This window comes from Electrona antarctica, assembly GCF_951216825.1.
Source record: "Electrona antarctica genome assembly, chromosome: 9".
Lineage (NCBI taxonomy): Eukaryota > Metazoa > Chordata > Actinopteri > Myctophiformes > Myctophidae > Electrona > Electrona antarctica.
Genome location: NC_136790.1, coordinates 30,782,179 through 30,843,126, shown reverse-complemented (window position 1 = coordinate 30,843,126; position 60,948 = coordinate 30,782,179). Strand labels below are relative to the sequence as shown.

Sequence of the window (60,948 nt, the reverse complement as noted above, 5' to 3'; positions counted from 1 at the left end):
GGCTTGTTTTACCCAAAAATACAGAAATAAGAACTAGAAAAAATGTGCTCCTCTGAGCACAGGTCTCCCACCAGGCCGCAAACAAAAGCCACTAAAAAACTTGAACTTATACATCTTGATCACATGAGTCATGACCAATATAATGTGTGCTGAATCTGCTGATTTGTTTGAGTTTTGGACAAAATCTGTAGGAGTATAGTAGCAAAAAGTGTATTTTTAATAAAAACGCATTATGGCAGAAAATATTCTGGCACAAACAGAGCCTAAAAATGTGTCATGATTCAAGTAATCCAGGGGGGGAAATATGTTGATTGAACGACCTATGGTTCAAGAGTTATAGGCCAAAACCTGAAGTGGGCTGTTTTAACACCACCATGAGGAGATTTGAAAAACATGTGATGGATGTTCTTCCTTGGCTTAGTGGGAATGTGTATGCAACGTTTCCCAGGCAGCAATATGGCACTGCATTCATGATGTGTGGCATTTTGTGCAAAACGGCCACCCACACAAATTTTGGAAGCCAAACATAGCCAATCAGAATGGAATATGAGAAATATGACAGATTTGTCTTGATCACATTACTGCAGAGATAATGTATACCGATTTGCGTGAGGTTTGGACAAAATCTGTAGGACAAAAAATGTGTTTCGCAACAATTTGTCTCATGGTGGCAGACATAAATTTATGCCATGAAAAAATGGTCGGAAATAATGTAAAGTATAAGCTACATGATTTTAACATGCACACCATTGCACAGTACAGCATTATCAGACCTAAATTTACCCTTCAACTTCTTGTTGTAAAAATTACTATCACGTGTTTTGTAGCAATTTGTAGCATTTGTAGAAATATTGGGCATTAAAAGTAATTAAGAATATATACTATATGTATTTGGTCCCTGATTTGTGAAATAAATGTAGATATAAAATCTAATATTAAATAAATACATATATTTTTAAAGGGTGCTCAGTGTTCTCAGGGGCCCACAGTTCCTGTTACCCTCTGTGTGCATGCCCTGGTTAGTACTGAGTGCTTACAAGTAGGCCAATGTGTGCGACAGTGCGTGTGATGGCCACAAGGTGGTGCTGTGCAAACCTACAGGATGGCAGACACTCTGGGGAGATAGGAGGGGAGACAGAGAAGCCAAAACGCCCAAACTCTGTCCACTAAAGTAAATCTCTTACAGCCAAGAGGAACAGAGTTGAGTTTCTTTAGTAGATAATTATCATAATCATAATAATACCATCATTATTAACTTTTGTTTAAAATAACAATAATCAAGAGTGGTAAAATGTTCATCATCTGAGGTTTTCAATGGCAGCCTTGACCGAGGTCATTCCTTTGTAGTTTATCAATCCTCAACTGTTATTTTTTTCCCCCAATTGTATTTTATGTATTTTCTTAATCTTGCTTGTGTATTAAACCAACCACCACGGCCAGTCTACCTGTAGGAGTATGTGCAGTTTCCTGTTGTATTCCTACCATCAAACCTCCTGGTCTGACAGCCAGCTATTTCTTCTCTTCTCATCCTCCATCCGTCTATGTTTAAGAGAAGCTCAAGGAATACATTAATTGCATCCATCAGTCACCATGTCTTTTTGCGCTCCTGCATTTTTTGTTTTGTCTTGTTTTTACCACGCTTTCTTCATTCTCCTCTCTTTCATCACCCCCCCCCCCCCCCCCCCCCCCCCCCCCCCCCCCCCCCCCCCACCCCATACCCTCTGTTCTCAGAGGCGAGTCTGGGCCTCGGGCACGTAGATCTCAACGTTTTCGGTGCTCTCTGTGGCTGAGTTCTGGCGAAACGAGGCAGACTTCTTGGCGGCCAGCAGGCGCTTGCGAGCCTCCTGTTTCTGCTTCTCTGCTGAGGCTGACGAGGAGGTAGAGGAGGAATCGGCGCTCCTCTCGCGGCCCAGGGCCGGCCGTCCCTTACCGGGCTTCTTTTGCACTGGAGGCACTGACTTCTCCTCGTCCTGTTGAAGGTAGAGGTGAAGGGTGGGTGTGGGGGGATTGGGGTTGATGGCGGGAAAAGGTATGTCGGCGAACAGTGCAGAAAGACAGGGTAGGTGTGGTGACGGTGTTGGTGGTATGGGGGGTGGGGAGTGAGGGAAAAAGGACAGATATGAGTCTGTGATAGGATATATCAGTCATTAGGATGTTCTTCTGTCTGAACAAGCAATTTAGGCAGAATAGGCACACACGATGGTTGACAATGGTTCACAGTAAAAAGCTTTGAACCCGCCATTTTACGTGTACAATATGACAACACAGAAAGACATAAGCATGACTATTCTGATGCTAAGTAAACATAGACAGCTCTGACATAGAACGGTCATCATTGTGACAAAATACACCTTTGAAAGATGTCACATGCTGATGGTAATGTGCATTATATTGAGCACGTTGGGTACTTTCCTTATTTTGTGTGACACCGAAGTATAAAACATGGCTTAAGTGGTTAATCAGAATTATTGATTTAATCAATTATAAAATTATTTCTTTTGATATATAACAAAATAGCATGATCAAAAACAAAAAAAGAGTCCTATTATATTAAATAATCAATAGAATAAACACTAAGTAAATAATCGATGGTTGCAGCTCTAGTTTATACTAGAATAAGTTGAGTAACACCATCACTGTACCCACGGTCGTTGTTACATTACAGAAGCACCATGATGTCAACAGTCCTCACGCACAAATGCTACATTACAAGGTAAACATACATGTATACAGTAGACAGACATGCAGACCTGTTTCTGGATATTTTATCTGGATATGGGATAATGCATTTAATACATTCATCTGATCACACACACTGGAATCAGAATGTGTTCACAGAATAGGATCACATCTGCAATGTGTAAATGCCGTCTTCTACACTGAGAAAGCTCCAGGATTTCTGTATAACCACAGAAAGATGTACAATAATAGGTACCGATATAGTTATGTGAGAGCAACTTTCCCTTTCAGTTATTGTTTTATTCTTCACAGTAAAGTTTAACAGCATTTTATTTAGTTTTACACATGGTAGTGTATCAAAGTACAATACAAATCATATCAGAGGATAATAATGAATTTAATCTAGTACACCTAATAAACATGATGTTTAGCAGGGGAAGGAATGTCCTCTCCTCCAAGCATTCACACTTCCATTCATAGTCAAATGCAAAGCTCACACCAATCAATGCAAATCAAGGTCTGATCAACAACCTGGAGAAGTGCCTTTCAATCGAAGGTGAAATGCTTCACGATCTCAGCATTGACACAAACACCTGGCCATCAACAACTGACATGCAGTATGGGTGAGTCACAAGTCAAACAACTCTGCAAGCGATTCAATATCTGTGAAGAGCAAGCAGTTAAATGCAGTGTCATGCTCATAGAACACAGTACCACGGCGTGGTACCAATACACATTTGACGTGCACACTCAGGTACGGAACGGGACGGTGCACACGCGGGCATGCTAGAACGGTAGTAGAACGCGTCCCCCTAGATTCAAGAGAAGAAGCACCTAACCTCCGGTCACCAGACTTTCCAAGACGCACTTAAGTACCCCCCCTCCCCGTAGTTTCACGCTGTGTCAAGAACCCAAATCAAATGGTGTACTACTTTGCATAATAACAGGTTTAACTGTTTACCTGAACGCACATTCTCATACACGGTAAGCAACACAGCACAGCAGTATGGCTCCAGTAGGCTTTCTGACTTAACCAAGCATCTCGTTTGGAATATTAACGCTTCTAGAGAGAGATCAGACTTGACAGTGCGAGGTAGTAATGGAACATTATACCTCTTTTGGGGCGAAATGGAAGGCGGGGCTTTTCAGAGTAAAATTTGCCTATCTGCCTGGCACTCTAGCGCCTTATTCTGAAGAAGTCTGGCAGCATCATAAGTGTTAAATGGTGTGAGATATTAACTTAAAGACCAACACAGTTAGCCTGAAAACCTACCATGCAGCACAGCTGAGTGTTAAATGGGTTTCAGTCATATGTCACAATGTACCCACTGCAATAAACTAGACTACACCATATGGATAAAATTGGATCGTTCATAATCCAGATAATATATTCAGAAGCTGTGACTGGGGTGACAAACATAGAAACACAGAAACCAACAAAGGCAGCAACATTTACCCAAGTGTGAACGGACATGCAAACTAGGTCACACAGACTCACACATTTATAGACGGTTTCATCCATGTATAAATATAGATAATTTAGATAGGCACCCTACTTCAGTGTTCACAGCAAGGTATTTTGAAAACATGGTCAAGTCAGTGACATGGAAACGTTTCTTTGACGACAACAACACATCATTCCAGGGATTCTATTTAGACCAAGTGGACACATGCAGACCGCAGAGACAGCGACAGGATGGATCCACTAGCATGGCAATGCTAGTGATCCTTGAAACGCTCAGTATTGTCATTAGTATGAAACCGTCTATACAGAGAAAGAGCATTTCACTGCACGTGCAAATGCATCTTGGACACTGTAAACCACTGAGACATGCATGCTCAAGACAGGACCTTTAGCTAAAACAAAATTCACAAAACAGGCCTGTTTGAGGGCTATATTATTTCATGCATGTGTAAAAGGGATCTCTCGGTCCCCATTACATTGGACCAGGGAGGTCAGTTCTCACTGCCAAGCAAGGAGCGAGTGAGTTGAAGGGGAGGTTAAAAAACAAAGAGAGGGGGGGGAGGGTTTGGCGGGAGGAGAGAGGCCGGTGTCGGCGGCTTTCCTACCCCAGCCAGGGCATTGGACAGCAGGGGTGGGTAGTACCTTCCGCTCAGGGGGTGAGTGGGCAGCTGCGGTGGGCGCCGGCTGCCAGTCGTTGGACTTGAGATGGTAAAGTTCGTCAAACTTGAGGCTGATGTCCTCAATGGAGAGCTGGAGCAGATCCCAGAAGCCGGCCAGGTCCTGGGCCGTGGCACGAGGGTTGGCGTTGACATTCTGACACAGAGAGAGGGAGGCGACCACCACGGAAGGAAGGAAAATGGAAACAAATGAAGGGAAGTGAGGTTACAGTAAAGGGAATGATGACAGGAGAACACATAACAGGTTAAATAAGATGAAGGTCATAGCATAGAACACAGTACATCTGAAATCTAAAAATCTAAAATACAATTTAACCCTGAGACATTTAAAAATTGACCCTGAAGGATGTATTAGAAGAAATGGCAAACTTTGGAGTTGTGACATTGACATAATACAATAATGCCAAAAACGACTGTAAAAAGGTCAAATGCCAATATCAAAAAGGCTATTTTTAATTTGCTTAGTACCGAACAAATATGAAACCAATAAATTAAATGGAGTGTTGGTTAAGGTTGCTAGGTTGATGATGTATTGTATTATTGTATGTCTTTAATGTCTTGATGAATTGAGTACACAGGACCACAATGGAAACAAGCCCCTAGGGCTTTTTGTGTTATCCTTTTAGCGTCATTGTAAAATTCTACCACTGTAGTATTTGCAAACTGTCAATAAAGTACTGTATTCAATGTGTTATTAATAAAGTACCGTATTTCAATGTGTTATTTCATCACTCGACACTAGGGGGAGCTGTGTTACCACATTAAGGCTGTATACTTTGCATCTGTTTGAATATGAGCCTGGATAAGAACAATGCTGGAAACAAGAAAAAATGAACTGAAAATGTACCACTGCACAGCACCACAAGAAAAGTACAATTTAGAGAGGCTGGTATGTCAAGTTAATCATGTGATCATATTTTCAAATAAACAAATTGGGACCCATAATAACTTGAGTCCTTTGACCCATAACCACTTGAGTCCTATTTCAAAAATAGCTTATGAGGTTGTAAATCTGCTATTTGGTAGTGAATGTTGAAATCCGGGACATTTGAGTTATTTACATACAGATATTTGTTGGGACTCTTGACACCCAGCTTGAAACCTGCAGCACCAGTGTGTGTTATATTGCTCACAGTTCTTTATCCATGCAAAGTTCACACAGATGTGACAGATAGATATCAAAGCATATCCTTTTCCTTTGACATGGTCACTGTGTTTAGCAACAGAACACAGTCTTTGTCTGGTTGTGCTGCTTTCTCTAGCAGACTCAGCATTTTACTTTAGCAGCTGCAGACTGAGTTTTGATCTCAGTCCAGCCGCCTTTGGCTCAACATGCCACCAACATGCTTTATCATGCTAATGCACCTGTCAAGATCCAGACACAGCCCAGCTTTGTTTTTGGGATATGCAAAGCTTTGAGTAAAATTACGCTTACCGCTGGTTGCCGTCTACAGCTTTAAGTTCTGTTGAACGGCCTTTAGTAATGACAATTTGTTGTCTTGAAAGATGTTAAATATGGTATTTACGTACTGCACTATATTCTTGTGGGATTAAAAAACAAAATGTAGGAAGCGGAGGATGGCTGAGTACCGAAACGTTCTCCATAAAATAACAAACTGCATCTGAGCCAGTCTTGCATCTTTTATTCTGCAGTACCACTTTTTCCACTTTGGTTGTTTTCCATTTAAGTTGTATTTATAGCTGAGCACCCACTGCCTAAAGCAAGGGTAGCATCTAAGGAAGCGCACCTGCTTTTCTTTCTTACTTAAAAATGTATATTTGAATACACAAATGTACAATTGTTAAGTTTCAGAAGAACATTGTCATACATAGTTTTGGTTGGACTTCTATATAATATCCTTATGAGTCAGAGAGTTCCTGATAAGTCAGTCACTAACAATAGTGTTAAATACTTAAATACAAGTGAAACCAGACTGGTTTCTTTTGATTTCCTTCCAGTTGTCAGAAAGTAACATTTCTAACACAAACCTATCAACATAATGCTCTGTGTTCTAAGATTATGATTGAGGGATAACATTGTAATTTAAAGATGGAGTGCCATGATCCCACCTTAGCACTACCCACCTTAACTTAAGCCTCACCCACAGCTGTTGTTGTATGATAATGTGGGAGGGGTTAGGGTTATGATGTCACTCAAATGGTATTATTTCGATGCAAAACAGAAAACACAAAAATCACGGCACTCCATCTTTAAACTTGAAATGACATTTAAGGAAGTGTTTTTTTATAGGCGTTTTAGTTACAGTAAATTAGGCTGTCTAAATGTCATGATTGTACATGAAAAATCCATAACAAACATACTGACAGCGATGTGTCTAGTAACTAAAGATGAAAGGTATGTTTGGTTGCGGCGGCTCTGTATGTTTCAGTGTGGCGGAATTTCACAGCAGTGACACCAACCAAGTTTTGTTCACACAGTCCTCGGAACTGCTGGAACTTCTGGGACATAAGGAGCTGGGCACTTCCCACCGCACTGCGGACCTTCCCCAGCACTGCAGAGAGGAACACAAACATGAACTAACTGCTCATACATATAAAACACACAGATTGGCTCATATTAAATATTCAAAAACGCTACATAAATGAACATCTCAATCATTCTTAATCTAGCGGAAACGCCTGGGTGTCCAGACAGATTTGTTTGCCTTACAAAGCCTCTTTTTTTTAAACGACTTCATGGACTAGAAGAGGATTAGTGTGTATTGGCGAGCTTTAATCTCTTTAAAGGCATCTAAGCCTATATACAGTAGATCATCCAGTCCTCCAGTCTGTGTTTACAATATGTCATCTGCAGTACAGTACAGTACAGTACAGTACAGTACAGTACTAATGTCATCAGTAAAACTAGGACAAACACCCTGCCCAGTCAGTCTTGACGAAGCCAATTCTGATCACTCACTTATAAAGTTACAGTATGGCTGTATGTGATTACGAAGCAGTCAAACCAAGCGACTATGGTTTTGGTCAGATTTAATGTTGAGCTTCTTTTGCTACAATGAGAACACCCATTAATACAAAAAGCATGCATACATTCTAAATATTCAGACACATGCATGCACAAATATACAGACAGATATACACATCCATATGTATGTATGTATGTATGTATGTATGTATGTATGTATGTATGTATGTATGTATGTATGTATGTATGTATGTATGTATGTATGTATGTATGTATACTGTATTTTAATTACTGTATTACTGTATTTTCATTATTTTCATGTCAAGGAACCCCAAATTGACTGCGGACCCCATTAGAAAATATATGCCAAGGACCCCCATGAGAGAAGATTTTTACAGCTCTAGCAGTGATTTTCAACCATTTTCATTTCAAGGACCCCAGGTTTGACCTGAATTAGGCTACGGTACCGCATTTAATGACATTTCTATCTCTGGGACCCCAATGTATATTGTAAAATCAAAGTTAATTGAACTCTGAGAGTGTACAAATGGAACACTCTCTGAGTTACAGACCCATAAGGGTCCATTTGGTTCATAATTATCATTTAGCTGGGGACCCCCTGGAACTCTCTCAAGGACCCCTAGGGGTCCCCGGACCCCACTTTGGGAACCACTGATATAGGCGATGTTTGACTATGGTTTGACCTCTGGCAGTTAATGTTAATGATCAATCAATTGATTGTGACAATGAAAATACATAATACAATACATAATTGGCAAAACATTTGGAGGCAAACTTGCAGTATCCTCACGCCCTTCAGTGGGCCCCGGCCCAGACAATGAGATGCATCTTACCCTCTTCAGAGAGCTGGTAGTCATTGGTCTCTTGCTCCATCTGTTGGCACCAGCCTTCCATGCGCCCCGTCTCTGCCTGCAGCAGCTTCAGAAACCAATGGCCATCTCTCCGACAAAGAGTACCGCCTCCTCCACCCAGGGGGGCGTTGCTGTTGCTCCCGTTGCCGCTCTCTAGCCAGGGGTCCGGGGGCGGCAGCGATGAGGGGTCCAGTGCCGGGTCCAGACTTTCAGAGAAAGACGAGGAGCTACTCCGCGTGGTGGTGCGGTTCAGGATCTGTCTGGGTGGAGGAGGTGACGAGGCATCACCATTTCCTTCTCCGTTGTCTAAGAAGTCCTGTCCAGGGGCAGAGCGTGTGGACTGGCAGGCACTGCTGACCATGACTTTCTTCTCAGTAGGCTTGGCGTGGCTGGAACTGGAGAGGGAGACGATTGAGGTGTCCGACACAGAGTCTGTTTCTTGCTTTGAGGCCATGCTACTGGAGTGGCTGAGTCTGTTAAAGAAACAATGGTGTCATAGAATCATTCTACTGTACTGCATTGTACTGTATTCAAGTTTCTCCTCTGAAGGTTTAAGGCATTCTACTAGAATGCCTTAAACCTTCAGAGGAGAAACTTGATATCCAAATAACAGTAGGCTATAGTGCAATTTCAAGTCATTCTAGTGACTTGATGTTGTATATCAATATGTTATTGATGTCATAACATAACAAGAAACACGAGTTGTAAGACCACCTAATAAGTTCTAATTCCAAACTAATTCAATAGAAAACACATTAGATTCACACGGAAAATCATGATTGCGTGTATAAAACAAAAGCACAATCTTTCTACTCTATGAGCAAAACACTCACTGAACTACTTTATCGTTAGAGCATTCTAAATACACTATTTTGGGATTTAGCAGTGGGGAAGGGGTATTCCCCCACTAAAGTTGGTATTTTGCCTGTCTAAATCCCTAAAACACCTCCGTTACCCGTTACATTATGCATAGGTGTGGTTTGGGCGTTACAATAATTAAACCAATCACCGTGCCGCACGTGCTACATGCCATTGCCTTTAAGAGATCCCTTATCTGTAATTCGGGCTTTTATTTGGTATATAGATCGTGCGTGTAGGCCGTCTCTATGAAACGGTATCAAGCGAAAAGGAAAGTTCGGCAAATCAGATTAAACCCCATTTGCTGCGCTATGGGGTGATGAAACTGAACGAGCAAATGGAATCGCGCACGCCGCACGATGCCTGGCACAAGCCAAATAACTTCTTTGACTATACAATTATATAAAATGGACACAAGGAAGTGGCAGGCACTCACTTCTGCTGATTATAGGAAAATTACAAAGATATGCGTAGGAGAATAAGGAGAGATGACGCAGCCTGACTCCGCAGACATCTCCATTGCAGGCGTGCAGTGCGCGCCGCTATACCAAACTAATTTGGCATTACGGCTTTACGGGTGCTTTTAAACTCCACTATGCGCCTTCCCAAATGTTTGTGACCAAAATAGAAATTTAGGGGAAAGCGTGCCAACACACCCATGACCACACCTCTAGGCGCAAATAACGGTGTCGGCATAATAGCTAGCGGGTGACGCTGGACCAAAATACCATTAAGGGACAGAGCAAGCTCCTATACTCGTAATTTTCGGGCAGCGGCTGACTTGCAGGCCGCGTCGCAGGTAACGGCGGTGACGAAAATGGCGCCCTACTGTATGTGTATAATAAAACAGAAAATGGTTATTGATCAGACACTGACATTGCTTTTTGTAGGCTACATGATGGTGAACTCAAACCAGAAGCAGCAAATAAGATAAGAAGGCAGACTACAAGAGATAGGATATGTAGTCTGCTGATAAATTACTATGTACTATTAAAGGCAGGGAAGGGCCAGCTAACTCCAGCCTGGCAGAACTGTGACCGCTCTCTGCCCTTTGCAGTCTGGTTGACGTCCCATTGTCTAGGATGGATGAGAACGTTTTTAAGACTTTGTTTATTACAGGTTGGTGCAGTGGAATTTGTAGGTCAAACAGTAATTATAATCATTTTATAAAGAGCTTTTGATTTAATTGGGGGCTTTAGCGGGAAAAAGCACTTGTGAAATTGGTATTACACCCTGCAACGCTCTTTCACACTCTTTTAAGATATGTTTTGTGACTCTATCGGCTGACAGGATATGGGGAGAGAGATGGGGGGGTGACACGACAAGCAGAAAAGGTCGTCGGGATCGGGACTCGGGATTACCAGCCTAGGTGCCCAAACGACCAGTCCGGGCCTCCTTCACACTCTTGTGACCCCACACACACCACCCCGTCTGATTTTCTTTCCAGATCACAATAATGTTGTACACTATTGTTTAAAATAAAGGCCGTTATACTCACTGTTCATCATTTGACTAGTATCAGGTTGCAACTTGCACCTGGACAGAAACACCTATCAACGCTTGGCAGGGGGAATCCTTAATAAGAGTGTTTAACCACTTGAGTTACAACTGAATTGCGACCGCTTTTTCTTTCTACACCAAATCTCTTTGACAAAAAAAGCTAATATACAAGCAAGCTTGTAGATTAGGCAGAAGATAAGAGACGTTTTGTGACTGCAGAGACAAGCCATCACAGACGTAAAGGGAGAGGCCACGGCACAGAGCATAAAAATGTGTAAAATATAAATTTATGACAGAAAAAATCACGTTGAAAAATAAATTGCAATTTCAGATTCAAAGCAGCTGATAAAATCCCTGCAGGCAAATGTAAGAAAATCTGGAAGGGTGGTTGACTGCAGCATGGCAGAACTTCCTGCCATTCAAAACATCATGGAAATTCAATGTAAAATGCAATGACTAAGGAGAAACTAGAAAGGTACTACAAATCTCCACCAGGGGCATGCCCTAATAATATTAACAATGTAGGCTATGCAGCTAACCACTTAAACACTATACTTTGCTAACAGGGGTCTATCCTTGACCCGCTCCTTTTATCAATCTACACTAAATCTCTTCAACAAAAATAGCCAATCTACAAGCACACAACGCATTCGTTTTTGCGCCACGATTGCCTATTTTCGCGGAATGTTTGACATTATGACATATGCCTAGAATAGGGACGCTACATTTCTACCTCGAGCCATGAACGAGTCATAGCAGGCTCTACTCTCTGTCTACTACTTACTGTACCTACTTATCATTTTCTCTGCTTTGCCATTTGTCGGCACGCTAAACTCTGTAAAAGGGGCTAAAGACTGAGTTAAAACAGCTCAGACTGAGCTGAATTTGTGCACATATATTGAGACAGTAATTTGGGGGTTTTGAGGTATGTTGACACGTTTATAATTATAAATGGCCTTGTGAGGCGAGCAAAATTCTCTAAGGCTAAGTAGTGAGTGAGACTAAAACATGGTTTCCTCGCAGGAAGTGGTGACATGTGGTGACGGGAACAGGAAGTGGACTTACTGCCAGCCGTCCTCCACTTGTACTCCAATGGACTGAAATCTGGCCAATGGTGGAGTCTCCTCTCGTGGAACCTCTTGAATACAGTCAACCTAAGATCAAATCACAAAGCCATGGTTTGGCATCAGCAAGCATGGTTATCAGCAGGTCTCAGAAGGACCCCCATCCCCTCCTTTATTTATATTATTGTATTATCACGATAATAATTATACATGTTAAAGGTAGGCTAAGTGATATTTGTTTTGTTTTTTGTTAAAAGATTAAAGCTCTATATTCTGCTATAGAGTGTTTATTCAGTAACAGGGGGTCCCTCCATCTCTTTAATATACAGAATATACTGTTTCATGTGAGTTGTCAATTTCAGCCAATCAGGAGAGTACCCATTTATTCATTTATCAGCTTCAATTTTAATTTGTTCCATATCCAATTTGGTCTGCTCCTAATTTTGTGTCATTACTTCCCATTTCACGTGCTTAGAGTCAGAGTTTTCTCTCCTGATATCACTCTGAACTTACTAAAGAAAGATCTGGAGAGACAAGGAGACTGACTGTTACTGAACAAACACTCTATTCTATTTCAGAATATAGAGCTATTATACACTTATTTTAACAAAAATATAAAAATAAATCACGTAACCTACTTTTAACCTCACAAAATGTTTTTTACATGCATACTGCTGACCAGGCAAGCATAAGGAATATTATTTTTTTAATTTTCCAGATGGTAAATCTGGATGTGGAAAAATCTGAAGTAAGAAGGATCAAAACGTACATTGTTTCTCATTTTTGTGCTTGCCCAGCAAGCACGGTCAGGACCTCGACAAATTAGTGACGTATCAATTGTGGCCAGATCAAGTGAAACCAAGACTAGTCAAATCTGGCTCAGAATATCACCTGATTTCAACCAACATAAATTTTACCCACTAAGACGGACGTCCCTGGATGAATCAGAGAGAGTCCGATCGAGGCCAGATCAACTTAAATCATATCATAACTAGTCAGATCTGGCCCAAAATAAGCTATATTATTTAATCTGGTGAAGACGTCCTGGAAATGACGTAAAGATCATCCCCATATGGGCTGTGATCTGGCCTAGTCCTGAATGTCACCGGAGTCACTGGAGGATGTCATCATAACGTTATCACGACGTCATTTGGCTTGCTGGGTGGCTTGTCCTTAATATCATGATTAATAGTTACCCAGCACAAAATACAAATATCAGGAACATTATGGTTAGGGAAAATGATGAATATGCATTCTATGCCCTCTAGTCTCTACTACAGTGTGTTTCTATTGCATAGCAACTCATCCAAATCTAATGATAGGACTAAGTGTGCCCTAATGGGTCCTTTAGTTTATGAGCACATTTATGGACTTTATGTGAATCAGTGAAACATAAAGAAACACAGATTATTAAAATATCCCACTTTTGGGGATTCTAGGCCACTAAAGAATGAAGGTGATTAAAGCTTATATCACATTAAGCATTGCATTCTTCTGCATTGATGTAATTGTGACTTATGCATTTCACTTATAGTGTGAATGTATCCCAACACCTGTGGCCATCTGGGGCTATGTTACGAACCTGTATGCCAATAGAAGAAAGCTTCCTCCTGGGCACTGGGACCACTAGGGGTTCCTCTGGCACTAGATTCCCTCTACTCCCTCCCGTCTTAACAGGGTCATGCTGGACTACTGAGTCGCCCGTGTCGGTGGAAGCGTTGGAGGTGGTTGTGGTAGCAGCGCTGGTGGAGACGTGGTGGTGCTCTCTGGGCGTGGCGACTGGAGTAGCTTTAATGTGCGGGGGTCGGGCCAGGCTGTTGGCACGGGTGCTGTCAAGGCTGTCGGAGGAGTTGCTGCGGGCGTGACTGGACTGGCTGTTGGCCTCCGAGCGGCGGTCCTGTTGGTCCAGGTAGTTGTCCTGGCTCGACTCGGTGCTGCTCTGCACCGTCACAGAGATGTAGGGCTTGGACGTGGTGCGGGGCGGCACGGGCGGAGGGGCGACCTTCTTACACGTGGTTATGCATGTGGAGACTGAAGATGAAGTGGGGAGGGGGCGGGATGGTGATCAAAGAATAAGAAAAAGAGTATAAGGTAAGGGGTACACAGTAAAATTGCCATTGTTGATTTTGCTCTGAAGAGTGTACAAATGGAACCAAATGGGCCCGTAAGGGTCCATTTGTAAGGGTCCATTAGGTTCCATTTGTGCGCTCTTCAAAATAACGAAGGATTTATATGTGTAGTACTCACAAAGTTTCAACAAACCAATTACCTAGAAACACAAGAGTGAATCAGTGAAAAACATTCACAACATTAATTAAGGGACCACGCCCGAAGGGACTTCTTGGTCGCTTATTGTATTTGTCTGTTTTTTTCATCTCCTTCCGTCAAAAATAGCAGTTCTGGCTTAACCGTGCAGTCGGTTTTCGCGAAACTTGATAATATGGTAGAGGGCTATGTCAAACGGTGAGGATGCGAAGTCCACAACCATTGACCAAAGGGTGGCGTTATAGCACCCAATTGAAAATGCTAACTTTGAACGTCAGCAATACAACTTCAATCCACATATGAGTCTCCTCATGCCAAACAACCTTCGTGTTCTAACATTTGACCCCTGACCTTTAGATCACCCACCATTTAGAAGTATATGAAAACCAGTTATAATCTATCTCCTCCCGGGATCTTTGATCAAAATTACATTTTTGACCTATCCGAACAAAAAAATCAGGAGTACATTTTAAGTGAAAAAAATGAAGGTTTTACGAGCCAATGAATATGGCTTATTGCTTGGTCCCGTCTGATTAATTAATTAAACTTCAAATTTTTGACAAACACAAGAAAAATGTAAAAAAGATATATCTATATGGATTTGTTTTTACTTCCGGATACCCCGTCCCCCCGCAACTGAAATTGTCTCAGTGAAATGTGGTAAAAAGGGGGGCTTCAAGCTTTGCTCACGGCTTAATGGTTATCGTTCACGGTTGCGGTTCACACAATGCACTGGTATGTTGTCTCGCCGATTCCCAAGGAAACCTTCTGAATCATTCACACCCAATACTCTAGTCTAGATATTCCTGCATGAAAGCTTCAACACGAGCAGGAACACATCCTGTCAAGCGGAAAATGTAATTAAGCAGAACAGTGAGAATACTGTTTGTTGCACACATCTCACTCACACACACACACACACACACACACAGAAGAAGAAGCCCTTTTATCAATTTACATTCACACCACTGTAAAGTTTTTTGTTAAAATGTTAAAGCTTGATATAGAAAGAGAACGTGAAAAAAACGTCACAACCTGTCTGTAGAACTCCATTGAACTGAGTTTTAAATCAATAACAGGCAGCCATCGCCCTGTCATGTTAAGTGGTCAGATGAAGAAGCCATTCAGAGATGTTTAAGTAGGCCCTGAGGCCCCTGATCCAGAAAAGGTTGGGAACCGCTCTACACTACTACACAAGCCAGATCCCCAGACTGCAGCACAACTCTCAACAGTGGAGGGGATGGAGTAGAGGAGCAATAATATGCTCCTTCACTGCACAGCGTGGGAAGACAGACGTCTCACTATAGTGGAATAAGAGGTGCACTGTATTGTATTGTATATTACTAGAATTTCGCGGGCCTTCGGCCCGCTCATCCCAGAGTTGCGTTGCGATACAGAAGTCCACAGATACAGAAGTCCACAGTGACACGCGTTTTATGCAGCTGTTTTGTGTTGCAGCGCGTGCGCGCGCGCGCGTGTAGTGTTGTTGTTCTTATCCATATATGCGCCTCGGTTGGTCCCGTTTGTTCCACGCCAGGTGTCGACGCAGTCGTTCGTGCGATTTGCGTGTTTGCATTATTTTAACTGTGTAGGCATACCATATTCTGAATTACCAAAAAGAGGACACATGCGCGCGTGCATGTGGATGTGGATGTGCACATGCGCGTGCACGTCGTGCACGTCGTGCATGTGCCGTGCGTGGGCGGTTGTGTTAAATTGAGATGTCAAAAGAATCTAGAGCCTAACAATAAATGCATCAAATATGCTCTATATTAGTTATGTATTTATTTAAAGCAGTGGCTCTGAAAGGTGTGATCCAGGGACCCTCATGGTTCCTTGAGGGGGTTCCAAATGGACCCATTATAGGTCTGTAACTCTGAGAGTGTAACACATGGACCCAAATGGACCCTTACAGGTCTGTAACTCTGAGAGTGTAAAAATGTAACCAAATGGAGTCTTTTATAACTGTTAACTCTGATACTGTGGAAATGGAATGAAATGGGACTGTTATGGGTCCATTTGGTTTGACTCTCAGAGTTATGGGGGTCCTTGAAATTAAAAAGTTTGAGAACCTGTATGCAATGGCTTATCTGTTGTAAAAAGAGAGACCAGCCTATTCTCCAAACCATCATATCTTGTGCTTTGCTAGGTTGTACAAAATAATATTGGGTCATTATAATTTGCAGGACTCACCGCGCGCACAGCTGCCTTGTCTGTGTTGACATGACATGGGCTTGCAGGACAGAACTTGTATTTGTGACAGACACATTGGGCCTCATGCGCCAATAAGTTCCTAACTTTTCCTCTTACATTTCTTCCTAAGTGAATTCCTAAGAGAAGTCCAGTCAGATTCATGAAACGTTCTTAAGTAGGCAGAATTGTTCGTAAGCATGTTCTTATGATGATGAATCCAAATCCTCGTAACTTGAAGGGGTGTGCCAGTTCATTCAAATTATCATAGGTAGACGCCCCACATATCCTAATTAGCATCCTAATTACCATAGGGAACCGCCCCACCAATCCCATATAAGGCATTGGGAATTCACTTTCCTACCTGTGTTCACCCAGGTGGGTGTAGTTTTGCATGACTCCATGGCGTTGTCTGCAGTCACACCTGTGTGTGATTGCAGCTCACAGGACCTCACACATAGAAATAAAGTTGAGTGAAGTCAAGAATACCTAAACTAAAGTCTAAATATGGTGGAACACCAGACTCCAAACATTAAAAATCAATAATACTGTGGAGGTACTGAAGTGAACAGAAATTTTCACATTTTCAATATTTTCAATATTCATGAATGTATTTTATTATATCTCACAATAGTCAACTGGGGGGGGGGGGTGATGGCGGGGGGGAATGGGGGATGGTTATGTGGTGGGTATGGTGCGTTTGTTTGGGTTGGGTTGTGAACTCTAAACCAGTGGTTCTCAAACATTTTCATGTCAAGGACCCCCAAATTGACATGCATTCTGACCCCCATATGAAAATATTTTCTGCTAGGGTAATGTTTTGAAGATTTATCAAAATGTTTTGAAAATAGCCAATCTACAAGCTCAAAATGGGCAGTAATGGGACGCGTTTGTGAGCTTGTAGATTGGCTATTTTCAAAGTATAAAATGGGATTAAAGTGGTAAAATATTCCATATTTTGCTGTGGACTGCCTGGAACTTCCTCAAGGACCCCTTGAGGTCCTCAGACCAAACTTTGAGCATCATGCAGATGGCGCTGTTTTCCCTTTATGTTTTCAGATTGCACTTAAGAACGAAAAAGGCACCCTAAGAGTGCTCCACAGTGTGCGTAGATTCTGTTCTTACCTACGAACAAATCACAGCTAAGAAAAGATTGAGGGATCCCAAAACCTTATTAAAAACTTCCTAAGTGGGTCTAAGAACAAATTTCCTCTTAAGAACGTCTTAAGAATGGTTGGCGCATGAGGCCCATAGTTCCTTTGCAGACAATACAATGTGCTTCTCATTGGTCAGTCAGAAAGCTGAGAAAACAGCAGGCTACTTTTTCTGCATGTCAATGATGAGATAGTTGTCCGCTGTCTGTCTATCTGCAGACAGCGGAGCAGCCAGCGAGCCTTTCTCTGATCTGCGGTCGGGACCAGTGGTAGTGGTGTGAGCGTGCAGCGCATGCAGAGTTATGAAGAATACACATTCCGGGGTTGGGGCTGAAAGTCCACCTCTCAGTGTTTTTCCACGACGAACCATTGAACGTGCATTGTAATACACATTGGTGTGAATGGTCTGTGAGCGTAGCGATACACTACAGGCGATACGTGTAAAACCCCGGACATTTGAAGGTATTTATAAAACCACCCGGACTGGCCGGACAGGCCCCCAAAAGAGGACGTATGGTAAACTGTGTATGTAATCGCGGCGCTGTCCATGCAAGTTAGAATGAGTGTGTGTGTGTGTGTGTGTGTGTGTGTGTGTGTGTGTGTGTGTGGCTGGCTGCCCTGTGGTTGGCTGCGTGGGGATCGCCATGTGAGGGGGCTAGCCAATAAGGGCCCTGTGTTGCATGTGGAGAATTGTGTAGGTTAGTGTGTGTGGTGCAGCCGAACGGGGTGGTGAGAACATGAGGGGGATGTAGCACAGCAATCGGTGACCCCTACATTAAGCTGTGTTGCTCCCAAGATGCAGTGCAAATGCGTGTGTGTGTGTGTGTGTGTGTGTGTGTGTGTGTGTGTGGCTGGCTGCCCTGTGGTTGGCTGCGTGGGGATCGCCATGTGAGGGGGCTAGCCAATAAGGGCCCTGTGTTGCATGTGGAGAATTGTGTAGGTTAGTGTGTGTGGTGCAGCCGAACGGGGTGGTGAGAACATGAGGGGGATGTAGCACAGCAATCGGTGACCCCTACATTAAGCTGTGTTGCTCCCAAGATGCAGTGCAAATGCGTGTTGTAAGCAACCGTAGCCAATGGGAAAACAGGATGCAGTGTTGCCAGGTCCGCGAATTGTAAGCGAGTTGTAAGTAGCGTGTTGAATGGCATATTTTCTGGGCTTGTTTTCATAGACGTGGCAACAAATTAGGCGGGGGTGTCGGTGCTTGTGGCGTGTTTGTGTTTATTATTGATATTGATGTTGTTTGTGAGTGTGGACGGGAGGCGGCTCTAGTGGCAGTGCAATGACAGTTTTTACGCGGGTGTTGTTAAATGTGGCCGTGCGGCGCGACATGAGGAGATAGCCGTGGGTCGACACGGAGGGTAAGTCTGTGACGTGTTAGTGTGTTTAGTGGGTTGTTGCAGTGTGTGTTGCAGTGTGTCAGTGACGTAGTAGCTGGTGCCTTTTGTTCCTGGGCTTGCGCACAGCGTTTTGGGCACACCTTTTCAATTGTATAATAGATTGTATTGTATTGTATTGTATTGTATTGTATTGTATTGTATTGTATTGTATTGTATTGTATTGTATTGTATTGTATTGTATTGTATTGTATTGTATTGTATTGTATTGTATATGACACTTCTGCAATTTCAGCACCAGTTGAAGCTAAAGTTGAACTACGTTAGAACCTTAAGTGGTATATTGTAGTCATCTTTATCTGTTGCTTCTGGCAAAAGAGGGCACAAAATCACACTTTTTTTAAGCACAAACAAATCTGTACAAAGCAGATTGTTACAGGTCCTGTTACTTTTGTTGTGGGAAACTCTTTGAAAGAATTAGGAAGAAGATGCAGTTAGTCTGTAATATCAGGAACTGCCTTGATTGTGTCGTAAAAATTCAACACTGCTTGGCAATGGTGTTATGGTCACATGTGACATGTTGGCATATTATCTAAGGGGTTAAACATGTAAAGCCAAGCTCAGCACAATGGAAGCTTTTCATGCACCATATATCCAGTTTAAGATTAGCATATAACATAAAAGCAGACATTTACAGCGCATAAAAAGCCAGAGTCAATTGAACAGTCACTTAAATTGCACTGGCCTGTTGCTGTACATTAAACCACTTAGCTTTACCACAGTACAGTAACAGAGCACAATGTCTGAATGTTCAATCCACTCGTTTACTCTACTCTCTCCATCTTATCTATGCACAATCTCCGCTGTCTGTGTTGATGACAAGAGTGCCCTCTTACAGTCTGAACTGCATCACAGAATGTGCTGAGAAAGAGCCTTTGTGAAGTCATTTGTAGAAGTGGTTTGTGAGTACGAACTCACCATTACATCATTCAACAATGTACAGCAATGGAGTGGTGTGGTTAGACAATTGCAAGTCTGTGAAGGGTAGTTCAATGAGTACAACAATTTTATAACTTGGCTTCCTTTGCCTAAACGATCAAACCTACGGCATCAGGGCCAATGCACACAGATCATCATGCAGGTAGTTTATATGAAAGCAAATTGAAAATGTCACCCAAGGATTTGTCTGTAACTGAATGTCAACAGACATGGTGTTGCTGCTATAAATCCACCATGGATATATATGTGATGCTGGCTAATTAACACTTCGAATGTAAACAGACATTACAATTCATTGCAAACCCTGTGGTAGTTATCCCTGAGCTCCAACTTGACACCACAGACTACGAGTGTGGTGGAAAGCTCATCAGAATCCATATAAGACCAAGAACGGTGTCAGCAGGAGGATAGCCACCTGAACACACAAAAACCTCTGCACAAAGTTTGATGCTGCATGGTTGGCTAATCGGTACATGTGACAACAAGTAAAGTGCAGCCCTCAGCTCAGAGTGCATATCTCCGCAAGGCTAGATTGCCTATAGCCAGGACTGTGGGTAACGGCCGTAATGGTTTGAGTTGCGCACTATAGGGGTATCTCAACATGCAATTTAAAAGAGTGTAAGACATATGCCCCTCCCCTTCAGTTTTGAAGCCACAGGCAAACAGTAATACAGTAGACCAGAGCTCTCCACCTAGTAACACGCCTGGTGAAATTAGTAACAATACACCCACCTGCTACCATCCCAAAATTAGGAGTCTGCATTGTTTTGTTTTTTTACATTTCTAAATGTATGCCAATTGCCAAGTATGCCAAGCTATCTATTATGCCAAGCTATTTTATATCTTAACAGTGCACAATAAAAAAATCTAAACATATTGAAGAAGTGGTCTAGTAATGACAGGCTATGGACAACGCTTGTATATCTATCTGCCTTGCCTTGTGATTTCTTCATTCTGAACACAATTTACCCTTGGGTGGGAAATAAATACCACAAATCTGCTTTACTCTGCTTTTACTTTAAAAGCTATGAATTCACAACTGACATCTGTCTCTGAAATTACACAGCAGATCATGTGTTAAGGCTGGTTAAATTATTGGGGTCATACAAAGTTATAGTCTACAGAGTCTGGCTGTTTTGTGATTAAAAAGCCAGAACATGCAATGAACCCATGTGATGTTTCCTAAGACAGGAGAAGAGTAATAAGCAACAGCACAATTCAAACAGTTTCCCATATTTGTCTGCTGTAAACTCACCATGACACACAGCTGTGCCAAGCACACAATAATTATAGGCTATACTTGAATGTGTGAATGAACTGACAAAGATTTCCATACTGTCAAAGCTTTTACTAAGCTGGAAGACCCATCTGTACCACATTTAAAGGGCTTTACAAACGGACATGCAGCTACTAAATACTGCTACCTCTCAATGCCACTCAGGCTGTGAGCTGTTGGCATGTGCCGACAAACCCCTTAAATCCTATTAAACAGGAATGACTAGCTGCTCTTGCTTATCCTTCAGGGAATTTTACAACAGCAACAACCAGGGGCTTTGTGCAGAACTGTTCTACTGAGCAGAATCTTGAGTGGGCACTGCTGTCATCGTGCCATCTGGACAGAGGCACTGTTGTCCAATGCACAATGTGTTTTCCAGGCAGGACAACTATTACTGGTTGGATGCGACAATGGTCACAAACAAACAAATTACTGGCAACCAATGACTGTTCAACCTGTTTCACAGTACAAGTTGTATGAGGACACATTGGCTGCATAATTGCATATACGGATGTCATCCAAAAATTACTATTAAATTGGTCCTGCTCTAACGCACGCACGCACGCACGCACGCACGCACGCACGCACGCACGCAGGTGGTGCATAGAAACAGCCAATGCTTAAACGGTATCTGTGAACCCAAACATGTGAGAAACACCTTTATAATATCTATAAGAGTGTATAATGATAACATCAAGTTTTAGAAAGTAGAGTAGAGATCCATATAGACTAATATTTTTGTCCCATCGCCTTGCTGCTTATTCCAGTAATTTAATTGCCATTGAATTTCCCGGTTAAACAGGCTTGCAAACAATTAAGCCAAAATCACACCTATGTGAAGTGAGTGGTGCAACTCCATGTGGGGGTCCCCGGAAGTTCCAGACGCACAGGAACGCGCCCAGGGTGCTGGCCCGGTTCCGGCGAGCCGGCCCACGTCCGAAACGGTTGAGAAAAGACAGAGTTACCGTGAGGGGGTCCCCGGAACATCAAGACCCCCAGGAACACGCCCATGGGGGCGGCCCGGTTCCGGCGAGCCGCCCCGTATCCGAAACGGTTGAGAAAAGACAGAGTTACCGTGTGGGGGTCCCCAGGGGGTCCCTCTACTGTACTGTCACTGTACTGTACTGTCACACCCGAAATGTGTGTGTGTGTGTGTGTGTGTGTGTGTGTGTGTGTGTGTGTGTGTGTGTGTGTGTGTGTGTGTGTGTGTGTGTGTGTGTGTGTTAGGCTGCACACTTGGTGGTGAAAACCAACCAAACGCTATTTTCGTGCTTGGACAGTGGACACAGCCAGCCAGCCAGCTAGCCAGGGGCCCAGGGACACACAAAGCTGTCTATAGGATTGGTTGCACCACTCAAAAATAATGAGACTATAGAGTATATAGACAATTACATGGATGTTGCTTGACAGACAGATGTTTAACTTATCAGGGAGATAAATCAGTTTTTGTATTGACCTGTACTTTCGTTGAAATTTACCCTGCCCATTCTACATACTGTGAAATTGTGTGAATACAATGTTTGTTCGTTCAATCAATCAATCAATCAATCAATCAATCAATCAATCAAAATCCAGTTTAGGATGCAGAATGCACTGTAGTAGGCCTAGCTATCTAGTAGTAGCTATAATGCTGCACGATTCTTGCTCAAAATGTGAATCTCAATTTTCCTCCACACGATTCTCACACGATTACTTTTTTTCCATAGTCTGTTAGGTTGTTGAACATTCAACTCATTCTCAGCAATAATCTTATTGCTTTACAGTGAATCAAATGATCTGGCACCTTACATCACCTAAAGTTAAAGTTATCACAGGTAGGCAAGTAGACTAAACTCAATTAGTTTTGGTTGTTATGATTAGGTTGACGATTTAAGGGCATCAAAACATTAGGAGTAGGACTATTATTACATTTCCATTGCAAACCGTTCGTTTCGTTACTGACAAAACACTTACCCGGCGGGACCGTGCGATAAGCAAGAAAATCGCAAAAACGGCACAGTTGGATTGATGATCTAACCACGGCAGGTCGGCAGCGTCCGTAGGGGGCATGAAAAGCTGGAGACTAGTGCCCCTTGTTTTAATAAGGAACCGAGGGAGGCGGGGCAGTAGGCGGCTATAACCCTTTAAAGCTCTTTGGTCAATAGCGCCGCTGTGTGGCCACTAAGGTAATCAACATTTAACTTCACAGTACACTACAGCTCAGGTGCGTGTGGTCAGTCAGTGGTCACTACTGGTCACTGTGGTGTGGTCCATATGCACACAGGTGGTGCTTAGGGAACGCCCCTCCTATGGAAACGCCCCTTCCATGGAAATGCCCATTTTTAAAATGTATTTATTTGTTTTTATTTATTTATTCCACTAGACCCGTTAATAGCTTTGATGTTTTTAGATGTTCTAATGGTTTTAATAGCTTCACTTCACGTTCAAATATTGTTGCTGTTTCCCTATTAAAGTTTTTCACTGCATTTGAAGACAGTGTGTGGGCGTTTTTTCTTTTTCACACGAATATAACATTTCCTAGATAATTATTGTTAGTTATTGGTTAATTATAAATTACTCATTAGTTTTCTGGAGCTGACCTGTTCTGACATTCCATATGTTGATCCTTCTCCACCTGTCCTTCCTCTTCGATGTCTCCCTTTTGACTGATACCTGTCCATTCAAACTCTAGACGGGCCCGCCCCAAAGTTATTAGTGCAGCCGCGTCCGGCAGTTCTCAACAGGCCCAAAAATTAAGGCCCGGCCCTACCTGGGCCCTCATCAAACCCTGTACACTCAAGACACTGCCCCCACTGCCACCCTTAGATCTCCATATATGAAGCCCCCTCAGGGCGTCTTACTGGTATCTGTCTATATTTAGTTTGTTGTTAATGTCGATGATCTATTTAATGAGAATGTAGAATAGGACCTACAGACAGGTAAACTATAAAATGTGGCCTTTGTTCTCTGTAACTTTATTTATTTATTTATCACGTGATTTTGTAAGCCATTTTTCACCCGGTGCCAATTGCCTAAACTGTAATCCTGGGCGCTACTCTCCCTCTGCCAGCCTGGGGAGAGCCCCGAACTGAGTTCATGCTTCCTTCAATGCATGAGGAGTGAGCAGGTCACTTCTTATCAGGGGGAGTTTCCCCCTGTAGGATGTAGCGTGTGGAAGGAACACGTAATTTGAACGAGTTCCTTTCCCCTCCATCAGGTTCCCTGGCCAGGGGGAGGCAGTATAGAAACCAGGATTACTACCTGTTTTTGGTGAGAGCACCTACCCTAGGGGACACGGGGAGAACATGCAAACTCCACAACGATTTTGCCAACCCAACCTAGGGTATGGGCACTGATGACGTGGAGGAGAGAACACGCCCCCAGTGTCGGGAATCTAACCCGGGACCTTCTAGCTGTGAGGCGACAGCGCTACTGACTGCACCACCAGTTCTCTGTGACAAAAGTCCCAAGGAGAAATATACATCTTGCATATCAAGTCATTCAATTTTATTTTGTGAAAAGATCTTTAGACCCGCTGAAACGACATTGCATCCCCTCCATAATTGCCCACAACTGGCCAAATGTTTTTTAGAACTAAAGTGTTACAAAATATTATAGGGTTTGCAAACAGTAGTTTTGCCATGGTTCAGTTCCTGAAGTTATTCTCCTAAAAGCATAGCTGCCCAGAGCAAATGTGTTACCTGGGAGAGAGGGGAAGATGCGTGGTTTGTCTGTCCCCAAACGCTGAAGACAAATTGCAAGTTGTATCTCCTTCGGGGCTTTGTCCAAGCCAGTGGTTATCAGGTAAGTGCTGAACTGTTCTTTCCAAGTCTTCCATGGGGTAGAAAGGTTGTCTAGTGTGGGCAAAAGATCCAACATGCTGGTGTGTGCATTCTAGAGGACTTATGTCCCACCCAGGAAGACTTATAAGTCTAAGTGAGAGTGGGTTTCTACCAAAATATGATAAAAAATCAATTTAAATAAAATAAAAACAACTTGACCCACTTGACAGGTGTAAGAATTACAACTTACGGACGTTTAATGAATACTCAAATAGTAATGACTTTTATCGTTAGATCTAGCTTGTACTCCCACTGTGGAAAAAAGCTTGAGCTAGTTAGCTAGTTAGCTAGTTTCTATTTATTTCTAATTAAAATTTTAAATTAAATTATATTCAGAATTTTGCACACAGATAATGTCTCGAGAATGGCTTTAATATTAAGGTAATTTATGCACCATCACGGTTGCGTCTCGTTTCACATTTGAGAGTTCCTTTAATTTATTCCCATTTAATAGATTTATTTTGTCTTCAGGACACATGACTGTGTGTACAGTAGTTGCTGAGCATGTGAAAGCTGGGATTTGACCCACAACATGCTCTGTATGTGTATTTCCAGGCACTCACCGGTGCTGGCGCTGTAGGTGCGAACGGTAGTGGCAGTCGGAGGAGGGGACTCCGAGTCCATGGACGCCGTGTCGTCGTCTTGCGAGCAGCCGGCTTGAATGGCCCGCAGGTAGCTATGGCTGCGGGAGCGGAAGCACGTCGGCATGGGCAGGTCCGGAGGCTCCGGGTTGTCCTGGGATTGCGAGCGGGAGTCTCTGAATGTGGACTCGGAGCTGCGGTCCTCAAAATGGTGGCTCAACTCCATTTCTCTCTGCAGCTGCTGATGGCTCATCTCCAGGTCCCTCAGCTGGGGGGGTACAGGTAAGGTAGTAAACACACAGGGCTAATGGGGATAAAACACATCAAAGCAAGAATGACTTATCTAACGTCAATGACTTATCATAATAATCAAGTTGAGTATTACAAGTCATGTCACAGAGGTATTAACCGAAGAATAGTCCTTGTTAGCCTATATTGTTGGTACTGTCCTGTTTTCAACATTTCCCTATTAGAATTGTTCAAAAATGTTCAAAAATGTCAATCTACACACTACACAGCTTGTAGATACGCCATCTTTGCTTTAGTTCTAATGACATACCCAAAGTAGGGATGCCAGTGGATAACAACATAATCACATTGCTTCAAATAGACCTTCTTCCACTCCGAATTCTTAGAATCTAATAAATTACCAGAGATTGAGTACAAATCCTATGCTAATAGCTTTCAATGCTTCATTTGACAAGCGTGCTTAAAGAGATGGGAGTCAGTGCAGCACACTGTTCATCATTTCAGACAGTGACCTTGTCAGTGGAGAGGTAAGAGCTCTTGTATCAGTGGATGAATTGGACCTGAAAGAAGTGCTGTCATTTTGTATTATACTCCCAGGCCCAGGATATTAACGAGGTATGGCAAATGGAAAATGGAATGTTCATTTTTCTTTTTTCAATGGGAGATCATTCTCATTCATTTCAGTCGAGCTGCTGCAGTATCTGTGGTAATTCTACTTGTACAGGAGGAACAGGGCTTGGCAGCTCAAGGCGGAGGAAAGGGTCCTTGAAAATGACTTGGAATAATTTGGAAGTGGAAAGTCTTCTTGGAGCTAAGTGATGTCATAGGAGATACCCCACTGAGCATTTTTTGGTCTAATAGACGTCTAATATTCGTCTAAAGGGCCGTCTATATATAGACGGTCTATATATAGACGGTCTATATATAGACGTTTAAACAACCGCTAATCAACGTCTAATCTAAGAATAGACGTCTAAAAAACGAGTGTACAAATGTAACAAAAGTTATTCTTGGGGGTCCATTGGTTACAGCTGCATTCCGGAACGTATTTTAAAGAATAAAACATTATATATAACGGTATGTAACTTGTACACTTGCAGTGGTCATAAGTGGTCTCCCTACGCTTCATTGAAAAGTTTGGCTGCCTCAAGCTCAAAAGCAATTTTTTTCCCATGGCCAAGTGGGGATTCCATCTAGAAAACATGGCATAAATATGGTCTCTCTTGTGGGAGACCCGGGTTCAAACTTCAAATCCCACACAGGACATTGTTGCTTCACAACATTGACACAGTAGTTCTGACCTGTTCCATGCAGCTTCTCCTGCCCAAGGTGCTGCCGGCCTGACTGACGTCGTCATCATCCCAGCGTGGGAAGGACGACCCTGACCCTGTGATGCAGTCCAGGTTGTCTAAGCTACGGTTGGTAGAGAGTTCTCTGAGAGATGGAAGACAGCTGGGAACAACAGCAGGCAGACGAGGAGAATGAGAGGAAAGAAAGAGAAGAAAAACAACGTGTTAGAGGTATGAAATGTAAAGAACATAAATGGTAAATGGTGCATTTAAATAGCGCCTTTATCCAAGGCGCTTTACATAGATTGTGCATTACATTGACCCATTCACGCACACATTCATACACTGATGTCGGCGGAAAACATGCAAGGCACCAACCAACACATCAGGAGCAATTAGGGGTTCTCAAGGACACTCTCTGGACAGAGAATTGGCAAAGAGAAAATGGAAAGTAATAAGTCTTCTGAAAATAAGTAGCTGCAAAAAATAAAATGACACAGATGCTTTCCCGGATTGAAAGGTATAACAATGTATAGGCTTTTATGTAGACGAATAATAATAACGAAGTTAATACATCCACAGAGCTTTTGAAATTGTGAAATAATTATTTAAATAATTTGGTTGGGTCCATAATTATGGCTTTGTTTACTTCATTAAGCTGATGGGCCACCATTATCCATGTTGTTTCCATTTTCATTGGGGAAGGTACTTTTTTCCCTAAAGAGATACTTAGAGGCAGGCACAACCTTATAATGATGCAAGCTGCATGAGAGCTGCCCTATAGACATAACTCAGGTACAACAGGAACCTTATGCAACAGAGGTGTCATGATGAGCAGTACAATAAGACATCTAGTGGCTGAATGTTGTCTATTCAATAGACATAGACTCTATTTCACCTTTAAGTTATTCCTCTAATAATCACATTTATTAACAGTTGTTACTTGTTAGTGACCATAGTTTGAACATTCACCATTATAGCCTCTGAGCATGCAAAGCCAATGATATGAGGCCACGCAAACGCACAACTGTCTACTAAACCATCATGGTGCCAATGCCAAAGAACATTGGACAAAGACATGATGTGAATACCAGCTTTAATGAATAGAAACATGTCTACTTTCTGTTATCTTTGTTGGCACACAGTGATAGTAACATGACAGTGCACTGCCCATGTGATGTTCCTGAACACACATGGGCATCTTCCTGGGATGGATACACGAACTGGGCATGGGGTACCGTTTACCTAAAAGCAACAGGGCAGATGGGACCAAAGGAGCTTGAGACACGTTGACGTCTGGCAGGAGCATGAAGTCGGCATTTGAAGTTGCCGAATTTAAAAAAAGCGTCTGTGAGGGTCAGTGCAAGGTGACGCATTGGACGTTGTCCAATCAGGAACAACAAGCCATTGCACCACACCTCCAGGTAACTGGCGAGCCTATCACTGACCTGCTCATTGACCTGCCCAGCTGGTGCAGAGTGGACATACTGTGGAGCGGAGACCACAGGCTGTCCATCTCAACTTGGAACAAGGAGTAATCCAAGGCTCTGCTGCTCATGTCAGTCAGGGTGGTTACGGGGTGGGCGGTCAGGAATCGCAGTAGGAGCAGGGTTAGTCATTCAAGCATGCTTTCAGGGGAATTTAAATTGTTCTGAACAGAAATCTCAAAGGTAAATCAAAACTATCTTATGTTTTAAGAGGTGTGTGTGTGTGTGTGTGTGTGTGTGTGTGTGTGTGTGTGTGTGTGTGTGTGTGTGTGTGTGTGTGTGTGTGTGTGTGTGTGTGTGTGTGTGTGTGTGTGTGTGTGCGTGCGTGCGTGCGTGCGTGCGTGCGTGCGTGCGTGCGTGCGTGCGTGCGTGCGTGCGTGCGTGCGTGCGTGCGTGCGTGCGTGCGTGCGTGCGTGCGCGCGCGTGCGTGCATAGCATGTGATGTTGACCTCTTGTTCTCATTTACCATAATTTGCTTATTATTGGCTCAATACTCTTTAGTGTGATTAAGTCAAAACCATTCTACATTCTGTGTCAAATACTTATCACTTTGAGATTATTAACTAAAAGCTTCAAGCTGAAATACTGTATAGCTGAAAAGTGCAAAATGTGATTTCAAGTATTTCATTACATGCATGCTGATTTAAAGCCTAGTGTGATTGCATTGCTTTTGTTAATTCTGAAAGTGAAGTTCAAGACAACATATAGCATATAGCTATATAGCTCTGATGTCACTATTATAGTTATTATAGTTCAAGACCACATATAGCATATAGCTATATAGCTCTGATGTCACTATTATAGTTATTATAGTTCAAGACCACATATAGCATATAGCTATTTAGCTCTGATGTCACTATTTTGGGCATGCCATTGTAGGAAAGACTTTTAGATAAAAGAACGTACCATAGATCTACAAGCTCACGACACATTGCAAAGCAACACATTTAGTGAGCTTGTAGAATTCTAGATGCCATCTCTTTCCTTTATTCTATGAGTAATACTGTTGGCTTCATTGCATGGAAATCCATGGAAGAATGGAAGGACACATCATTTACCTGAACATAACATGACACATGACCATACTCATCTCACAAGACAGGAAAAGACTTTTAACCTCAGGGAGCAACACATACAGTAGGTAGGCTACTCTATAGGTGCTACCAGAATGTGATCCTCCTAGAACGATCGTTTTCAAACCTTTTCAAGTGAAGGATCAATATGAATTTGGCTGCGGCTCCCCATCTGATATTTTGATATTTTGTGGGAAAAAATAATGTGTGTGTGTGCGTGTGCGTGTGTGTGCGTGTGCGTGTGTGTGTTTGATGCTATATTAATGCTATATTAACAAACTTTGCTGGGGAACCCCTGGGGGTCCCCGAAACCAGCCACCACTTTGAGAACCACTGCCCTTAGTGCCCTAGATGGTCCACTGTCTATGGGGAAAATTGAAACACAAAGCTACCAAATATTCAGTTCAGTTTAGTTTATTTATCTTAACAATGTTATTTATCTTAACAATGAGGCACACATCCAGCTAATAAGAGAAGATTTTACTGCATATTTATGGTCTCAGCCAGGCTCTCATAATATTTATGGTCATATGTATGGTCTCAGCCAGGCTCTAATAATATTGCAGGACCATCAGTTGCTGAGGAGATGGTGGTATGGACACTGGCATGTGGGTGACTGTAGGGAATCTGACGCCACTTCATTCTACACGTGAGTAAGCACAGCTTGGGTGACTGTGCCAAAGTGTGTGTCCGACTGTGTGTGTGTCTGTCTCTCTCTCTCTCTCTCTCTCTCTCTCTCTCTCTCTCTCTCTCTGTGTGTGTCTCTCTGTATGTGTGTGCGTGCGTGCGTGCGTGCGTGCGTGCGTGCGTGCGTGCGTGCGTGCGTGCGTGCGTGCGTGCGTGCGTGCGTGCGTGCGTGCGAGCGTGCGACCGTGCGTGCGTGTGTCTGTGTGTGTGTGTGTGCAATTGTGCATGTGTGCGTGCATGCGCGTGTGTGTGCGTCAATAACAAATTCCTAACTTGGTAGGTATGAGTGTCAGTGAAACCAGCACACAGGACATTCAAATGTTAACATGCGGTTCATGTCCCTGTTTTTAAATACTTCAGCATACTGCATATTCATTTAATTTACAGTACATTGTTGTCTATCAGTTCAGCATCATGTTCATCATGCGGGTCTCTTACTTGCGTGCGGGTAGCTGGTCGCTCAGAGACTGCTGGGTAGCCCTGAGGTAGCTCTGGCGACGAGCAGCACTGTTTGGCGAAGGTTTGGGGCTCCCATCCGAGTCGTCGCTATCCTCAATGTCGGCCATGGCCTTCACGTAGCTGCCACTGCGCATCCGCCGACAGGGGATCTCACTGGGACCCCCGCTGCTGCGGCCCAACGTGCCGCTCCAGTCCCCCTAGAAAAAGATCCATTACATTTACAGTGGTTCCCAAACGTTTTAGCTCAAGACCCAATAAAGACATTAGAAGATTGCCCGGGACCCAAACTAGTGAAAATGCACTAGCTTCACGCCGCATTGTGAGCTTGTAGATGGGCTATTTTCACCACTTGTTTTCTAATTTATTTGTTTTCTAATACTGTGTATAGTGTTTCTAACACTGGTTCTGAATGTCTGGTGTGGTATATATATATATATAATCTACCCTGTCAAATTGTCAGTGTTGAGCCTGAGAGCCTGAGGCTCTGTTCAGAACGTCCACGGCTGCATACATAAGAGAGCCTACTGTATAAAACACTTCATGTGAGTGCAAGTTAGTGGGTGTGTGGTATCTCAAGGTCTTCTACTCACCCTTCGCCCAACCTGCAGGTAGTTGCAGGTCAATTCCTGCTGGCAGGACTTGGAGGACTTGAGCATGGGCCTGTCGAGAGTCGCCGAGCCCCTCGGGATCACCTGCCTTGGATGCCCCATGGTCATCGTGGACCAGGAGCTTCCCTTCAGAGAGTCATTGTCATTAACCATCATACCCATGCCTCCTCCTCCACCCCCTTCTCCACCACCAACGGGTCCAGACATAGTTTGATATTTCATGTTGTTGTTGCTTTTGGAGGAACTGATGGTGTTGTAGCCACTGTGGATGTATCTGCTCTGCACGCCCTGACCGTCAAGGCTGTCTGGGTGCCCTAGAGTCATCATGGGCATGGGATTGCGGTAGTTGCTCAAATCGCTGCTGTCCAAGTCATCCGAGCTCCAGTAGCCCGACATGTTGGAACGCGGCCGTCGCTTGGCCACCCCCTCCGACTTTGTACCCCGATCTTTACTCTTAGCGCGGCGATTCTGCTTCCCTCCGTCGTCGGTTCCTGACGAGCCTCCGCCACTTCCGGCGGAGCGTCCATTGACAGTTCCCTTCATGTTGTGGCTCTCCATTGACTGGGACTTTGCGAAGAGCTTCTGCACAGAGTGCAACATGTAACGGATGCGCCCCGGGCTGTCCGTGCGCTGTTTCCCGGAAGCCTCGGCGGACGTTCTTTGGAACTGCAACGTGCTGAAGCCATCTCGCCCGCTAGGTAACTGCCGGTCGAGCTGCTCCAAAAGGTTGGGCGGCATCTGGTTCTTGGACGTGTGGTGAGATATGGTTGCCGAGCCACTCGTGATCATCTGTGTCCGTCCACTCATACCTGCCATGCTCATCCCCTGCATGCCCATCCCCATGGACATGGACGTCCCCATGGTCCCCGTAGACATCCCCCCGATGCTGTCATCTGGCGGGGAGAAGTCAGACTGGTCATAGGAGTTGTACTGGATCCTGGGGAAGGTGCTGCTGTTAGACATCTGATTAAGAGGCAGCATGCAGTCCTGTGGCATGGAGCCAGGGTTGGCCGAGGGGTAGTGGTGCTGTTCCATGGTGCCATAGTGGTCCATCGAGGGCCCCTGCAGCATGTAGGAGTTGCGTGGTAGGGTGCTGGTCTGGTGAGGGTAGAGGGCCTCCGCGGGGCCCAAGTTTGGTTCACAGGATTCAGACAGGTGCCGACTGCGGTTGGCCCCTAACCCCTTCATGGTTGGCCAAGAGGGCCCAGCCCTCTAGAAGATTCCCTGGCCAGGGAGAGAAGAATGACGACTTTGAGGGTGACTCCTGGAGAGACAGGGAACAAGAGAGAGCAAGGAGAAATAAACCAAGAGGCTTAAACTGTGATTCTTTGAACAACAGTGAAAACTGTGTGTGTACGCACACGCGCACGCACGCACCACGCACCATGCACGCACGCACGCACGCACGCACGCACGCACGCACACACACACACACACACACACACACACACACACACACACACACACACACACACACACACACACACACACACACACACACACACACACACACACACACACACACACACACACACACACACACACACACACACACAAAACAATGCCTGTCAGTTCATCCACACAAACAAACCCACTTTATGAACAGAACAAAACTGTGAAGGAAATGCCAGCTTTCCACTGGCTCCCACAGTGAACATGTGTTGAAATGCTGGACCGAAGAACAACAACAACCTCTGGAACAATGTTGCGCTGTAGCTAGCTAGCAGGTCAGGAAATGCATTGTGGGAAAATGAACAATGGCTGGCAATCATCCACAGCAACAGAAAGCTTTATAGAGCCTGTTTTACTTGGCGATGTTACTGTATATAAATCATCCTTATATGTCATAGCATACATATGCCCCACAGATGTGCTTTGATAATGTCACAAACATGTACAGAATATCAGTGCATTGCTGAAATAAGTGATTATGAATCTCTCAAGGCAGATTCTGCTAACAGCAAAATCTGTCAACACCTTGCACTGCCTTAAACATGTCATTGTTGTTGTTAGTAGGAATACACACAGAAGCACCTTGGAGGAATAAGTGGACTAAGAAAGAGGAGGGGCCAAACTAAGTTCCTGTTTCTACACAAAAAAAGGAGGTGGTGCCCCCAGAGGAAAAAACGAAGGAAAAACTAATAATTTATACCGAATGGGTTCCCAGATTGAATGATTGTTACAGTATATAAAAAAAAAATAGATGCAGTTCATTGGAGAGATGTGTCTCCATTGAAGGAAGGAAGTCAAGCAGAAGTGCTGAAGGCACTCTGTGTCCCAAGTGATGTCACCATTCCATGTCTCTCACTGCCACTCAAGTGACTAGGCTACTGGCCAATCACAGCGTGTCGTTTGCAGGACTTCCGTTACGCCTGTGGAAGCTCGGGAAAAATCTTTCTTCAACAGAGACACGCCCCCCAGAGCCGGAAGAGGCGTCTACCGGTATCCTACTTCTATTCCAATCTTTTCTTAGATTACACACACCCACTTGTGCACGCACACATCTTTACAAATTAATTTGAAACCTTCAAAATGAAGCCAGAGACAAAGACAAATATAGCAAATTATTGAATATTGCTATCTATGAGCAAGTAAAGTAGGAGCAATAATCATTACACCACTTAGTGGTGAATGGAAAAAAGGGATACATGGAATCCAGCGTGTGGTCTCTTTTCTCAGGCTTAAGATCAAACCGTCTACCTTGATTCTGCTCAGCTTTGATAGCGCAGCCTGCTGCTGTGGACGGCCTCTCGCTACACCCCACAGGTTAGCTGTGGTACAGAACAGCCTAATCTCCGGGAGAGCCCTTACCTCCAGCTGGCAACTCTCTCTCTCCTCAGCATTCCATCTGTCTCTCCTCCTCCCACTCTCTCTCTCTCTCTCTCTCTCTCTCTCTCTCTCTCTCTCGCCCTGTTCACCTCCAGTGGGTATCCCTGGCACTGAACTCCAAGCCCCTATGCTGTCGGAGCATGGCTGGCCAAGAATGACAGGCAGACAGTCATTGTGATATATAGCACTAAAGAGGATTGGATCAGTGGGAGGAAAGTGTTGGCGGCCACCCCCTTCCGTTTTCCTACACATGCTGTGTCAGTGCCCTGGCTGGCAAGGTGGCAAGGAGGGTATATGTTATTATTGCTATGGGAGGGGAGAGGAGATAAAAGAGTAACATGTAAACATAGTTGATAGCTATTAGCTATGATAGAGACAGGGAACTGACATGCAACACATATCACCGGCCTGCGTGCGTGCGTGCGTGTATGTTTGTGTGCGTGTGCAGGGTGTGGGTGTTTGTGCGTGTGTGTGTGTGTGTGTGTGTGCGTGTGTAGAGTTTCTAAGTAAATCATTTCATTGGATTTGCTAATTAGAAGACCATGCCTTGTGACTTCTGGATAATGAAAATAAATTGAATTCTTGTCCTTTCAAGCATAAATGTCAGTACAGTACATGCATGAGGACATACTTACGATACTAGAAAAGTTCAGGCCACTTCATGTTTACGCCTGTTTTGACCTACAAAAAAAGAATACCAGCATCCAATCTACTCCGATTTCACTTCCACCCGTAGGGGGTGCCACAAACGCTACTAAAGTCACTGTTCGTTGCAGAAATGTGTTTTCTTTCCAAAAAAATTAAAGAAATTAGGCACAAATGGTTGTGAGTGATGACTGTCAAAACAGAATTTTGATATTACACTGTTTAACTATTATTGCCTTCAAAATGTGTGGGCAGGGCCTATATCTTTAAAATGAAAAGAAAGACAAAATAAACCATATATCATGAATGAGACATCCAATCATACACCCAAATTGGAATAGCATGTCGAGGGGCCGCTATAGAGCTTTCTCTTTTTGAGTTTCACCATCTATTATACAAACTCTATTTCCGCAGCTTCCTTGTGTCATGATGGCTGCTAAATGGTAAATTGTCTTGAGGAGAAAGACATGAGCAATACACCACTGTGCTCACCTTTAGAGAGGTGAGAGCCCATCAACCCATACAGAAATTAAAATAGGATCATTGCAAGCCCCCATGCACTGCTGAAAACCATCAAGTCAAATCATAGAACAGAGAACATCTCATTGGATTTAATGTGAACAGATTATGATCCAATATCCCAAATGAAGGTATAACCAAGAGTAGGTGAAGCGTAGTGTTAGAGCACACACAACACAAGCACATGGGCCTACACGCACAAATTAGGTTTCTGCTAAATTGCTCCACCTTAATTACGAGCCTCAGATTTCATGTCACCACTATTAGCATTCTGCAAGTGCAGACTAATTTAGTATCATTAACAGAGCCTCTCAGAGTGTCATTTCCCCTGATAGGGTCAAATCCTCTAAATCCCTTTCCACCACATTAGCTAGCTGTCTCATTCGCAGCCATGCCACTAGGCTCAGCACAGCCACCTCACTGTCTGTGTCAGCAAGCAAGTATAGTGATAACTAGTGATAACTAGGACTTGTTATTAATAGAGATAAAGTAGAACACTATATCTGATGGAAGCAAGGTTATAAGATCACTTCACTGTCAATTACGGTAAGACAATCACAGTAATTAATAGCACAGTAAAAATGCAGTGCCACGCACCTCTATGCATTACATCACAGGTTCATTTTTTGGAGTTTGGACAGTACCTACTGGGCTACTGACAGTTGGTGGACACCATAGCTGTAGTACCAGCCATCCTCCAGTTTGCAGTTGGTGGAATTCACCTTCCTGTCGCTTCTGGTATTTGAACCAGTACAGTGGAGAGTACTCCATTTGTTAGTAACATGTAGCACAAGTGACATACTGGTTTTCTTAGCACTATAATTACTCTAGCCATGGTTCACTTGACGCTCGTGCTTCACGAGCGTCATGGCTACCTGTTTTACGCGATCGCTACATTTACAGTGAAAACGTGTACATAAACATTCAGATTTCAAATATAAAGTACTCACCACGTGGGCCACGGGTGTTAGGGATTTGCTGGGACAGCGATTAGCATTGCTGCATTCCGCATTGTTTAATAAAAGGCATTTTCATCTGAGCAGTTTTTTTGCCATAGGCTTTCAACTACGCGCCCTTATCGGTCGGGAGGAGTATTGCACTCTGAAACAATGGGTGTGTTCGATATAGACACGCTGACCGCACTGCCAATACAAACTAATAGTCGAGTGCGCTCCCGGTGTGCAAATGTGAGTTTTCCGAACGCACCCCGTTTGAGAAAAATAGCCGGGGCGCTCGGAAAAAAATGCCTTTTATTAAACAACGTGAAATGCAGCAATGCTAATCGCTGTACCAGCAAATTTCTAATACCCGTGGCACACGTGGTGAGTACTTTAGATTTGAAATCTGAATGTTTATGTACACGTTTTCAGTGTAAATGTAGCAATCGCTAAAACTGGCTTCAGTTGCGTCATGACTGTCAGGCTATAATTACTCTTAACCTTTTGTTGGTTCACAAAAGTTAACTCTTATATTATGCTTACTCCCACCTTGTAAGTTGCTCTAGATAAGAACTACATTTTAAATTGGAACTGTAAAATTATGTAACAGAGTCGAACGGAAGGTAGCAAAGCACATACTACAGTAACTGCAGTTAATCAATAATTCACAGAACTCAACAAATTTATTCTGAAAGTGTCCATGGGCTGAAAACAGGACAGACAGACAAATGAGGTAGAGTCTCACATGCACGCACACATGCACGCACGCACACACAAATGGGCACGCACGCACTCACTCACACACTCTCACACACACACACACACACACACACACACACACACACACACACACACACACACACACACACAGGGCCGGCCCTATTGAAAATGCTGCCCCAGGCATGATATTTCCAGATGCCCCCCCCCCCTTCACTTAATGCGGTCCGCAGGTTAATATGTTTATACCATCCCTCTACACTGGGGGCGCTGTTTATACCATTCCTCTACACTGGGGGCGCTGTTTATACCATCCCTCTACACTGGGGGTGCTGTTTATACCATCCCTCCCCACTGGGGACGCTGTTTATACCAGTCAGTCTGTCATACCATCCCTCCCCACTGGGGACGCTGTTTATACCAGTCAGTCTGTCATACCATCCCTCCCCACTGGGGGCGCTGTTTATACTAGTCAGTCTGTCATACCATCCCTCCCCACTGGGGGCACTGTTTATACCAGTCAGTCTGTCATACCATCCCTCCACACTGGGCCCCCACATGTGGCCCCCACCTTCACCTAATGCGGCCCGCAGGTTAATATCAACTGGCGGCCTGAGGGCCACATGTGGCCCCCACCTTCACCTCAACTGGCGGCCTGATCTAGCCTCTTAATTTTGATCTCAAAGTGCACCAGATTGAAGCATTTTCATGGCAAATTTACAGATTTTTCATGGCAAATTTAGAGATTTACAGATTTGCTAATTCACCCCCCAAGTGCCTCCCCAGTGTCTCCCCAGTGCCTCCCCAGTGTCCCCCCAGTGCCTCCTCAGTGTCCCCCCAGTGCCTCCCCAGTGTCCCCACAGTACCTCCCCAGTGCCTCCATAGTGCCTCCCCAGTGTCCCCCCAGTGCCACCCCAATTTTTGGGACAGAGTAAAAAAAAGATTTTAACAGAAAGATAACACCATAAATCACTCAAAGTGAGTGACAACTCAACACTTGTCAGTCACTTGGCATAGTAGCACACACTACACAGCATGCAAGGCAGCGATGCATGCATGCAAACAACATGTTTCTACAGCTGAGATTTAGTGTCTCCATCTCTCTCTGGAAGTGGTTGCACATTACCTCTACGGCCACACTGAGGCGCTCCAACACAAACACTCTGACATGAACAGGCCTGCACACAACTGGTGCGCCAGTGCGCATCATCACAATGTTTTCTCGCACCAAGAGCTGACAGTTATATGTAGAGAATCTGACAGGTATTCAAAAGGAACTCAAATATGATGTTATGTCCTCATGTCCTGTAAGTAGACTTAGAAATAAAACTTGTGTTGACTAATCTTTACACGTGACTCTTATTTTGAAGAGGAAGTCAGAGCACAGGAAGTCTGTTTCAGTTGTAAACAAGCTACTATGACACTTTCCCAAAGTTTACGTTGCTCCTGTCATAGTGCTAGTCGCTAAACCACGCGACCATTATTTACAATGTGAAAACCATGCATCTGTCACTTGAACAACACTGGAATTACTTTATTTAAACATGGAACCTGCAGCAGTAGGTGAGTAATTATTTGTATCTGTGTAGGACGTTTCAGTGCTGCTAACAAACCTCCTGCTGCGTAACGACCACACTGTTTGTGACTGTAGTTTAGCATCTTTGTGTCTTTTGCATCTGGCTGTGTGGGCAGCATAACATTGTGGCAGGGTAGAGACGTCCGTCCGTCCGTCGACAGCACAGAAAAGTACACAACACAGACAGAAAGCTTTTTGGCCAGCAGTCTTCCGCAAAATTGATCCAAATGTATCTCTGTCAATGAAAATATTGAGGCCTGGATTTGACGCAGTTAGTAATGTCTTAAAGAATCAGTAAGCTTTAAGAGGCCATGGTTCACAGTGATTTTAGAACAGCTAAGGGGCATTGTTAAGCACAATGCGTACTTTGCATAGCATGCTAAAATGTTATCATAAAACATTTTAGTTGAGACATTTTGAAACAATTTGTTATGATGGTGTTAGCGTCGTAGTCCCGCCCCCTTTCAGGGCACCAGAAGAGAATTTCCCATTAATCTTTCCCATAGACGTTTCACAAAGTATTTATTTAAAGACCTTTAAGCCTCGGAGAAAGCCAACTCGGCAGGTGACAACTGACAACTCATGACAATAAACAATTTTTTTGGGGCCAAACAAATATTTAGAAAGAAGAAAAAAGGGCAGGGTACAACACTTTTTTTCTGGTGCCCTCGTCGTTCTGAAAGGGGGCGGGACTGCGACGCTGCTATTTTCAGCGCACGTGGCAAGCATGCGCAAAGAAGTGCAATGCTACTTCACTTTACATTACCCTGGACAAACAGTATTGTGTGAAGAGTGAAGACCAAGGCCAGTATTGATTAGAGAACCACACATGCCATCAGCATAGCAAACATCTGGTAAGAGAAAGACATACTGTACCAAGACCAGACATTCTGAGAATTTCTGACATACGTTTTTGAAGAATTAACCTAGCTATGCCTGCAAGACAGAAAGGTATGCTTGTGTGTCCGTGTCTGTCCGTGTGTGCGTGTGTGTGTGTCTGTCTGTCTGTCTGTCTGTGTGTGCGTGGCTGCGTGCGTGTGTGCGCGCGCTTATCTCCTGCTAGAAGCTTCTGGTGGTAGCATATCCCTGCTTTGCATACTGGGGAGCAGCCATCTGCTCTTCCAGTGGGGAAAGGGGCATTTGGCATAGCGTCCCCCATTTTCACCCAACAACTCGCCAGTGAGACAGTTCACTCCTCTAACCAGAAGAGGGCGATCGTATGCAGTAGATTAGAAGCAGAAATGTGGGCTCAATTTCGGATACCAATCAGTCCACATCTGTCCTGTTCAGAAACACATGCACAGCAGCTACACACAGTTATATGGGCCTGATACTCAAGTAGTGTAATTCATTGTCATTGTGTTTTATTTACGTTCTCTTCATCAATGAACAATCAGTGGATGATTAATAAAACATTCATTGAAACATTCATTTTCACAATGAAAGATAAATGAACAGTTGTTGATTAGAACTGATGTGTCGTCATTGTACGTCGTCGTCAACAACAACAACAACAAAACACCAGAAATTTAAAAAAAGCCACTGTGGGCCACAGTGCAGCAAGGGCGAGATCCATTTGACCCGACCGCCCGGTCGGTCGGTAGTCCGACGCGGCGGTCGGTAAGTCCACAGTGGGCGCCCCTCACTTCACACGAGTGTGATTTTTTACAAATGGAACCATGGGGGGAGTATACGTGTGAAAACATACACAGTGGAGGGGTTCTCTGGTGTGGTGTGAAGTAATAAGCTTTGTTGACAAAAAGGAAAACCTTAAACCTGGTACTTCTTTGACAGAGTGCAACTGTGGAGACGTTGGAGAAGGTAAAGAGAGAGAGTGGTGTTGGTTTCCACGGCAGTGAAAATGAAAGCAATCTAAAGGGAAATGTGGAAGTGTGAAAATATGTTATAAGATCATGCTCTAGGGAAGAAACAAGGAAGAGAAGAGAGAAGGAGAGGGGGGAAGAAGATGGGAAGATAAAATAGGAGGAGAGAGACATCAGGGTTTGAGGGAGAAAGTCGGGGACAGAGAAAGAAATCATATGCGAGCATCTATAATTATTTTATATAAATTGTTCCGATAAAGTATATGATAGGGTGGTCATTAAACACAGCAGTCGCTGTTTTATCTTATTCAAAATTAGGGCTGCTGTTATTACAATTTACAATTTAGGCATTTAGCAGACGCTCTTAATCCAGAGCGACTTACATTAAGCAATAACAAAAAGCATGGCATACATCACATGTATAAAAAGTAGTTATCATGAATCATGCGTAAACTAAGAACGTAACAGTGGAGTATCTATGTAAACTATACATACTATACTATATAATATATTATACATGTGTACTATAAAGTGCTATGACTACATAAAGTGCAATTCTAGAGCTGTCTACATAACAAGCTATAAGTCTGTTTAAAATACTATCTAAGTCTACATAATGTGCTATCTAAGGGGCTAGGCTAGGGCAAGTGCTACGGGCCATGGTGGAGTCTGAAGAGGTGGGTTTTCAGACTACGGCGGAAGATTGGGAGTGAGGCTGCAGTTCTGACTGCAATGGGAAGTGCATTCCATAGTTTTGGAGCCAGAAGGGATTGATTTCCTTAGCGATTATAATACTATCGTATACGTTTTTTTTTCTTAGTTTCTATTTTTCTTTTACATCTAATGTCCAGTTGAGAAAGAGTATTAATATCCCATCTGCATGATTAAAGCTCTACAATAGCAGGTGAAATGTTTCTGCTGCAGTGTACTGAACATTAATGACTTGCCTTCACAACATGCACATGAGGTAGATAGGTAGTGAAAATTGACTACAAATACTGGATTTTACGGCAGCTTATACAATCGGTGGAACTGATATGCTAATTAAGCGATGTCCCCGTATAGGTGCAACCGTGTAATTGACAGTAAATTGAAGCATGAGTGAGGTGTTAGTACGGTTTGATAATTAATGTGCCGGAACTGAACAGGAGTAACACAGGGACCTCGGCATGGATATGCATGACTGCTTATTTTACTTTTCTACTACCTTTCTACCACCTTTGATAAATTTGCTGAGAATTGAATTGAATTATTTGTCAATTGCTGAAAGCCTCAGATAGTGCCTATAGTGCAGAGTAAACAGTGCATTTATATGTTTGTACAAGCTCTCAAACATTTGTGTGTCTTCATTGATAATGAAACCCTGTGTGAATGTGTGCACGTGCGCGTGAGTGTGTGAGCATGTGTGAGTGTGTGTGTGTGTGTGTGTGTGTGTGTGTGTGTGTGTGTGTGTGTGTGTGTGTGTGTGTGTGTGTGTGTGTGTGTGTGTGTGTGTGTGTGTGTGTGTGTGTGTGTGTGTGTGACAGAGGGAGGCTAACCTTGTCCTAATTGCACTCCATCTATTTCATGGGTGCTGTGCTCTGGCCTATTTCTACAGCTATAAATTTACCACTCTCTCTGTTGTGATGGATGGCTCACTCATTTTAGCCCAATCTCTGAAGACTGTGCAGCCAGAAAGGAAGTCACTGAAAGATGGAGGCCCTGCTTTACTGTCTATGATGGGAGGAGTGTACTAGCGGGTGGAACTTTCCATGACCTGAAAAACTGTTTATGATTTTGGTAAGTTGGTACATTACTACATTAGCCTACAATTGATGGGCTGTGTAGTGGCGAGGAGGAAAGGTCATTGCCACTATCAATACACTGACCAATAAATGTTGATTAAATTGGCTCACAGCAGAAGGACAGGATTCAGGTTAATCTCTTAAACCATGCATGTATGATAGGCTACTTAGTTGACTGATGTCCCCCAGGGCTCTATACTTTGTCCGCTGCTATTCCCCCTCTGCATAAAATCTTTTTGCAGAAAATAACATATCTACAACACATCTACAACACTTATTCTCTCAGGCTTATGGCATGCATATATAGTTGTTGATTGTTGTTGATACATTTTGTAAAGCATCCTTGGGTTCAAGAAAGGCACTATATAAATTCAAGCTATTATTATTATTATTACATGCTCACAACGTGTTGTGACATGCTGTGACTTTGCAATTTTGCGAATGTTTGCCCCAGAATAGGGACGCTATAGGGTATTTGTTTAATATTTGTATTAATAATAATAAGGGTAATAATAATAATATTATAACTACAGAGCTGATGCTGTGTGTCAAAGAGTATTTACTTAATTTCTTCTCCATTTGACAGACTGCAGATGATTGTGTAAGCGCGGGATGGGATAATCATAAAACGATGACTGTGCGAGTCGTTTCCTGTGGAACAGTTATTAAACCCATGATGTAGCATTTGTATTGCACAAGTCAGCAAAGTAGGTGATGCTACAGGATAACCTTCTCAGGAACAAGAAGAAAGAAATGGCTGATTTTATAATCAGCCATTCTATAGTCCAATAGCCAAGCACAATAGCCTATTTGAATCTCTAGTGAGGTGACAGAAAATGTGTTTTTGTTCCATTATTTCTGAATCTAGAACCCTCTCATATTGGCTGTTAGTTAATCACATCCCAATTTTGGGGCTACCAGTCATTGACGGGTAGCAAGGAGATACATTCCGAGGCTGTAGATTGGACATACTTTGGTGTAGGGAAGAAGTGCAAAGTACAGAGCAGACACCAATCAAGTATTAGTTTACTAAGTACAGAGGGTTTAAGTTGTTAAAGCCTTACGGTCTTGTTATCATATGTACTAGACTGTGTGCAATGACCTGTCTTGTGACAAACATTGACATAAGGATGTTGTTCACCCTTGTCCTTGAATAATTAAAGAATTGCTTGACACAAGCTCGGTTCTTATCCTTGTGTTTCTGATCCATGCTTTCAGTAGAGAAGTCGGTACAGAGATTTTACACACAGGTGGAAATAAACTAGAGAGACTTGTAAACATCTCATCAGAGGAGGATGAGCTGATTACTGTAAATCACTTCCTTTCTCTTTTGTCCTTGGACTCTGTTCTGTGACTAGCAGCAAGCTTTAATGGCCACGTTCCAACACAAGGCACTTCAGCCTAGGCATGAAGGCAATAGAGAGGATACTCCACTGAGCAAAATTAGTCACAGGACCAGGAATCCTACCTTCGATCTATACATTTAAGGAATCTCAGTTTGTATGCATTTATTTTTTTATTACAAAGAGTCTTCCATAACCTGCAACGTTCTAGAACACATAAAGTTCTATAATCTTTTTTTGTTTGTTTATGTCAACATAATAACCAGAACCAGCCCTGAAGGGGGTGGTACGTCATAAAAAAACACATAAAAAAGTTAAAATAGCTACAAGCTCACAACACCATATACATGACGATATCCACCACATACAATATCATGACATGTTGTGAGGTTGTATATCAGCCATACGTTCTGGGTTCCCTGAATTCAGGGTTAGTACTACCTCCTGGGCCCAAATGAGGTTTTGAGGACCATTAAAACCAAGCCGTAGTGTATGGAAACAAATCCAGAAGCCATGAAATGTGTTACATGCCATAGATGCCACATAAAAAAGAGCCATCTGTCTGTACAGTATGTCCTTCAAGTATCTCCAGATCCATTCATCCATCCATATTGCAGGACCGGGAGTGCAGTGTGAAGTCGATCCGATGAGCAATTCTCGAGAACGCTCAATGAGCCATGGTCATCGACAGCACAAAGTTTCCAAGAGTCTCCAGTGGCCGGGCCACAGACTGAACCACCACACCCTCCCGAGGGGACCGAAAGGGAACACCATGTGCCATGCCATAGGCACTGCACTGTAAAGCTGAAAGCATCAATCAGTAACCTTCACCCTCAATCTACATCCCGGTATTTGAAACAAATATTAAACGGAATGAAATGGTGGCCAAGCGTGGCACTGCTGTGCTACTTTACTTTGGATTTCGGCGGGTATTTTTATAGTTGGGAATAAAATAGGACTGGACATCTCTCCCAGGAGGCCGTGTGGAGATTGGAACAGAGAGGGAGGAGAGGGTTGTGTGGGCTACAGCTGTGGCCGTTATCTCTAGATCCAGGGCAAATATGAAAGGCTAATGCAAGCAGACATGAAGAGATGCAGAAAAACACACATGCACACCCTTGTATACACGCGCATGCATGCTCTCTCTCTCTCACACGCACATGCACGCACGCACATGCACGTGCGTGCACGCACATGCACGTACACACACACACACACACACACACACACATTCACACAATACATGCACACAGTCACAGCAGCTTACTCTGATCTTGCACTTTGTACGTCACTCTGGATAAGAACTTCTACAAAATGCCTGAATTGTAAATTGTAGAGGGTGTTGAAAGCTATGTGTATCTCTGAACTACTACTCTGAATATTAAAATTACATCACACAATCCAAGTCCATGCTCAGCCATTTAGGGAAGTAAAGTTTAATTTGGCCATAACTGGAATTCCTCCTCTGCATTGAATGCCAAGGGAATTTTTCATTGTAACTATTTGAAGCAGTGGTCATCTTGCACAGGGGTTCAGTGTCTTGCTCAAGGACACTTCAACCCAATGCCAGCATGGAACCGAAACCTTCCAATTCCCCAGCCACAGACCTCCTGGTGACTCCTCAGTCACAGCAGGTTATTTGTGTTTGCTACATAATAATAATAATAGAGTAATACCATATAGATATTCTTATCTTACAATAAGCATACTGTATGGTAGGCCCAAGCTTGTTCTAGAACAATGATTCTCAAACTTTTTAATATCAGGGACCCCAGTTTGGTTTAAAGATTAAACATTACATGAATTACTATTACAAACTATGAGACTCTCAGAGTTACTCTTAAAATTACAATAATTTAGCTGGGAGTAATTTTGAGAGTATACAAATGGAACTATGAGAGTGTACAAGTGTCCCAATTACACATACACACGAATGCTGTTGGAGAGTACAAAATGGAACCAAATTTACTCTTTAGTCTCAAAATTACAATAATTTAGCTGGGGACCCCCTGGAACCCCCTCAATGACTCCTAGGGGTCCCCGGAAGAACCACATACAGTAGTGTGTACACAACTGACCATGAACAGATATATAGTCAAAAGTCTTCATTGCCCCATATTTCAAACTACAGTATACCCCTGGCCTGATCTATACACTTTCTATGCATAGCATAGGTCACTTTAGATCACGCTGTCCTTGACCCCTGCAGAGGAATTTAACAGTGCAACGCAAAGCAATTTCCTGACAAGAAGTCACTTCCAGTGTGGAACCGTGATATGCAACATTGACAATGTGATTGGGACAGAGGACAGCGTCCCCTCTTGCCACCAAGTGGGTCAAGTGGGCACCCATCACCGAGAATCCCCATGTGAAATCACAATAATGCCCTAATGGCCGTCTGTCAACCTATCAACTGTCAAGTGGCAGGGGATGAGCTGTTGCCATAGCAACAGCAATAAAGCCAGGAGGGGCAGGCAGAGAATTAAGGCACACACACATACTGTACATTGAGTTTTATATCATATAGAACGTTTAGGATGGTGTAGGGAGATTTGAGCCATAGCCTTAGTAAATATTGTCTAGAAAATGCGTCCCGTTGGAGGAAAAAGAAAAAATATGGAATAAGAGGACATATCCTGCTACCACGAGAAATGTTCATATTTCACCATGCAAATAGGGCAGCTTGGATCGCATGGAAAGATTGTTTGTGTACACAGCAAATAGTGTCCGAACAGAGCAGGGAAATGGCCTGGAATAATGCCATATCCATCAATACCTGGCTGAGATTCTGCATGCAGTAAGCCAGTAAAAGTGCTGTTGCATTATGCTGCCCAGACAAAAGGCTGTTTGTTAATGTCTATGGACAATGACATACAATAAGAGGCTTCACAAAAGAAGGTAATGAGCACTTAAAAATGCAAGTGAGGAACAAAGAGAGCAGGGGAAGAAAGAAACGTAAGAAAAGACTTCTAATAAGCTGCGACTCAGGGCCATGGTGTCATTGTGTATTGGTCGAAGTCCCGGAGAGAGAACGCATCAATCACAACCCCGCCCCTCCTTCCATTGTTTACCCTGAGATGTGAGATTGAGCTCTACCTTGATTAGTCTCTTCTGTCTCCTCTGCTGAACGCTATCATAGTTTAGATTAGTCTCTTCTCTTCTGTCTCCTCTGCTGAACGCTATCATTGATCTGACAAGAATCCTCTCGGACTGTGGTTCCCAAATGTTTCAGGTCGAGACCCAAAAGACGTTTGCCCTTGACTCAAACTAGTGAAAATAGCCAATCTACAAGCTCGCAACACAGATCTTGTTTGTTTGTTTGTTTGTTTTAAAATGTATACTTTCTTATTTAATTTTTTTTGTTATACTGTAGCATAAAAATCAGTTTAACGAATCGGTTTAACCACTTAAACAGATTTTTAGTCCTATATTTCATACTTTGGCTATATTCAAAAATAGCAGATCAATGAGCTCACAACGTCTCGCAGTTGTGACATCTTGACAAATCTTTCCTTGACACAAAATCTTGTCGGATGCATGGGGGTCTATGGTCTCGTTTGAGAAGCACTGGGTTAAACACCTTTCTGACACATCATGTGTAATTCAGCCATGTCAAATGGCATCCTTGAACCCATGCCTCACGTGCTACTGCTAGCACAACTTTCTGTCATTGTGGTGTCAGTTACATGCTCTCATTCTCCACCCCACAGAGAAACTCCAAGGGCCTTATGGGTATGACAGAGAGCAGACCTGTGATTGGAGCATTCTCTTATCTCCTTAGCCCAGCAACATGGCTGGCAAGACCTCTGTGTGTGTGTGTGTGTGTGTGTGTGTGTGTGTGTGTGTGTGTGTGTGTGTGTGTGTGTGTGTGTGTGTGTGTGTGTGTGTGTGTGTGTGTGTGTGTGTGTGTGTGTGTGTGTGTGTGTGTGTGTGTGTGTGTGTGCTCGCGCGCGCGCGCGGGGATGTATTTACTTGTTTGTGGGTCTGTAGAGGCTGCAGTTCCACAGAGTGCATACACGTATACTATACTGTACATGTGCCTGTGTGTATTCATGAAACAAATTGCATTTGTATGTAAATGCATGTATCTATGTGTGTGAGAACGATAAAGGGAGCAATTACCCCAAATATCAAAGAGAAACCGCCAACGTGTGTGTGTGCGTGCTTGCGTGCGTGCGTGCGTGCGTGCGTGCGTGCGTGTGTGTGTGTTGCGTGAATGTCTGGGTCATATAATACTGAATGTGTGCCTGTGTGTAATCAAGTGTGGAACCCCAATCCACACAAGAGATTGATAGCAGGGCAATGGTTGCTGCTTTCATATTTCTGCTGAAATCACAGAAAACAGAATAAGTCACTGGAACGTCCAATAGCAAGCCAAATCTGCAATGCCAAATTCGAGACAGAGAATTGTACATTTTCTGCCCACTGGAATTACATCTTCCAAAGTTTCACACAGTAACACACATAGCACAATCACAACATATTTCTTCAGTTAAAGGATTAGATTATACTATCAATGGGTCTAGTGGCTGAATATTGTCTATTAGCAGTGGTTCTCAAATGTTTTCATGTCAAGGACCCCCAAATGAATGAAAGTATTTGGCCACAAACCCCCATCTGAAAATGTTTTGTGTCAAGATTTGTGTTAAAATGATTCCAAAATATATTCAGATTTTTCAGGATTATTTTTTAAATAGATGATCTACAAGCTATACAACACGTCCCATTGCAACAATAGATTGTAGAATTGATAGATTGTAGAATAGCTTGTAGATCTGCTATTTTTGATCTGCTCAGAATATGGATGTTGGGGTTCAAGTGGTTACAACAACTATTTACTATACATACATAGTTTTTATCTTTTTCTGGGAGTCCCTTATTTTTCTTGGAAATAAGGGATGGCCGGCCATTTGTCCCTTATTTGAATTTCAGGTAGTTGGCATTGCCAAGTGGCAACCCTAGCTGGAATCACACCTGATTATGTGTTAGAGGAATATATTTTATGGCTGTCACTGGCTGTGGCTGAGTACGACTCAGCAGCTTTCTTTCAATATTGCATCATATACTGTATAGTTATATTTCACTGTGTTATCCTTTATCCACTTCCTCCAGTTTGCCATCTCCTATCATTGCTGCAAGCAATTATAGCCTGAAAATGTACCTGTCATTCCCTTAGAGCTACAATCTGGATTGGTAAATAATACATCATAATACTGTATGGCAGGCATACAGTATGATCTGTGTAAACACAGAGAGACAGGGAGTTTTGGTGCAAGCACATACAGTTAGTCTGTGACAGTGATGTCAGAACTCTGAATCAATACGTTTAACCCGGAAGCATTTCTTCCCAGTTATAGTGAGAAACTGTAAGTTACAACATGATATGCGGACAGCCGGACGCGTCTGCATTGTTGACAGCTGAGCTCGTTCGGCTACAAAAGATAGAAAAGAGGAGGGCAATATTTCAGGAACTATACACAAAAAAGCCTGTATTAGTTAACTCTGAGTGTAAAACTGAACCCACTACCACTGAAAACGTTGCTGTGTATTTGATTTGTACTTTGAATGTCACTAGGCCTGTATACCCTGAACGCTCCTTTGATCTCACAATGGAGTGGCTGACAGTGAAGGACAATTCATTAATTGTTAATAAATTGCATTAGCAGTAAATCAATTCTTTTCAGAGCAGGGGTCTGAGTGGTGAAGTGCTCAAAGCTATACTAAATTGATTTTGAAGAGTAATGCTAGCTTTGTGTTTGTGTGTGTGTGTGTGTGTGTGTGTGTGTGTGTGTGTGTGTGTGTGTGTGTGTGTGTGTGTGTGTGTGTGTGTGTGTGTGTGTGTGCGTGCGTGCGTGCGTGCGTGCGTGTATCCTTCACAACAGATTTCTTACAGTTTACTATTACTGAACAGTAATAGAACAGAAAGGGTTCTATTTAAGAGTAAAATACCCTAATTTACATTGTAAAGAGTGGACTGTGGACGTGTGGAGTGCTGGGTTGGGACATAGGACTTACATTGGCAGCTCATTCTCCAGAAGCCAAGATCTCACTGGATGGAAGCTTCCTGTTAATCCTGTATAGAGAAAGAAATATAAGGAAAAGTTTGTCACTACTACTGCATTATAACATTCTTTTTAGAGATTATTTTATTAAACCATGAGGGATTTTGCAATTTTGCTTACTGTCATTAGCACAGAATTATGAAGCCCTAAATAATCATATTTAGCTTTAGAACAAACATACCCCAGCATGAACACAATTACTGCAAATTTAAAAAGGACTCAATTATGTTGTGCTCAGCATTTTTATTTATTTTATTTCCTATCAAAGTGGCAATTTATTATGTGCTGATGTCTGCAGTGCACCATCAAATAGCTTTTGCTAAGTACAAGGGTTAGAGCTGTAGCTCATGTGTGTACACACACACACACACACACGCACGCACACATGCACGCCCGCAAGCACGCACACACACATCAGAGGCTTTTCCACATCTGTGGTTAAGAAATGATCGGATCTAAAACTAATACGTGGGTATCTACAGACCCAGACAGCATCAAGCTACTCTTCCTCTTACTTTTCTCTGTCCTACTTTCCCTTGCACCCACTCTCATTCGCTCTTTCAACCCCACCTCTCTCTCTCGCGCGCGGTTCAGAACACATCGTCCTCTTCTCATCTATATTCCACTCACTTTGACAACACCTGCAGCATTAGAGAGGACTAAGAGGAGGCTGTGATAATATTGGATTTGAGTTCAAGTGAGCCCAAATCAACACACTCAGCATGTAGCCAAAATGACCACACTCTCAGAATAGTTTGAGCAGTGCACATGGACTTTCATTACATAATGTGTATATTATATCTTATATGTATACAGTCCAGGTCAATTTTATACAGGTTTGTATGAGAGTAATTGCCCAAGTATGGAGCTGCCCAAATATGGAGTTATATGGGTCCTATTGGCTATCACCATTACGTCACATAACGGCTTGCCATATCACCTCTATAAAATTGTACTCATTACAGTCAGACAGTGTGGCAGTTTCTAAAGAGACATTGAAGTGTGTCTAGTTCTCTAGTTTGGATCCCAAGCCTGTACCTGTGCCATCAGGAATATGGGTCTGGTGGCTAGGATCCAGAAGGAATGGTTTATTATCGGGGTAGTGCTGGTTATCTTATCGGCCAAACTGCAGCCCAGCCTCGGTGTGCCGGGAGGTCCTTTGAAGCCAGAGATCACCATAGCCTATCTAGCTGTGTCCATCATTTTCTTCAACAGTGGATTGTCTCTGAAAACCGAGGAGTTGACCAGTGCCATCCTTCACATACGTCTCCATCTATTGGTCCAGTGTTTTACCTTTCTCTTCTTCCCATTGGCTGTCTGGTTGCTGCTCAGAGTGATGTCTCTCACAGCCATCAACCCATATCTGCTCAAAGGGATACAGTCAGTGGGCTGCATGCCCCCTCCTGTCTCCTCTGCTGTTATATTGACCAAGGTTGTAGGAGGGAACGAGGCGGCGGCCATCTTTAACTCTGCGTTTGGAAGTTTCCTGGGAATTGTTATAACTCCAGTGTTGTTGCTTCTGTTTCTTGGTTCCTCCTTCTCTGTTCCATTCTCCTCTATCTTCTCCCAACTCTGCATGACGGTAGTCTTACCACTGATCCTGGGTCACGTGTGTCAGCGGTTCCACAGGGAGTCTTTGGAACACTGTAAGTTTCCGTTTGCAAACATCAGCTCTGCAGTTCTGCTGCTTATCATCTACTCCACCTTCTGCGACATGTTCAGCAACTGCAACATCACCCTGGACACAACCAGCCTGCTACTGGTGCTCCTCATCATACTCTCCATACAGATCAGCTTCATGTTGCTGACATTTGCTTTCTCTACCAGGAAAGGCTCGGGTTTCACCCCCGCCGACACTGTGGCCATCATGTTCTGTTCTACACACAAGTCACTCACACTGGGTATTCCCATGTTAAAGATAGTGTTTGCAGGATATGAGCATCTTTCTCTGATCTCGGTGCCTCTGTTAATTTACCACCCCGCCCAGATCCTACTGGGATCCATATTGGTTCCCAGTATCAGAACCTGGATGGCCTCAAGGCAGCAGAAGTCTAGAGTCTGTTGTTGAGATACTGTATAGGCCAAATTCCAACAGCATGGACATGCATGAGCGGTGAGTGAGCATGCCAGGAGGCCAGTAAAGAGGGATTTACAGTAGTCAGGTTGAGAAGCCTGAGTCGTCTCTACCTGCCAGCCAGGATGGGCAGTCTCCTGGGTGAGGAAGGGTCTAATGCTGCTCAGTGCTCACCAGGGCAGTCTCCTGGGTGAGGAAGGGTCTAATGCTGCTCAGTGCTCACCAGGGCAGTCTCCTGGGTGAGGAAGGGTCTAATGCTGCTCAGTGCTCACCAGGGCAGTCTCCTGGGTGAGGAAGGGTCTAATGCTGCTCAGTGCTCACCAGGGCAGTCTCCTGGGTGAGGAAGGGTCTAATGCTGCTCAGTGCTCACCAGGGCAGTCTCCTGGGTGAGGAAGGGTCTAATGCTGCTCAGTGCTCACCAGGGCAGTCTCCTGGGTGAGGAAAGGTCTAATGCTGTTCAGTCTCCTGGGTGAGGTGTGGTACAGGAAGGGTCTAATGCTGCTCAGTGCTCACCAGAACAAAGGCATATCTCGGCATAACAGGACTGCTTCAACTGCACTTATAAGCAGGGTTCCCCAATTAGTTTTTTTGTTTGTTTTGGAGCGGTGCAGCCGCTCCAATGCACAGCTTTGTGTGTATGTCTGTCCGTTTGAGCACGGAAATGTCTGTGACGTGATGTTGATCGTGAAGGGCACCGCTCACTTTACATGAGTGTGATTTTTAATCTTAAGAATAGATGTAGAACACCTATTTGACAGTTACAGAAACATAATTGCATTCCTTGATGCATTAACGAGCATCAACAAAGCGTCCTTCTCACAAATATATAAAGACTGCAATAGACAGATCAATACAACGAATACATACATAACAACACTAGATTTTTTTGTAATAATTGAATCTAGAGTTGCGACACCGACCATTGACATCCCATACATCCAAACAGAAAGTCCTATCTGATTGTATTAAACAACATTAAACTCATCAACATGCAGCTGTACGAAAAGCTCTATCTACAGTATCAGTGTTTGTTTCATAAAGTGAGTGAAGTGAGGGGCACTCTTAAACACAAACAAACATATTCCGTGCTCAAACACACCTACACACAAAACTGTGCATAGGAGGGGCTAGCACCCCTCAAAAATGTACCGTAGACATTCACTTTCTGTGAAATTCCGTGCAGGTGATTATTTTAGTGTTTGGAAGCGCAACCTCCTCCTCCTCCTCCTCCTGCCTCCTGCATTATGTGCAAATTCAAAACAGGTGATACGCAGGGCCATTGAGTGATTTCCAATGAGGCTTCCCAAACTCGAACACTATGCAAGGGTGCATATAGTATGCATGTACAATGTATGACGCGGTGGTAGTTGTTGAAAAGTAATGACCGATAGGATGTATAATTACACGGCTACTTTATTAATAAATTGACCCAAAAGTAACAACAAAACAAGGTATTTCCTTGCTCACGCTAATGACTTGAAAGTATTTCATAAGCGTCTGCCCAGCTGCAGCACAGCCGCCTCGGAAAAAGTTCATCAAATAGAATACATTTTCGGTTACTGCAATGTCTATTTCTCACTTCAAATGTTTTCAAAAACATTCTTGAGAGCAATAGGAGCCACAGGCCCAAAAGCTCAACGGTCAAGGATTAACCTGTGATGTCATGATATACTTTTTATTTGTGTTTTTTCTATTCCTTTGGTCATTAAGGTCCACAGAATGAGAGGTCTGCTGCTCTGCCGGAAACATCGCGAATAAACGTTATGGCCATTTTTGTATACCACACCATAGACAACCAATATATAATATAATACAATATAATATCATACTTTAAGTATAGCATGTGACATGTCCAACTAGGAGGTTTTCATGATTCTGAATCCATTCCAAGCATTCGTTTTGCACGAAAAACACTCCTTGGACTAAAAACGGTGATAGCCGTCATCACAAATGTGGATATGGCCGTATTTAGGCCAAGTAGTGTTTTTCGTGCAAAACGAATGCTTGGAATGGAAATGTTGCCTTATATTGGTTGTCTATGGTGGGGTATACAAAAATGGCCATAACCTTTTTCACGATATTTCCGGCAGAGTAGACATCTCATTCTGTGGACCTTAATGACCAAATTAATAGAAAAAATCACACCTGTGTGAAGTGAGGGGCGCTAATATATTAAAGTCTAACTCATGTTGATTAGGTGATGTAATGGTGATGTAAAACAAACGGTGCCAACACAAACATTAAACGGCATTAAAGTTTAAGGGCTCATGACGTAAATCACCGTCAAGTTCAAGTGCACGGTCATGTGCCCGAGACGGAGATTGATTAATCTCTGTCAAATTAGTGATATGAAAACGGATCGCATCGCTCCACAGCCTAGATGCGCTTGTTGTGCAATCCTCGGTGTTGCACAACAGTGACACGTCATCGAAAATGTTCCTCCCCTGTTTAGCTGACGACAACGAAAATCTTAAAACATTAATAACTCGCGATCTAAATCATCCCGCCTAATTATAAGAAAAGATCCTGTGTTTGACGGCCCTCTGCGGTCCAGTCGCTAGTCGCAATAGATTTATTCTTACCCGTTGTTGTCGATCGCATCTTTAGTGTTGTGGCTATTGTTAGCTGCTACACACACATTCACAACAACAACAACATCCGGTCCAACATCCGGCGCTATAAACGATGGGCACATTTTATTAATGGATTAAATAGGCCCGGGCCCTTAACCCTTAGAAGAGCAAAGACGCCAATTGGCGTCTTCATCAGAATTCCGTAAATGAGCAATGACGCCAATTGGCGTCTTTCTCTTTTTTGATTAATCTAAACATATTAATATGCGCCGAAGCGCTGTTTAAATTCCTGAGCTTATATTCCAACTACATTACCCAGAAAACCCGTGTCACGTGACACACGTGTACGTGTTGCCATTGGAAGCTGGTCCCACCCCCTGTAAACAGTGGGGGCAGAGGGAGTCTTCATAGTTTTCATTGCTTTGCCTGTTTTGCCGTCTCGCCCGAGCGATTTTCTAGCAGAAAAAGTTGAAAGCAGTACTATTTATTTGAGCGAGTTTTGTGGTAGTAGTATTGATCCATACGCGTCCCAGTCGCCTTCTCCAGGCGGAGTAGCCCTGGTCCAGTGCTTACAGCGAGACTCGCTGCTCCCTCCCTCCTTTTTTCATTGTCTCCCCATCGTCGTCCGATGAGCTATACCGGGAAACCATTGAAGAAGACGATCAACCCGGAATGTTTTGAGGTAATCTTATTGTAGAAAATGCCCTTCTATAGTGATCAGAAATCATAAGATGATCGCTACAAATAGATGCTTGGATAATTACTACTACTAGTCAGATCATGACGCCAGAATGACTCACCACGATGGCCCCCAGCCATTAGCCAGCACCAAAGGTGCTGGCTAATGGTGTTGGTCGGTGCATTGGTGCTGGCTAATGGTTGGAGGGGGGGTTGGTGTCGATCGGTTGGTTGGTGCAGTACAAATGTATCGTAGCAGGCATGCACGCATGGCAGTACAAGTATTTTATACTGTAGCGTGCCTTATAGGCGATCTGATCTTTAGAGTAATGTTCGCTCCTTTTTATTTACTGTCTACAAAGACGGAGAACAAACATGCATCGTTTACTGAAGCAACGCGTGGTTGGTTATGATGACCTTGCTACAAGGATCGGAGGGGGGACGGGGAGTGAAGCTAACAGTAGCGTATTATATAAGATCTGTATGACGTTTCATTGACGTCTGAGCTTGCATGATAATTGCATTCATTGTATATTGTACACAATCATGATTGTACATTGTTTAGTGTGTCTCCGTGTGATGATTGTTTAGTGTGTCTCCGTGTGATGATGATGATGACGATGATGTCAGATAGCCTACGTCCCCCCCCCCCCAACTGGCTATTGGCCGGGCTGACTACAGCTAAATGTTTATTTTTATATATTTAGAACTGGCATCAGATGAGGAGGAGGAGGAGGATGATGATGATGATGAAGACGAAGAGTCAAGACTACGATGGAGTTCTCCGACACTGAACCGGATGCATTCATTCATTTCAGTTGTTTTTTTTAAATTTAGCCTACACACACACACACACCGTCAAGAACAACTGGAATGCAGTGGTTTGGGGACACTGGGGAGTTTGGGGACAACTGTTTTGTATGTAGGCCTATTTATTTTCTGTAATATTTATTATAATTGTATTATGTTAGTCATAAAAAATAAAAGACAAGCTTTTACAATGAGTTAGACCTGTCATGGCTATTTTGTTCACTATTCTGAGGTTTATGGTTTGACTAAGCGAGTTTCAACTGTGATTTACTCTGTAACGGTAGATGGTAAGAACCCAATTTTTTTGTTATAATACAGTATACATTCAAGTCTATATTTTGATACATATCATGGGCACAAAGTCATATCAAAAACAATGTCCTTGGATGTGTTTTTTATCAAAACTGTTTCTTCACAACAGGTTTTTGAGATACATGCATGAATAGACAAGGTACTGGTAAGACTATGTAAACATGGTATATATCAAAATGTGCGTTAGAATGTCTCATTTTACCCCAAAAAAGAATTGAGTTTATATGATGTTCCATTTCAGAGCTAGGGGGACTTTTAGCTGGATAGGTCAGATTGATCATGACTGACCATGCTATTTATAGATGGCAAAATATCTACAGTGGTACATGTGAGAAACTTTTTATTTTATTTTAATTGAACTAGACAACTCACCCTTTAAAATGAGATATTGCATGGCTATGTACGCCCAGCAGAAAAAAAGTTATTTAGAAAATAAAACTTCAACCGGGCATAACTTTTTTTGTTGTCCTAGAAACACTACCCAGTGTAAATGCAGGCTCTTTTAAATGGCTTCCAACACACAAACTAAACATTTTATCAACTCAGTTCATTTTTTTCCTGGAAGCAGACAAGCCAAGCTTTCTCTGAAGGTCTTTCGTTGTCACACATTCACAGCAGAGAATTTTCAATAAATCATTCAAAAACGCCATTTTTCCATAGAGAAGTCTACAAACCGTATAGAAATCCTTGAAACTCTCAAAGAGTTAAGGTGTTAACAATAAAAAGACAATATGACGTAAACGACACATTATGACGTAAATGTACGCTTCATTGTCAATGCGTTTACTAAACAAACTTGAACTAAAGACAAACATTAAACCTGTGTATATGAGGGGCTAGCGCACCTCAAAAATACAAATAAAAAGTATGTCATGACATCACAGGTCCTCTCAAATTTTGGGTGGCTGGCTCCCCGGCTACAATGTTTAGTTGTAAATGACATGGTGTGTTTGTTTACATGGGTGTCATGTTGGATACAACATAAAATCCATCGGTCTGTTATAGAGCGGAGTGGTCATTATCAAGAAATAACACACTGCTGAATTCAGTGACCAATCGTCGCTATGGGATGATCAGCCAATCATCAGCCAATGTTTGTGTTCACACAGACCCACAAAACTGGTCATAGGAGGGGCGAGGGGCTAGCACTCCTCAAAAATGTATAGATAGAAAGTAACTAATAACATGTCTACGGTGGATTTTTATGAAACAAACTAAACTACTACTGTAGAAAGAGGATAATTCAAGCTTTTCATACAGCGGCAATGTTGGTGAGTTTTAACGTTGTTTAATACAATTAGATTCAAAATATATATTAAAAAGATCACATTACATACATTACATTACATTACAGTCATTTAGCAGACGCTTTTATCCAAAGCGACTTACAATAAGTGTATTCAACATAGGTAGGGAACAAAAACTACTAATCACCAGAAGTCTTTAGTGCATTTTCTGCAAAAACAAGCAACCAAGAGTATACCTAGCGCTAAGGTAAAAGTGCAATATATCAGCTACCTATTTCCTTAACCGGATGAGACAAAATAGCTAAATCAAATGAGCATGAGCTAAAACAATTAAGTGTATCGACTAAACAAGATCCAATAAACAATACAACAATAGAAAACAAACGTTCGTACAACTAGTTAACAACAAGTAGGTCAGGCAGAGAGGAAGGGTAGTGTTTCCTGAAGAGGTGGGTTTTCAACCTGCGGCGAAATATGGGCAGTGACTCTGCTGTCCTAACATCAGTGGGGAGTTCATTCCACCACTGTGGGGCCAGAACAGAAAAGAGTCGTGACCGTGTGGATCGGCCAGAAGGACCCTTGAGTGACGAGGCAATCAGTCGCCCCGAGGTGGCAGACCGAAGTGGTCGGGCAGGGGTGTAGGCATCGACCATAGCCCGGAGATAGGAAGGAGCTGTTCCTTTCACTGCCCTATAGGCTAACACCAGGGTTTTGAACTGGATGCGGGCCGCTACGGGGAGCCAGTGTAGAGAACGGAGAAGGATGGTTGTGTGGGAGAACTTGGGGCGGTTGAACACCAGACGAGCCGCAGCTTTCTGAACAAGCTCCAGAGGTCTGATGGCAGATGCCGGAGCACCAGCAAGGAGGGAGTTGCAGTAGTCCAGGCGGGAGATGACGAGAGCCTGGATGAGCACCTGGGCTGCCTTCTCCGTGAGGAAGGGGCGAATCCTCCTGATGTTGTAGAGGAGGAATCTGCAGGACCTTGTCACTGATGCGATGTTTGCCGAGAACGTCAGTTGATCGTCCAGGGTCACACCCAGATTTTTCGCAGTCCGAGTTGAGGTCACCACAGCATTATCAATGGTGATGGCCATGTCTCGGTGCGGACAGCCCTTCCCCGGGAGGAACATCAGCTCGGTCTTGTCCAGGTTGAGCTTCAGGTGGTTTGTCGACATCCACGCCGAGATGTCAGCCAGACAAGCAGCAATGCGTGCCTCCACTTGGGTATCAGAGGGGGGGAATGAGAGGATCAGCTGGGTGTCATCGGCATAGCAGTGGTAGGAAAAGCCATGGGAGTGGATGACAGCACCCAGAGATGTAGTGTAGAGAGAGAAAAGAAGAGGACCCAGAACCGAGCCTTGGGGAACCCCAGTTGTGAGCCTGTGTGGTTCTGACACAGACCCTCTCAGCATCACCTGGTAGGAGCGACCCGTCAGGTAGGATGCAAACAGGGAGAGTGCAGAGCCTGAGACACCCATCCCCTCGAGGGTGGAGAGGAGGATCTGATGGTTCACCGTGTCGAACGCTGCAGACAGGTCCAGGAGTATCAGGACGGAGGAGAGAGAGTTCGCTCTAGCGGCATGGAGCGACTCCGTCACTGCCAGCAGGGCAGTCTCTGTCGAGTGACCCACTTTGAAACCAGACTGGTTGGAGTCCAGGAGGTTGTTCTGGTGGAGATAGGAGGACAGTTGTTTAAAGACAGCACGTTCGAGAGTTTTAGATAGGAAGGATAGAAGGGAAACCGGTCTGTAGTTCTTGATCTCAGAGGGGTCAAGTGTCGGTTTCTTCAGGAGGGGGGTGACTCTGGCAGTCTTGAAAGTAGAGGGAAAGTAGCCAGATGTCAGAGAGGTGTTAATAAGGTGGGTTAAGAAGGGAAGAAGTTCAGGTGCAATAGACTGCAACAGAGTGGTTGGGACCGGGTCCAGAGAGCATGAGGTGGGGCGACTAGAGGTAACAAGGAGAAGGACCTCGTTAGGGGAGAGGGGAGAGAAGTGGGATAGAGAGGGGATGGGGGGGGGAAGAGGAGTAGATGAAGGTAGAGAGGGGGGGGTGGCAGGCAGACGGGTGTGGGCAGTGCGCAGGGCACCAGCCGGGGGAGGAGGGAAGGAGGATCGGATATCGTTCACCTTCTTGTCAAAGAAGTTGGCGAAATCGTCAGGGAGGAGGGACGAGGAGGGAGGAGGGGGTGGTGGTTGTAGGAGAGAGGAGAAAGTTTCAAAGAGTTTTTTAGGGTTGGAAGCAGAAGCCTGAATTTTAGTGCAGAAAAAAGCAGCTTTAGCAGCTGATAGAGAGGAGGAAAAAGTAGAAATGAGAGATTGGAAGGTGAGAAGGTCCTCCGGGAGGTTGCCCTTTCTCCATTTGCGCTCAGCCGCTCTCAGGCTCCGTCTCTCAGTCCGCACTGAGTCCGACAACCAGGGGGCAGGTGGAGTTTGGCGTGCAGGCCTGGTGGTGAGGGGACAGAGATGGTCGAGAGAAGAGGATAGAGTAGAGAAAAGAAGATCTGTGGCGGTATCAGGGGATAGAAGAGCAAAGGATGCAGGGGCAGGGAGAGCAGAGAGAACAGAAGAGGAAAGATCAGTGGAGGAAAGTGAGCGAAGATTGTGACGTGAGGAAATCATGTGGGTAGGGAGGGGCTGTGAGGGGGGAGAGGAGAGAGAGAGAGAGTAGGACATGAAGTAGTGATCAGAGAGTTTCTTACCCTTTTCACTGGAAAGAGGAGTGACAGACAGGTTAGCAATAGAGCAGCCTCTGGTGAAGATCAGGTCCAGTTGGTTGCCCGCCTCATGGGTAGGAGGAGATGGGGAAAGAACTAGGTCAAAGGCGGCGAGAAACGAAAGTAGTGGGTCTAGCTGCTTCTCAGTCGGGAGGTTGAAGTCACCCAGAAGGATGAATCCAGAGCCATCGACAGGGAAGTGGGAGACTAGATGGTCCAGCTCCTCCAGGAATCCACCAGCAGGGCCCGGTGGGCGATAAACAGCTGCAATGGTGAGCTTGACTGGATGAGAAACAGTGACCACATGAAATTCAAATGAGGTAGGAGAGAATAGTGACAGTGAAACAGGGGAGTATTTCCATTTTCTGGAAATGAGCAGACCAACCCCACCACCTGTCCGCACGGCTCTGGGAGTGTGAGAGAAAGCGTACACATCTGACAGAGCCGCGGGCGTAGCAGTGTTTTCTGGTCTGATCCAGGTCTCAGTCAGAGCAAGAAAGTTAAGGGAGAGCAAGGATGCGTAAGCTGAGATGAAAGCAGATTTGCCTTCCACCACAGCCGAGTGGCAATTCCAAAGCCCTCCCGTTACCACTTGCTCGACGTGAGTTGAAAGAGTAGGATAGATGAGATTAGTTGTGCCGCGACATCTGGGTGTAACCCAGTGTTTGTGCGACCGCCAGGAAGAAGAGAGGACAGGAATAGGAAGAAAACACATTGTAGATCACTAAACATATACTACAATACACTACTATATCTATCACACTACTATATATGTCACTAAGCAATGCT

The 60,948-nt window shown here is 43.6% G+C and overlaps 2 protein-coding genes across 2 annotated transcripts; one reads left to right on the top strand and one right to left on the bottom strand.

The window, feature by feature from the left end:
- Positions 1-1,727: 1,727 nt before the first annotated feature.
- Positions 1,728-32,704, bottom strand: dlgap4b (discs, large homolog-associated protein 4b; the record flags this gene model as incomplete). Its single annotated transcript, XM_079510542.1, has 11 exons — positions 1,728-1,970; positions 4,787-4,957; positions 7,243-7,334; positions 8,602-9,092; positions 12,043-12,131; positions 13,624-14,072; positions 25,647-25,932; positions 27,215-27,365; positions 28,663-28,752; positions 30,888-31,105; positions 31,499-32,704. The coding sequence occupies 11 exons, from the start codon at positions 32,702-32,704 to the stop codon at positions 1,728-1,730; spliced, it is 3,486 nt and encodes a 1,161-aa protein (XP_079366668.1).
- An 18,102-nt stretch (positions 32,705-50,806) lies between these two features.
- LOC306929908 (sodium/bile acid cotransporter 7-like) lies at positions 50,807-51,820 on the top strand (the record flags this gene model as incomplete). Its single annotated transcript, XM_079510640.1, has 1 exon — positions 50,807-51,820. The coding sequence occupies one exon, from the start codon at positions 50,807-50,809 to the stop codon at positions 51,818-51,820; it is 1,014 nt and encodes a 337-aa protein (XP_079366766.1).
- Positions 51,821-60,948: the final 9,128 nt, after the last annotated feature.